The 63,859-nt window shown below is 40.1% G+C and overlaps 1 protein-coding gene and 1 pseudogene across 1 annotated transcript; both read right to left on the bottom strand.

Moving 5' to 3' along the window:
• Nucleotides 1-23,772: 23,772 nt before the first annotated feature.
• On the bottom strand, nucleotides 23,773-33,488 carry LOC121659476 (annotated as a pseudogene).
• Nucleotides 33,489-37,385: 3,897 nt separating this feature from the next.
• Nucleotides 37,386-57,881, bottom strand: LOC121659734 (hyaluronidase-1-like). The gene is made up of 4 exons (XM_042018178.1): nucleotides 57,498-57,881; nucleotides 47,368-48,321; nucleotides 41,373-41,462; nucleotides 37,386-40,208 (listed from the first exon to the last, which is right to left on the bottom strand). Exons 2-4 carry the CDS (start codon nucleotides 48,283-48,285, stop codon nucleotides 39,780-39,782), a joined length of 1,437 nt encoding a protein of 478 aa, XP_041874112.1. The 5' UTR covers nucleotides 48,286-48,321; nucleotides 57,498-57,881; the 3' UTR covers nucleotides 37,386-39,779.
• Nucleotides 57,882-63,859: the final 5,978 nt, after the last annotated feature.

Below are 63,859 nucleotides of genomic sequence, written 5' to 3'. Positions count from 1 at the left end.
TTGGAGTTAAATCTGTTCTTTCTCATGAGCATTCAAAACTTGTCTGGTAAGTCTGCTTTTTCCCCCCCACCCAGTTTGTAAAGCCATGGAGAGTTAAAATTCATTATGGCTTTGCTATAACTATTAGTACACTGGAAGGAAGTTTTGAGATGTAGATGCTAAAAGGTTATGACCAATATTTGCCCTGTATTGCAATCAATTCAAGGATTCCAGAAGCCTTTTTTGTTTATTTTCTTTTCCTCTTACTGGCTTACATATCACTTCTGAAGAAATCAGAAATAGATCAGTACCCATTTCTAATTAGTCTATCTAGAAATAGTTTGTCCATCATGCATAAACTACTAGAAGATGCTTCTTACTCGTTTCTACTGGAGTGAGACATCAGACCCACATTTGCTTTTGATTTCCATATTAAGAACAAGTCATTGTAAGTCCAGTCTGACAAAGCCTTTATGCACTTTATGCATTATTTAAATAAATAAAAATCTTAGTTTAAAGGAATGCTTGAAGCAACAGACCCTATTGTTTGTTACCTTTAAAAACTAAGACTCCAATTTACTAAGCCTGCTGAGAAAAGTGCCAATTAAAGTAGGCCATAAAAGTTCTGTGTAAAAATGACTACCTGAATTTGAATTAAAAATAAAAAAAATCAAGACTTTTCAGAGGGACTGGGGTAGGAGGTTGCTTACCTGCTAGCTCCCATACCAGTAAGCTTCCACATTTAACACAGCTGGAATGCAGCCTTAAAGAAAATCTGCATTATAAACTGCCTTAGAACTGCTTCACCTGCTTGGGGAACTAATTTAAATGACTTCTGAAAGCTACAGAAGTAGCAGTTCATTTGGATTGCAAAGCAGTGTAGAAAAGGTAAATGTTTTCCCAGGCTAGTAATCTACATGTTAAAGACATGAAAAGAACTACTTGGAGTCGGTCATAAAGGCTAGTGTCAAAATCCATTCAGGAAGACCCATGGTAAGTGAATTGGTGATTCTAGGCAGCAGTGACAGCATTCATGGGTTATTTATCTTGCATAGTCTTAAAATGCTGTCGTATGCTATAAAAATTGCACTACACTTCAAGACAGCAGTATCCAATATTTTTAGACCCTAAAGGAATAGCTTTAGGAAATGGCAATTTCCATGAGAATTTCATGTCTAGACTACATTTGATTTCCAATAGCTTAATTCTTTGCAATATAGAAACAGAGTTTCTGGTGGGTAGTTTTTATACTCCTCAACTAGTCATTTGAGAACCATTACAGTTTCTTCTAAGCTTGACTTTACTGGGAAACTGTCTGTATAAAGATGATATACCATTTTCTGGAATGCCTCTATAAAGCAGAGTGAATTACTTATTTCCTATTTCACTTTTCAAACCATACAGATATTTGAACTTGGTAACAATAACACCAGTAATCAGATCATTATGAAACAAACAGAACACGAGTGTGAGATAGAGAATAAAAAATTCAAAAGCTTTATGTAGGATTGTTTTAGGTGGTAGGTTTTTGCTATTTCTTGCTTCTGTGTTGAGCAAACATGGAGTAAATCATCTAAGACAGGTGTTTCTCTGAACATAAAGGAAATTATCACTTTACTGAGGAAAAGGTAAAGATCTTGCTACTGGTGAAATCATGCAAATGTAGGAATCCCCTTATGAATATTATCAACAAAGAAAAAATGCTAAGAAGCACCAGCAGTCTCTGCTGTTATATGACGTCTAAATCCACATGTTCCCAGATAAAAAAAGAATTTAATAATGGATTAGACAATAGTTAGAGTTTTCTATTCCATAAAGTGGGATTTTTGCATACTAATTTTTTAAGAAAAGCTTATGGAAGTAACTATTAATTTTCAAATAAGTAAATCACTTCCGATTACCACAGGATACACAACCATTTTGCAACCATATTTAATAGACCATCTTTTATGGCCTACAGATCTGCCAGAGCTCTGGCCTAGGATGCAAAAAAAATTAATTCTCACAGGTAAGGAATGACCAGAAAAAAGTTGAATTCGACTGAGTTGAGACATATGCAAAAATTTATACTGAGGTTGAAGTAACCAGCTAAGCAGCACAGCATGGAAATCAATAGAAGTCTAGGAGAAACAGCATGGTATGGAAGGGAGGAAGGAAGGACACCTCTTTAAAAGAGATTTTTAGGAAAATATGGTAAAAATTTTTATTGTTATGAAATGGAAAAAATATTAAAAGGGATGAAGAAACATTTACAGTCTCCATGTCCACTTAGACAAGGACTAAGAAAGGAAGGGATAATCAGACAATCTCCAGTCCCTTTCAGACGATCAGGATTTGAGGACATTAAAATCGTCCTTAACCTGTAGTCTTTATCCCATACTTAAACAATACTGGTCCTTTCCCCATCTCTTCTCTTAATGGATTCAAAGCATCTACAGTTAAATATATTTTTTTCCTTTATCATGGCATCACAATTAAGTTGAGATTTCAGTTGCATTCTATCCAGTCAGTATCTAATCTACCTGTTTCATCACATAAAATTTGTATAGTGAGTGTTCAGTGCTCTGGCATACAATCTGTGGTACAGCTGGAAGTAATTGAGTTAACGGCAATGAAGACTGAGCTATTTTCCCACTCTTCAGGCAAATTGGAGCCTAATAACTTCAAATGACACTCACATAACATTACTGTGAAGTTTTCATCCTGCTGCCCATTTTATCCTTCTGGGCAAGCTAAAAGATGATTATTAAGCTCCCAAATTGATACTTTCCTTTATCGTTTAGGATGGGACTTCTCTCATCCATCTAAAAGTTATGTCCCTGGTCTGAGGTAGTTATTCCAGACACTCTATCATTGACAGAAAAAGACAGAACCCCTAAAGCATGACCCATCCCATCTATGTAAAACATCTATCTAGTAGATTTAGCCTTGCCAGGAGATACCTTCTCCCTCTAATAATGACCAGCAAATCATGGACACATAACTGGGTCCACAGACATAAATGGTTGGAGTTGTATGAACTGGATGCCACAGAGCCCTTTCCAAGTAATTTCAGGCATTTAGCTGAGATGCTTGTTTTAGGAGTGCAGTTGTCATAGACTCTCTCTGCAGGAATCTCTCAAGTCCTTCTCAAATCCTCAACAGTGTGTGAGAGGGGAGAAATCACTCTGCAGAAGTGCCTGTCTCTCTAAGTTGCCTGCAGATGGTACCTAACGAGAGCACGCCTCTAATTAGCACAGGAAAGGTAAGGTATGTAGATGAATTCAAGACCTAAATAGTCAGTTATTCACACAGAAAATGAAAAGTAATTTCTCTCCCTAGGAGATGGAAGCGCTTTCTGCACTGTATTGCACTACTCAGGATGAGATAAAGGACAGTGTGAATATCATCACACAAAATTGCTCAATTTGAGAGTCAGTGCACAGTCTGAAGATGTGCTGGAGACCCACTGTGGCAGCAACTGTCTGATTTCATGGCTAATCTATTTTTTCTCCAAGATCCTGCATAACTGAATACTTGATGTTTAGCCTAATTTTCAATAAACTTAAATAAAGGTAAATTCCAATAATCACCCTCTTAAAAGGAAAAAAAAGGACAAAATGTAAAATGAAAATATGTATATTGATAACTCTTTCAAAGAGCATGCTGTGTTAGACAGTTAAGTCAAAGCATTGCCTGTACCAAGTTAGCTCCAAAAGATGCCCACTATAAAAGCAATTGTTATCATCCAAAATAATTCAGGCAATGATAATGTACATATTAATAATTTATTTTTTTAAATACAGGAACAAGGTGCCAGATTAACTTCTGTTGTTGAAAAGTATCAATGATCTTGAAGTTAATGACATTCCATTGCCTGGATCTATTTGTCAGAATCTTCCAAGTGAGATAAATTTTAATAGGTCACTTGGCCCCTTCTTTGAAAATATATGTATATCCCCAAACTCGTATATTCTTTTCAAATGCTTTCCACAGAATAAAATAATCTTACAAGTTTTATTTACTCTCATGTTCACCAGACCATTCATAACCTTTGACATCATACAAGATAGATCCTTCCTTTTCTGGTATCTACAGAAATTTTTATTATAGGCTATGATTTTGTCCTTTTACCAGGAATCATTGTGTAATAATTTTTTTTATATGTGTGCATATATATACATATATATGTATATATATATATGTATAAAATGTATATAGTGGTTTCTTTAATTCCTATTCATGTTCTTTTTCCCTAAATTGCTCATAATGTTTAACATATTTTTGAGGTAGGGTTCTATTCAGATCAGTGTGCAATATTGCAAGTGCAGGGATACTGCCTCATGATGTCCCACTGCTACACCAAAAATTGCTTTTCCTGTATACAAGTCTTTCACTGAACAAATGCTTTGTATTATTTTTCTCCAACTACCTCCCTTTTGTTGAGAGAGAAAAATCCTCCCTTCTCTGATTGTTACCACTGAGTTTACTCCATGCCCACTGGCATGTGAAACTTGAGCAATTTACTACAACTAATTCCCTGAGAACTGCCACTAACTCAGAAAATGTACTCTGCTTCCCAGTGAATACAATTTACTTTTTCGCTGGCTCTTCTTGTCTCTGAGGGAAAATCAAGCAGACAGAGATCTTTTCTTGCTTTTACTTGTGAATAACTCTGAATTTGTTCATGCAAGGTAAATCTAAAATACTGCAGAATGGAAAAACAGGTTGCAAGTAATCAGGACCCTCTTATAACACAATTTTTCTGATAACTGGGAGAAAGAAAGAGAACTTGGTCTTGCATAGGAGTGCTAAGGAGCAATTCAGAAATAGGACAGGAGGATAAAAAAGGTAAAATTCTAAAATACTGTATGTTGATAATACAAAAGAATAAAGAAAAAAGAATAAATATATGGGGGAGGGCAAGAGAATACATTTATTTATTGCATTCATTACCAGTTTTTAAAATTTCCTATAAAATGCCTTGCCTTAGGATCTGACCTGTGCTATCAAAATCAAAGCACTTTTGTTTTTGTTGATTGTGCTATGAGCACAATCTACCAGCCTCTAGAGTTATCTAAAGATTTAGAATGTGAAGAAATTAGTGGAATGTTTCCATGAGCTGAGGGAGAGGATTATTTTGTACATGGAACACAGGAACTACTGCTTTGCTGTAGCGGATTTTTATGTTGAGACTTGGACTGAAAATATTTCCAGAAGCCACAGGAAGGCAGCGTGTAACAACTTCATTGTAGTTTTGAAGGCTACATGTCCAATATCTGAGGAAAGGACATGTGAAAAATACCAATTTTTCTACCTGAACTCAGTTTATTTGAATATTTTTCAATGGCACATTAGTTTCAGGCAGAAAATGTTGGCTTTTGATCTTTTGCCTAATTCTGCCCTTATCATTAAGGGCATATCGTTATCGTATAATGTAAATGACTGATACCATGTAAATTTGCATGTAAATAATCACAAGGTTGTTTGGCATTTAAAACATTTCCATCTTCAAGGTGGAGTCAGCCTTCTGTGAATGACCTGAAGCAATTGCAAAAAAAGTGAATTTAGGTCAGTAAAAGATGAGATGTGGCAGGCAGCAAAATGTCTAAAGCCACAAACACTCTTTCACAGCCCGTGCTGGCCAGGTAGCCGTGGGTGGGCAGACAGGATGCTTTCTGAAGTTTCTTTACCACAATGAGTAGGCTAACCAGGACCCATAAACACCACTTTCAGAGACAACTAATGTAGGCAGAAGGCCAAGAGCCCCTCACTCTCTCTTTTGGGGGCCATGTTTTAAAGGCCCAGATGCTCAGGTCAGGTAGCCAGGGTATACAGTGTGACCCAGCCTGTATTTCACTCCTTCACATCCCTCCAGAGGAACTGGCAGGTGGAGGGTGTCAACCCACACCTCTTCTCATGTTCACATACAAACTGGCTGAAGACAAAAATCTCTGTTTTCCTGAGAGTAAGATGTTTTGAAGGGAGTCGCTCCAAACCTGCTTGAACTCCTCCTTTCTGGTTCTTGCGGACAGTTGCAAGAATAATAGCAGCTATTAATCCACTGGTATGGATTAATAATCCAGTGTGTGATTTACATTTATGGAGGGGAGTGAAGGGGCATTGGTGTATAAAATCCCCCAAATACCAGTACTGAGTGGCTGACATGTGTCCTGGTGCAAGGGATTAACCCCATTGTCTTGTCCCCAGTGCACACTCTCTGCTATCCCCATCTTTGGAAATCTGGCTGTACCAGCCTCTGAGCCTGGGTAAACTGAATTCCCTGCAGATGATAACGAAGTCTCTGATGTGTCTGTATGGAAAATAACAGTTTAAACATTTCTGGTCAAAGAATTCACAATCCTATTGGATCCCCTGTAAAATTTTCCAATTTGACCTACATTTTTCTTTTAGATCACCATATTTTCTAACACAGTAATTTTCCCCCCAACCTTAGCCTGATACTGAGTCTTTTTGGCAATAAAGTGATCATGTGAACTTTGCACATATTTTACTATTTTTCAAAGGGAAGAATATATTTTCTTTCAAAAGTCATTTTTCCAAGCTAATTAGTTAACATTAATACAGATTTTTCATTATGCAAATCATCTTACAAGCCCATTAGGTATTGTGGCTGTTGTTGGTATTCTTGACTAGGTTAATTCTGCAGGACAGAGTGCAGCAGCCTCACACAAAGGGTTCACTACAGGAATGAAAACCTTATTATCTCGCTCACCTCACAGGGATATATTTCAGCCAAGCACAATTGCAGAGCAGCTTTGTTTGCCGATGGGTGAATGTCTGTCACTGAACTTGGCTTTGAGAGGGGATATAGAGAATTTGTGCAGAAAGAAAGCAGAAAATTGAGAGGGAAGAATAGTTTTGCTAAAGCAATGAAAATGCAATAATATTGGGGGAAAGCAATGTACCGTTGCGTTTTGCAGTTTATATGGGGTAGAAAGGAACAGCTGGCTTGTGACCCTTAGAGAAGTTTTTTGAGGTATTTGCTCTTTGCAGTGTAGAAAACTGACAATATTCAAGCCCCAAAGGGAAGAACCTTTAATTCTGCCCAAAGCCAGTAAATTCAGTGTCTGGTTTTATGACCTTTTTACATGCTCAGCTTTCTGTTTTGCCTAAACTGCTGGTTAAAGTATAAAAATCTGATTTTATATGCAGAAGTATAAACATTAAAACCAAATTTTTCATCAATAAGAGGAAATTCAGAGACCTGAATATTCAGAAGCTTTGTTCAGCTTGCAAAAAGCTGTCCAGCTGTAACTGAAACTCGTCTATGTTTCCTGAACCAGGCAAATTTCCTAGGTGAGGTTTTCAAATGCAATTTCCAGTAATTTCTCTGTTCCTGATTTTTGTAAGACCATCAGAATATGATATATGTGGCATTTTTGTGCCATTTCTATTTCCAATTAAAAAAATTACTGTGAGAAGCATAAATTGTGACAGGCTTAAAGAAAGCCCTCCACTTTTTTCCCTAGGAGTTCAAACTTAGTTTCCTTTAGGCTTTGGGCAAAGATTGCTGAAAGGTGCAGGTGGCTGTTACTGAACCCTCTTCTCTAGCCTCTGTTTTTACTTGAATTTGAGTGGTATTTCTTGTTCCTATTTTAAGTGCTGTAATCCCTGAATTACCATTATCACTATACATTAGACCAGAGGGAGTGAGTTTTAGGCCCACAGAGCTGCTTAAGTATTTAAAGCTTTTCAAAGCCTGAATTCTATTTAAATCAGTTGGAACTGGTTGGTAAAATACATTCTTGAGCACAGAACATAGAGCCTGCAGTGTAATGTTAGAAAAAATATACCCCTATCACTTGTTTATTTACATTCTAAATATCTCAGGCTTTAAAATGTTAAAACGCCTTCTGCATGGGTGCAGAAGCAAAAGTTTTAAAGTGTATTTTGACTTTAGTATTTAAAGCACAGGAGGTAAAGCTGCTAGAAAAGCTGTTTTGCATTGAAAGAGGGCACTATTTTCAATTAAACATATTTCTGATATAAATGAAATTATTTCTTTTTTCTCTGACATAAAACCTCAGTGAAAATGGGAGAGAAAGTTGCAACAATATCAAAATGTTCTGGGAAGAAAAGTTTGTTTGTTTGTTGAAATTACTTTTCATTTTCATTTTGCATTTAGTTAGAAGTTAAAAAGCTGAAGGCAAAATCATTTGTTGAAATGAAACAACTATAAAAGGATTTTTTCATTTCCTGTCTGAAAAAAAAAGAAGTGATAGCCAGAAAAGCATCTGGATTGTATTATCTGTATGCCTTGGAAATAAGAGGACATAAGCTGGAAAATGCAGTTGAAAATAAAGATCTCTGAAAGTTGTTCCAATTTTTTTTCCCCCCCAAGCCTTGCCTTTTTCCTGCAGGTTTCTTTCAAAAGCCCTGGCGTTGCCCTGGCTCTGAAGGTCAAACCTGGCCCAGGGCACCAACACCTCCCCTTCAGGAGGAGCAGGATCATCTCCTCCTCTGGGTTGCTCCTGTGCAGCTGGTGGGTGCCCTGAGCTGGGGTCCCACCATGGCTGGAGCCCTTCCCTGCAGGACATTAATCCAGGGAAAAAGCAACAAAGTTGCTATGGCATTGTCTTAATTTCTGTCCTGCCTGTTGCACTTTTGGCTTTTTGCTGCTCTTTAGGAGATGGAAAAGGAAGAGGTATATTTTGACACATGAAACTTCAATAAAAAGAAACCCTTTGCATTCTCACTTCTAAAATCTCCTTTGTTGATTTGTCTTATGGGCTGTTTTATGCTGCTGAGCAGGTGAACTAATGGTAAAAACAAATTTATCATAATGTATGGCCCCTCAATGTGGAGATAAACAGGGATACAGCAGGCCCTGTCCAGGCTGTAAGGTGTTCTCTTACATAAAAAGTGGGTGGTGGAACAAAAGTCCAAAAATTATTCTATTTAGTATATTGCTCATCTGCCTGAAAGCTAATTATAGTACCTTTATAGAAATAATTCCAAGTGGCAGGTCTTCCTTTATTGCCATTACCATGAGCAAACACAATGAGCTGGCAAAGATTAACAAGCTCTACCATTTTGTACTGAAGGAGTTTGTCCACCTGCCAGCATCACTTTTCTTCACTAAGTGGGTCTCTCTGAAAGAAGAAGGTGATTTTGGAAATCTCACTACCGTCACTATTGTCATTAACCTAGTAGGAAGACATCTTGAGTGTGTGTCAATTCTCAGAGTTGTTTTTGATATTGTAGCCATGGTTTATGCCTCTTAAGAGATATTTTACTATTTACAGTGCCAGGCTGGTGGGAATTAATGTACACTCTGAAACTCAAACACACGGTCTTGTTGTCAACACTAACACTATTAAGAGCAGCAACCAATGCTGTGAAGTTTATAACAGCTCTGTCTGTGCACATGTAAATAAATTTGACAGATTGTGCAATATATTAATGAAATGATGCTCAGTATCCTTGAAGAACAGCTTTTAGTAGATACTACTCATAGAGTTCAGCTATTTATTTTTCCAAAGGAAGCAATGTGTATTTTAAGTTACTTGCTATTTCTATGTGTAAAGCTCTTGATTTTTTTTTTTTTCTGGCTCATTAGGATATTAGAAGCTTTGTGCTAAAAATGAGGGGACTGTGCACTTAAGATGTTAGGTAATTTGGAGAGGTTTTCAAAGAGAATCAAAGAATCAAAAAATTCAAAGAGAATCTGTGTGCTAGAGCTATTCTTTTTGTTACTCTTAGCTTGTTAGTAAAGGAGGTTCCCTCATGTCTGTCTTAAATTTCATTGTATTTCTAGTTCTCTGCATTACTGACCTGTCTCTATTCAATTCTAAGGTTAAATGAGACAGACAAGTCTTTAAAAAGTATGTAAATTCCAGTCAGGAAAAAAAATTATATTAGGAGTAATTAGTGCTGGTATTTCCACATCAGATCCCATGAAGATGATAAATTAAGAAACTTTTTGAAGGTGAAAAACAATCACAGATGAAATATGTTAAGGACAAAAGGCAGGGAAGTTCTGACAGGTCTTGATTCAGCACTTTGCCCACACCCTGCAGAGTTCTCACCTGACAGTGAGGGATCTTGTTTTAAATGTTTTACTTGTAGGCTTCAGAAAACTCTTTTGCCCTGCCTTTCTCAGAATAAACACCCAGAAAGGGTACCCTGCTGATGGTTTAGGGAACTTGAGCCTTCTTCCTGCTGCACCAAGGTGTTAGGAGAGGTACCTATCTCACAGCCTCCAAAGTTTCTCATGGATGTAGTTCCTCTCATGCCTGGAGGTAACAGCTTCAATGGTGACTGACAAAAGAGGATCAAACACTTTTCTGCTGTGGCCCTGAGGGCACTGATGGCTTTTCTGTCCTCACCCACCACCTATGTCCCAGGAGCCCCAGCTTGATTCACCCTGGGGCTCTTGGTCCCTGCCCCAGAGATGTTGCAAAGATGCCCATCTCCAGCCCTGTCTCTGTGTGGATGTCTCGGACCCATGCTGCCAGCTGAACAAATATACATGTCCCACATTGCTACTCTTATCCCCCCCAACAACCAAGCTTCAGGGGGTCAGGCTGCACACAGGAGAGCACATTCAGTAAAAATTCTACTATATTAACAGTCTGGCTGCCTCGGGGAAATCAAAGATATAGCAAAACTCAAGTCATTCCTACCTATTCAGCATATTATTCCAGTCAGGGTCCTGAATTCAGACCAAATGCCTTCCCAACTTTATTAGACCCTTTATGGGTTTCCAAACCTGAAACTACTGTACTAGGCTGTTGAATAAAATGAGATAAATTTGGGGTTTATCAACATTATCTGGCTCTCCCTGAGATACCAAGAAGATAAGTTCTAAGGACACTTAGCAAATCACTCTCTGCTGGTAACATAGTTGAGAATTCCAGCAAATGGCACCAAATCATAAATGTGAAGTAGGTCTCCAGGTAGCCAGATGGCAAGAGCGGTCAAGTGGTGATGAGACACTGCTAGGAAAACCTGCTGTGTTGAAGGAATGTAGCAGTCTAGAGTGCTAGGAAGTACCTGAGCAGAAGATTTTAGGGGTTTGGTAACATCTACAGGCTAGGCATAAGAATCTTGGTTCATCGTGGTTGCTACCATTCTGCATTTATTAGCAAGCACAGCAAAACAAACCATCTTTGAGTGTGTTCCCATATATTAGGACACAAACATTTCTTTTGTAAACACAAATTTATGCAGATTAAAACCACAAAACCCCGGTGCAAGCGGTTCTAAAAACACTTGGTGATGATTTACTTGTCTGTATACAGTATACTATGAGTACTGTGTTCTGTCCCAGGTATCTCCATAGGATTGGCAGGTATGACACAGGATGCATAGGAGTCCCATACCCATCTGGGACAGTAGCTGAAGGCCAGGTGAGATGTACCTGAATCCCACCCTTCACTTAGGAATGACCCAGCTCAAACAGTAGCAGGCTGAAACCAAAATAAGTAAATTAATACAGAGGTGTTTTACCTGGTTCTGATGAGATCTGCTGCTTACAAGGCTTTGCAGGAGAGAGCTACCAGAACTGTCTGTTCCCAGGCTACCTTACCTTTATACTGGCTGGCAGACATTCAGTTCTTCCAGTCCTTCCCTGAGTGGCACGGAGTGAAGTTTGTGGCACACCATTTATGCCCACGTTGACTTGTTACAGCATGTACTCTTTGGCACGGTAAACAAAGCAATCCCAACCTCCTCCCTGCATTTGAGATCAGGAGGGGTGAGGGCCCTTGGAATGAAGACGGAAGCATTTGGTGCTTTGTAAAAGCTGAAGTCCCTGATCATAGATATGAAGAGAATGAAAACCAGCCATTGGAAAATCCTCAAGCTCCCGAAACGGCACACGTCAGAAACATGATAGACAGGGGGAGGCTTGGAGCGAGTGTGTTTGTACTTTTGACTGACTCCCTTTGGCCTCGTGCACCAGGCCTCCTCAGTCAAGCTGGGCTAAACCCACTGACCAGCAATGCTGCACAACAGTGGCTGTGAGGGTACTCGGGCAGCCCCAGCTCGAGAGGTTTCACACTTATGAAACCTCTGCCCATAGGAAGTCTGAAGAGCAGAGCTGCCAGGGAACTGTACAAATCCCACTCCTCATGAGCAGGAGCAAAGCAAGGGGGTGCCCATTCTGCCAGGGTACACGGGCTGCATTTCTGATTCCCTCTCCCTGTGTGGCCTGGCTAATCACAGAGGAGTTTGGTTTGTTGACCCTGTTGCTGTGCTGCTTCACCAGCTATGTGGGCTCCTGTCCGGAACACCATGGCACAGACTGCTCAGAAAGCAAAGCCTTGGAAGCCAGTGTGGGACACAAGAGTTACCACGGCAAACTGAGTCACAAAACATCTCAGGTTTTTTCGAATCATGCTGGAAAAAGATTTGGACTGCACTCTGTAAAAATATATACTCAATAAAGAAGTTTAGAATAAGAAAAGGCAATGTCACTCTTGTATTTCAATCAGCAGATGAGTTCACCTTATTTTGGAAGCAGTCTATTCACAAGAAGTATGAGATAATATGGATAAGTCATATTTGTTCATTTCTACACCACCAAATCTTCCACAGAGCAATGAGAAGATTAGAAACGTGATCTTGTCATGTTTTTCAATGCAATGAGTTGATCAGTGCTACAAAGTCTATTTGAGAAACTAGGTAATCACATTCCTCTAGGCAGATTTCAGTAGATATGAGACTCTGTTCATAACACTTTTCTGTCTGTTTCCAATTAATATTTTAATGAGCAAGTCTTCTTCAGCAAGCCTCTTGAGGAAACAGCAAATTTTATTTGAAAGGAGAAAAAATTTCTAAAAAAATAAATTTTATACCTTTCTCTAGTAACGCTTGCCTTGAAGACTGAAAGAATTTGATTGATCTGGTCAGAGATATTAAGTCCCTCAGAAAACACGATAAAATTGTGGGTAAGTAAACTATCCCTAAAAATGACAGAACAACAAAAAAAAATATTAAAGATTTTAATATCAAATTAAGGTACTGCATTCTATTTGATAAATAAGCAAACCACGTAAATAAAGGTAGTCTGCTACAATGAAAGCAAATTGTTATTTCATTAGTTGGTGACAACAAGGAAATACTACTGTAGTTTCCATTATGTTGTTATGTATATGCAATGGTGTTTTAAACAAGTAGCCAAGACAGTTCTCATTGTGCTCATATGTCTATAGCTCAGGTAATAACGCTGTGCGCTAAACAGACACTGACCAGGCACCACACAGGAGGTTCATACTCTTCTCCCAGTGCTGTGCTCCCAAAGGTGTGTGCCCAGGGAGGCTTTATTCCCACCACTGCAGTGTGGGCAGCACGAGAGCAGTGCTGGTCCGGGAACAGCCTGTGACAGTGCCACAGGTCACCAGAGCTGATCACAGAAATCTTAGAGACACTTTTTGGTTGAGTTCTTCCCTCCTTGCTAGATCTTGAGCCTGAAGGCAATCTTTTGAGGATTGCATCAGCAGGCTCAGGAGTCAGTTATTCAGGACTTTTCTATTCAGCAGCTGGGACTGGGAGTAAGCTGGTGGGAGAACTGGGAATGGTGATGTAAACTAGCTAAACTAGGTGTGAGTTTGGAGTGGGACTGACTGTTTTAAAAACCTTGCATGGCATTTTTATTCAAAAGTAAAGGGCCTTTCCTCAAGTTGCTTTAAGTCATTGTAGGAGTATAGGGAGGCAGGATGAGTCAAATCTACTTTTAACAACTAGAAAGCATTCAAGAAAGGGTATTTTGTAGTTTAATAAACCAGTTAAAACAGATAAACTCCTTGTAGCCTCATCTGGCAAACTCTGAAAACCCCTGCTAGTTGCAATTCATGGTTCTAGTTCTTTTTATGCAAGTCTGTGATTTCTTTATTTTGAATGAATGAATGAAAGGGCACAGTAGAGATGGACCATACATCATTTCTGGTACCATTCCTCCCATTTAGCTGCTTTTGCTGATAACAGATAGCATCAGGAGTGCAACAGTGCCATAACTGCACTTACAAGAACTCTGCCAGTGCACAGGCACTGAAAGCATGAGAAAGACCCCAGGGGAAACATAGCAGATTTCTGAGGTGAAGAAAGGACCATTTGTCCTTTGGACCCTCCCAGTGCTCTTCTTGGGGGCATCTGCTTTTCAGGATGTATGGTTGCAACTGTTTGTGGTAAGGCAAGAGCTTTGGCTTTGGGGATAGCCTGTTCATCTGGGTCCAAGGGCTCTGACCTTGTTCATGGTTCAGCCATCAGCCATCTGCAAAACTATCTCTTGGGACTACAGTTTGACTATCTGTAAAATGGTTGTTTATGGCTTTGTAAAGCATGTCAAGATTCATGGGCTGGACATGCTATAAAAGAGCAGGTATATATTAGAAACATGTGAGTGACTTAAAAGCCACCAACTGTTAAAAGAAACAGACATCAAGCTCTTTTTGACATTTGGCTTTATGAGTTTACAGTCATTTCTTCACACCACACAGGTCAAACATAATATGCCTTGATCGGTGGTCCAGCACCTTTGGGAAGTGTTGGCATCTGGGGCAGAAGTTTTACAGCTGATCTGCAGAGACCATCTACTGTGTCTGAGATACATTGGATCTGCAGCATGCTCAAAATAGACATGCCAGTTTTTGAAAAGGTCAGATTCAATGCTCAAATGTCACTTATCTGATCTCATCTGTAGCCATGAACATGAAAAGAAATGCCAGACTAAATTTTCAGTCAGAAAAAAATGGGCATGCTTTAAGAAATCCATCTACAAGCTAATCCCAGCCAAATGTGTTCCTTCATAAATGAAAATTATTATTTCTTCTGTACTCTATATTTTTCCAAACAGCACTGGAGGAAATCCTCCAGGTATTGAAAAGCAGCAGTAAGTGTGTAGTAGTTAGCAAAGCTGGTTGCCAATACACCAGGAAAGGAGCAAGTAGGCCAGCAACCACTGATGGCAGCCAGCAAGTAGGCCAGCAACACACGTTGCAGTGATTCTTCAGAGCAGAGGGGTCACATCTCTCATCGGCCACACCTCACACTCATCCTCCCCATTCCTCAAAGCTTTGCACTGTTTGGACACCCCACCTGGACACGGTTCAGGTACATGGCATGGCCATGCCTTGCCCTGCCCAGGAGCTCCCCGGGCAGGGAGAGAGGCGGTGTGACAGGCCGGGGTGCAGACAGCACTGAGAGCACATCCTGCTTGCAGTGCTGCTCCCCAGGCCTGGCTCCGCAGCCAGGTTCCCACTGCCCTCGCTGCTCTGCCTTCGCTTCCCACCACAGAGCACAGTCCTGGCACTACACAGCTGCCAAGTGAAATTGTTCCTCTCCGACTATGTTTGCCAAGATTGCACAGGACCAGTCATGCTGATTGTTCATTATAAAGCCTTAATATATGTTTAATGACACCAATTTTTTTTGCAACACCAGTTGGTATTTTAATAGCCTTAATAATAGCACATATTAGTAGCATTATTACTTGTTTGTGTAACACTCCACCTTCACTGTGCTGTGCCAGCAGTAACTAATGAATGCATTCTAGGAAATTGATCCACCTGAAGCAGATTTCTCTGAGTAAAGCTTTAAACTTCAGGGAAATAGGATGTGAGCTTGGTGTGGGAGTGGATGTGAGAGAGATTTAAAGCTGGTTTTGGATTTATAGAACAGCTTCCAATTCCTGCTGATGCAGAAATCAGTTTAAAAATAGATAATTCCACCTGGGCCATTTGTGTGCCTGCTGCTCCAGACTCAGCCAAGAATGGCAGACCTGCTGCACAAGCCAAGCTGACAAGAGGTAGGAATCCAAGATGGTGGCATGCCAGTGTGACATCTTTCAAACAGTCTTTTCCATCCATCCTCCATATGACCAAGAAAAATAATAGTAAGAAGAGATGAAATAAGCCATATTACTGGGTTACAAAATCAGGGTGTCTGATGAAAGCAGCTCAATCAGCAGCCTCAGATATGCAGACATTGGGAAAAAGAAAACCAGGCCTAAGACTATTTCAGGTCTTCTGTTTGACCTTGAAGTTCTGCTTTACTTAAAATGCCTTGCAGCCCTAGACTAATGTATGAAGCTGGCAAGATAAAATGTTAGGAATATAGACAGCAGAAGCAAAACAGAATCTAAATTTTACTGCTTGCTTCTGAGATCAGCCCCAGCCCCTGGGGCAGTGCTATAGCTGTAAATGATGGCAATAGCTATAAATGTTGTGAAGCTGTTACCCAAAAGATGGGAGTCAGTGCCTCTGGTGGGAGTCCGCACTTGGGGGATTCTGGGAGCCCTCACTGGGAGCAGATGTTGGCCAGACTTGTGCTGAGCACTTGTCAGGTATTTGACTTTTGCTTTCTTGTATACTTGGTCCACACACTGAGCATCAACACCTTGACATCCTACATGGATCATCTTTTATTGGCACTGCCCTTCTCCCTGTGCCTGTTTAGGAATCTGGTTAGCATCAGAGAGCTCATGCTAATTTTAGGCACACGGTTATGCTAAGTGGGTCCTCTTTGACTCACAGCAGCTCCCAGGATGATTTGTGTGGGATATCATTTTGACGGTCACCCAGGCTCTTCCTTTGGATCCACGTTGATAGTCAATCCTTTGCCTTTTCCTACCCATCTGACAAGAGAAATTATCCCAGCACACAAGTCCCATATGGCTGTATTCTCCTTTCTCCCCTTTCATGTATTTGCTGGCTCCTTCCTCTACTGCCCCAAAACCACAAGAGGCCATTGCAGCTACTTTGAGCAGAACCTGTAATTGCTGCCTGGGCAGCCACTAAAAAATTGAGACAATTTTCTTCGCAAAAATTCCACCAGAAAAGCCAAGGACTGAACTGGCAGCTCAATGCTATTTTTCACATACCAACTGAAAGGTTTTCTAATTGATTAGCAATTAGCCAGTTCTGAAAGACTTGGGGTTAAATTCACAGCTGGTGTAAATCAGAGAAATCCCACTGGAAATCTCTGATTCATTTTCCAAATGGTAAAAAATTCAGCAGGAGCTTTAAACTGCCAATGTTATCCATCAAACAGCTGGCTAAAATTCAGAAAGAGAGCACATTTTCAGTAATGCCCTTTGACATTAAGAATTCTTCATGGACCAGATATTATTAATACAAGTGCTAAAGTGAAAATTCTGGGGTTTTAAAAAAAAACGAGACCCAAAAAACCATGGATCTGATAAACATAATTTTTTGGAACAAAAGTCAAAATGTGGAAGCAAATTTTACATCTTTACAGACGTGTGTTCATTATCATAATGAATCAAAACTGTTTTAAGAGTTGTTCTGTCTCTTGGATAGAAGTTTGACACTCCTGTCAAAGTGACTGGAAGCTCTTGGTGGGAGTGGACTGCATCCCTTGTGAAGCCCAATTCCCCAGCAGGTGTGGATATTGCCTGTGTGCATAGCACAGTTGTTGCATTTTGTTTCCTTTCTCTTTTCAGTTCTGCTTCTCAAGACATTCAACTCATTGCTGCTCCAGACAAATGTTCTAATGAAACTAAAGGCCCAGGAGCTGAACAGCCTTGGGAGGATTAGAGTGGCAAAGGGAGATGGGGAAAGCTCCAGAATCTGCCTTTTCTCCAGTAATAAAGACTTCGTCTTAGGAGATAAACAAACATTGATGAACTTGGTTCATATCTTCTGGGAAGTTTAAAAGCAGGTCTGTCTGCAATGTCCATACAAATTAGGAAACCTTTGTAAACCGGGTAATTCTGACTGCAATTCTTCCTCTGTTTCCTTCAGCTGCCTGACAAAACAGAACTGGTTTGGGGCTGCTGCTCTTCAGTGTTTGCAGCTTATTTCTGGACATAAGTTAGGCCATACTGCTTTCTCTGTCTGCTTCACATTGTTGGGCAAGCACATCATTGCTACTGAAGTCCATATTATATCAAGGTAAGACAATGATATATGTGATATTGAGTCGTGATATTTCAGTTTACAGGCCAGAAACTCTAATACTCATTTAGACAAAGGCAAGACCAGACTGTAAATTACATATTTTCTTTAATCCTCTATTTATTTAAAATATAACCAAAACCATTTCTGACTTTAATAGAATCAGATACTTTTTTTGTATTTAGTATACAATAAATCACAATGCAGAATATAAAGAAATATAAGAAAATGTGTATTATTAAAGTAAAAGCACTACACTCAGGAAGTGGAGAAAAGGATTTTACCACCTACAGGAACACCCACTTCTTCCCTCTTAGGAGTTAGTTGTAAACGGTTTGCGCTTATGTTGCCTTAAGTGAATGATATTAAAGTGTGTGCTGTGTTCTAATAAAGAGTGATTTTCTCGGTAGCAGAGGCATGTATTAGTCTTTATTTCAGAAATACAGTCTTTTAAACTAAGGACTTTGTCTCTAAATGCTCAGCTGCCATCCTTCTTCCTACTCTCTGGGAGAACCTCTCCATTGTCCTGTGTTTAACATAGATGGCTCTGACAGATACAACAAAAAGCTAGGAAAGACTTTGCCTTCAGTAGTGAGGCCATTTCAATGACCTGTGCCTGAAGATTTGGAAAAAGGCTGGCTTTACTTCACAAATTCCATGTACAGCAGGAAACTGCAGAGCTGCTCCAGCTCTAAACAAATCTTCAGGGAATGGATGCTCCAGACTTCACCAACCACATCCAGTGAGAGCTAAAGAAAGAGCCACATTTTTCACACTTCCAAATACTGAGAAGGTCACTTTTAGTTAAGACTTAATTTTTCTGTAGGGAGTTTGTAGTTCTCTAGGGAGACTGTGAAAACTGATCTGAGTAAGCAGCCTCATTGGCTAAATTAGAAAATCCTGCATTAAATTTGGAGCCTAGTAGAAAATTCAGGTACTAATTCAGTAGGTTAGGGTTCAAGATATATTAAGATTTGGATGTAATTCTGTAATTTTCAGAAAGTGGCATTCCTCAGTCTTCCACCAGTGGAGGACAAGGTGGAAGTATGTGTAAAAAGATACAAGAGATCCATAATTTGTTCCACTATTCTCAATACAATGACACTGTTGATTAAATTATTCAATATAAGCATAAAATAATCTATCATAGTTTAGGGTATGAGGACTCAGATAGGCAGTTACTTTTTAATCCCCTCTACATAAAAATGGGAATAATAGAAACAAACTCCTAACTATTAATCTGACTCATTAAGTGAATTTAAGAGTCCTATTCCCATCAATTTCAGTGTAGAACACAATTAAAAATGAATATGAGATGCAATCTGTACAGTGTTTAAACTGCTGTGTTTAATAGTGTTATTGCTGAGTTTAAGCACCATTTCTGAGAGTTAAGCACCTGAATTATGCCAAGGCAAATCTACTTTCCACTTGACTGTCAAACTGATTTGCAGCAAAGCCCCAGCCTGGGATTAAGATCAACATCCAGACATCTGGAACTGGTTGAGTGATAAAGAAAAATCCTGACTGTAATATCAAGCAGCAGAAATGGGCAAGAAGATACAGCATTACCCTTCAGCTGCCTCGAGGCTAATGGGAGAAAAATAATTTAATACTGAATCAGGCAGGATGACTGGGACAAGGGCTGCCTACACTGGATCAGAATTGCTGATTTAATTTGAAACACTAACTGAACCTTGCTGTCACATGATTCTGTACCTCCTAACTGGCTGAACATACGGATGGGGTTTGCCTGATTGGATCTAGATGAAGAAATAAAGCCATGAATTTTACAGCCGCTTCGCAGTATAACAGCAACCAGGTGTCAGCTTCAAACATCTGTCCTGTTCTGGGATGAGAGGAAACAGAAGAGAAACAAGAAAATATCTTTGTCAACAAAAGCCGGTGGGAAACGTGGCACACAATGCCAATGAATTACTAAAAGTGAATGTTCCAAATAACCTGAAGTTCAGAATTAGTATCAGATTTCCCATTTCAAAGTGACTCACAGAAAAGCCTGGGAGTGTGATCAGCAGGTAGTTATGTCAGAGCAGTTTTCCTTTTGTCCTGTTCTCATTCCCAGCTACAAAACCATTTCAGCAAATCTAGTCTTTTAGCAGAGGCTCTTCTGAAAGACTAGATGTGCTGAAAACTGTACATGGTTTCAGTTATTAGTGAGATACTAGCAGATTTGTATTTGTTTGTTAAGTTTTTGGTTAGGCAAAAGAACATTTAAGGTTATTCTCATACCTTATACCAAAAAGTACTGTTAAAATCCAAATCACATAGGATATTTATTTGTTATCTAAATGCTTAGTAGCTTATCAAAATCTTTACCAACATGGATAACAAGCACTTTTAGATATTTCTGTGTTTGGGTGTCTATACATAGTTCTTTAAAACATGTTTTTGCTTGTAATGCATTTATTTCTCCTGATTTATTTTAGGAATATTCTAGCATGCAAGAGACACATATCAAGGTCTCAAGACCCTTGTGATGTAACTCCCTGGAAGGCACCCCACCGTGATGTTGGGCCTACTGAAAGCAAGGGAGCTTACCATTGACTTCATATGGCTTTGGGTCAGACCATCAAAAGCACTAAGAGAGTCCTGTGCTTATCATTTGCCCCTTGATTTTTAGTTTCATGTATTATTTCCACTTGATATTGCTAAGAAATGTTTAGTCTCATAAAACATGAAAGGAAGAATCACAGTTTGTACTATAATAGGAGAAAGTATGTTTATTATATTTAAAAACACCCATTCTCGTGGATATGCAGAGATTACTTAATTTTATCACTACCACTCAGTAGGTATAACAACACAAATTGAACTTTAATCCACTGCAGGAAAAAAGTGTACAGCTAGAATAATTTTTATCCACTGTCAATTTCATTATGACACTTTGCATTATGTCCCACATTGCAACAGTTTTAACCACGCAGCTGCTGAGAGCCCAGGTGCAGATTTTCAGGTGTCTGTTTAGGTGTCTAACTTGTATTGTAAAATAATTTAGTCACTGTAATGGTAATGTTTGTTATGTCTAAATCTTAAGGATATAGACACTGAGAGGAACCCATGATTTGAAGTTTAAGGCTTCTGATTCTTCACAGGATGCTAGATGGTTGGATGCCAGGAAAGAAATGTGCAAATGCCAGCACATCGGTTGAAGACAGCAAATGTAGCCAACAGGAAACACAGAGAGAGGAAAACAGAAAAAAGTTATAAAATTAGAAATCAGAAACATTCCTCACAGGAGAACAGAAGAGAGAGGATTTGATCTTAGAAGTGCAGCTGATACAAACGCATGCTACATCTCACATAGTCTGTGTCCAGCCTCAAAAGGAGAGGGATGCTAGCAGAGGAGTCAGAAGGAGCACCTGGGTCAGCTTTCCCAATGAGAACAGACCCTGTCTGTGGGGTTTGGGAAGCATCTCTTCACTGTGCCATCCTGCACATCCTCTCACACTGCAGGTCCCAGCTACCTGACCCTCACAAAATCATCTGGCTTGCCAAGATTGTTGAGATAGAAACTGGCTAAAGCCCACTGCACCTGAAGTGGCCTTCAGGAGGTGCCCTCACGTAAAAGGTGTGCTTCTAGTTTAGTTGACTCACTTCAGTGGATATATTTGGTGGGGGAAATCTGGGCCTGCATACCTGGATACCTGGATAGACATTTATATAGGATGCACTAATGTATTACAGACAGTTGCAAATTTAACACAGAGGAGTTTGAATTTTGATTTTACAAAATACTGTTTCACTACCCTACTATTCAGTTACTATGTGTGACTATCTTCCTGTACGATGTGACCTTACTGAAGACAGCAAGAAGAGTCAAAACTAACATCTAAGTCAATGCTGCTCAGAAAACCTTGAGACATTTTGTTTCCTACTAACATGTACTTCAGACCTACAGAACAAGTAAGATGTCAATCATTTTCACACCCTTCCCTTGAAAAATCCACCACAATCAGCACTCTGATCTTTCAAAAATACCTCTAGTTTTCTTCACTATAAAAACATACTTAAGAAAAATTTTGGTAGATTTCCTTAATTTACTTTTGAAAATAAATCGCCTGAATGTAGTTTATATTTTTTTTATTTTAAAGAAGGATCATTGTAAAGTTGATTATTTCTTATTGATTGGCTGTGGCTTACAGTCTCTCCTAATTTAAATGGAATCTAAAATATTTCTTTCTACACTGGAATTCTGTTAAAAAAAGTGAAAGTTCTTCTCATTTGCCTTAAACAGCTCTATTAACATAATGTTTCTTCAATGCACAATTGCTTTTCTAACATAGTTATTACAGCAATAACTCAATGAGGATATATGAGGATAATAACATATGTTTAAAGAAGGAAAAGCTGCTAAGAGGTGCAAATTCACAAAGGTCTATGCCTGATGGGATCTTTAAGGTTCTGAGACAAAAAGGAATAATAGGAGCAGGTGGGAGTTGGATGTTATGTTGCAAATGTTTGCCTGGATCAAACGTAAAAAAAAGCAGGGAACTCAGCATAGGTCTCACTGATCCCTGTTTTTCCTATAGCTATTTGTCTATTTTTCATCCCGCTACACATACTCTAATACAAAGACATCTATATATAATACTCCTGCTCCTAGCACTACTTATTAATTTTATTTTAAATAGTCATGGCTCTAAAAAAAACACAGAGAGACACTTTGTTTTGGACTAGAATATACACATCTTTCAATAAATATACTAATGTACTAATACTTTTTCTTCCTCAGGTCCTGACTGTTTCATTCCTCTGTTTCTTATGGAGGGCTCAAGGCATGAACACCTTTATCACACAGATTGTGAAAGAGGAAAACGCGAACTTTAATTCACTCAAATGGAAAACAAACCAGGAATATCCCTTCATCTTTCATTTTCTGGGAGGATGGCCTATCCAGTATGACATTAATTAATCCATTCAGGATAAATTAAATTTGACTAATTTAAAGGATTAATAAGAATTTTTATACAGAAAATATAATCCTACTGAGGTGCAAATGATTTCAGCAACTTGCACTCCCCAGGAAACACCAGTGTGTAGATCTTTCAAGAAGCCATGATATATGCTAGAAAAGCACGTGATGTCAGCGTGGCTGTGTGGCAAGACTTTAGGTGTCTGGAGCTGATGGAAATGCTCCAGAAGGTTGCCTTTGTCACTTGACTGGGGTTGAAGGAAGTTCACCCTTCTATTCATATTGATTCTGACAGAAACCACATCCAAATGTTTAAAAAAATGGCTGAAGTAATTGAATTTGCTGAGGACAACTGAACACTTATTTTCAGCCATTTGTTCTCAGGCTGGCTGGGTTTTCTGTACTATCTGCCAGGAGAAAAACAGCCCAGAACACCCATTTCACACAGCCCTAAGTAAAAAGTCTTTTCTTATGACAAAGTTTGATATGTGGCTTTCTGAAAACTCCAGGACATGGCAGAGCCTCAAAAATCAATCTTTGATTTTAACATGGCTAGGTCTGAGATATAATACAAAACCTCTCCATCTGATCTTAACAGCCTGCTTTATTTTTCTTGCCCACACACAAGGACAGTTCTCATAACCTGTGACAAATTGCTGAGCACGACCAGTAGACCTTGTCTGGTGTGCTAATCAGACTCTAGATAATTTCCTAGTGTTTTATCCAGCTGGAAGGGAATTTGACCTGGATGATAACTACTGAGGAACTGTCTTCCAAAATGCCTACTATTAGCCATTGGCTTCCTACTACTGGTTGCCTATGAGCCTCACAAGAGGCTTGTTAGGCCAGGAAGGACTGACCACGTTCCATGTTGTCCTGACTAGAGGACAGCAAATGCTGGATAAGCAGTCAGCTCCGATGGTACCAAGTACTCAGGACTGGTGCAGTCAGATACAGATAATATCTATTAACAGGATAAAATAAGGATCTTTCACACTGCATTTAAGTCAGGCTCAGGTTTGCCTCTAAAGAAGTTAAATTCATATCTCACCAAATAGCAATATCTGTAGCTCCCAGGGCACTCTTTCCAATAGCGTTAAAGAGATCTTTCTACAGTGAAAAGAGTAAAGACATCACTGTCAGGTTAATTCAGCATTTCACAGCCTTTCTAAGGTAATCCAGTGGTATGTTATGTGGTTGTCCCTCAGACTAGGGTTCCGTTCTGGTCTCTATGAACCATATCTTATTCTGGCTAAAGGTTTGCTGACTAGACTACAACGAGTATTAAACAGAAGTTGCAAACATAGGTACTGCCTGAGATGCTGGTAATAAGGAAGTGAATAAACCGGGGGGAAAAAAGCATTTCAATCCACTTTGATGCAAAAATTTAATCATATTTGATAACTCATCAATTACTAGAAGCAACTTAAATCCTTTCATTAAAGTGGGATTTTTTACACGAGAATTCCCAAAAACATTGCCTCAGCTCACTTTTTTGTTGAGAAGGGAAAGGAGAGAGCCATTTTGCTGTTAATCAGCTGTTTTCCAGTCCCTCTCCAATTTGAAAGCTGTGATTCCAAAGGCATGCATTGTTCTTGCTGCTTTCCCTAGGAGCTCATTCAGATTCTTATAAAAACCTAGAAAAACCAGCCATAAATAGGCCCACACTTTAGGAGGGAAATACCAGCATTGCACAATCTTAAATGAAAGAGAAAAAGCAACACTTGGCAAAAATCTTAAGGATTTCAGTTCCAATATTATTTCAAGTTTATATTATTCCTAGTTTTGTTCCAGAGAGATGTCTTTCACTGTCCTGCTCATATAGCAGGCTGTAAGGAGGAGGTATTTGGTGCTTGGATATTTATCCTTGATTTGAACCATGACTAAGGATCAGCAACAAGTGAATTACTGTACCACAAGCTCAGAAGTTGAAAGGCTATTGACATGCAACTGACTTCCTAGACACCATCACTGATTTAGGGGAGTTTGAAGGCCACATCACATCAAGAAATGACTTGATGTGAAATAAACTTCACAGGGATATGTTTCCTGAAGGGGAAAAGAGGCAGGAACCGTACATAAAATGGCAAGGAGGATGCAGCCCTTATTGATGCCTGTATATCCTCTCCTTGCAAAGCTAAGGAAGAGCAAGCTGGGTAAAACCACCAAAGCAGGTGTCTCCATCTCCTTTAATGTCTTCAAGACCAAGAGAAGTGAAGCCCCTTGCTGGGAAGTATAGTGGGCGAGTAATGACAGTGATAAGGGAGTAATGAGATCTAATAGAAGAGGGAGCTAATCCCCTTCTCAGACAGGATGCCAACTTCAGATTCAGTTCCTGGGCTGAAATTTCGAACATAGCCTCAAAAAGAAAATACAGATCACTTGCTAAACTCCAAAACAGAGAAAGTGGTGCCTGCTGGTAGTGCAGTCACTGTCTACAGGTGAGAACAGAACCAGGGCAGTGACAGACAAGTTATGCTGCTTTTTCACAGGAAGTCTACTGCCCTCATCCAGGTTCTGGGAGGATGTCCAGAATCACATAAAGAAAAGCCTAGAGTAATGGACTTATCTCAAAAACACTTTTATGTTGTGTTTGTATGTGTTCAGCTGATGTGAGCAGGACTCCTCTGTTCTGGGGCACCATTGGCCTGGCTCAATGTAGGTATTATGGGACTAAATTAAATGGTTTTGAAGTGGAGGCATGCAGAAAGACTGCTGTTTCCAATTTCCCATTCTTATGTACACAGAACAAGCTGCTAACATCTCTGTCTCAGTTTTCCTTCTAAAAGAAGGGCAAGGTATTTGGGGATTAGTGATTGCATACCTGAGCAGAAAAAAGTACATCAGGGAGGATTTATGTGTTAACAGCCTCCTATGTACTACATCAAATTTCTGAAATCCTTTTAATCCATTCAAATGCATGTTTGAGTACAGCCTAGTTAGGAATTAAAGAAAAAAAGGAAAAAAATGTATTCAAGGCTGTATTTTTTCTTCAGAACATTGTGCTCTTTAAAGAATGTGGATAATTAGCATGAACCAGCAGAGCTGGCCCAAGTAGGTTTTCCATCCTGATGCACCATCTGCAAGAATGGTTAAAGGATAAATGCAGCCTGTATTATTCCAGCAAAAACTTCCAATAGAGAGAACTAAAAAAAGGCTGCTCTCTATAGCCTAGTCAGGTATATATAAATACAGGCAAAGCATAATTTTGTGATGTCGTGGAAGAAATCCCTATGGATTCATTCAACCTAATCTGAGAAAAGTACAGAATGTTTTTGACTGTTTCCAAGGGGGTTCTAAATATCAATGGAAAGATATAAGGCTGCAAAGCTATTCCAGAGCCAGGAAAATTCATTGTCCCTCAAAACTCCACTCTTTGGGCAGGAACCAGTGTAGTTCTAATCACAGAAACTGCAATTATGACAGTCAGGGAATAAGTAGCATTCCCACAGGCCCTTTGGTTTGCTTTTCATTCCTAATGCAACTGTTTCCTTCATAAAAGTTCTTGTACTTTCTTCAAACGAAGCTGGTAACATTCAACATCATTTGCTGAAATATTCCCTTCCATTTCAGTTATGAGTTTCCTGGACTTTCTCCTGTAGACATCTTTTGCACCACAGTTGCAGGCCCACTGAGGCCTCCAGTGTGCCCAGTCTGTGACAGAAACCACAGTGAAGACCTCAGCTGGGATGTAATAGTTCATGCCTTTTTTTTCTGGATCAGTTTGAAAACTGAAGTGTTAGGGTATGCCACCATTGACACGGCTTTCCTGTGATGTGCCTGCCCTCTTGCTTTGGCTAGGGGCTTCAAATCTTATAGAACATTTTCAGGTTCAGTACATCATACCTCAGGAAGCACAGTTCTGTCAGGCATTCCAAGAGTCTGGGAAGGTTTACTCTCCCAAACTGGGGGTTGGGCTGATTTCAAAGCAAGAGAAGTCCAGGTGAGTGCTATGTGCAGCCATGCCAAGGGCTGAAAGGTGAGCAATGCATAACTGTGTTCCATTTCCAGGAAGTACTTTCATGACTTAAGAGACGACATTAGGCAGATCTCCCAGCATGTCTGTAGAACATAACAGAAGAGGTATTAGTATTTACTCCACATATAAATATATGAACTGGCATCAGTCAGTTCTGAGGCATCTACCATGCTAACACTGAAGAAACAAGGTGAGCACAATCTAAATGACACAAAGGGGGGAAATTCCCGGCCAAAGTAAATTGGTGTAAGTCTGAAAGTCGGCATAACACAGTTACTTTTCTCATCAATTCACCAAGGGTGTTGCCATCACTTCAGTGGGCCCCAGGATATTTTAGTGACTGTGGCTGTTGCAGTGGAAAGCCTGATGGAGACACGGTTTCCTTATTATTCAAGCTTTCTCAGTAACAACAAAAGTAACTCTAAAATCAAACCTTGCTTTTATCACCATCTTCACTGTCTCATGAGCATCCCTGACCTGTCTAGTGCAATGCCAGACAGAGATATTCCAAATAGCTCTAAACAAGCACACGTATTTCATTGTCATTGTGCAGTACAGTAAAGGGATCCAAGTTCAAACCCTTGATAGCAATAAAGCAGATAGATGAACACTTGTTCTGAGCTGTTTATTACCCTAGCTACACTATCACATGCAGCTAGTGCCTTCCAGACCATGTCTGATATCTCTGCACAGCACTGCAGTGTGCAATGTGGACTTTGAAGCTAAGGCCTGTGCCACTGCTACAAGCAGCATCATTAGTCACAAGGTCCCTACAGCAAAACCTACATATTTATATGTAAGAGAGAGAGAGTTGTATCATTTTCCAACTCCAAGATCTTCCCTGCTTTCAAAACCCTGGGAAAATCCCACACACCTATGCAATCAACCATCATGGATTTGTATTTGAGTTGTGTTGTTCTGTTCTTTCTCAATTCTTGCCTGCCTATCTATCTCCCCTGGGCTTGTGACCTGCTGGAGGTGAGGATCATGGGTGTGATATGGACAGCCAGGCTGTTACATATATACTGCTGGGAATAGTGTAGCCATGCTATCCTTTCTTTCTCTCAAAACACAAAAACAGTGAGGAACAACAAGCTCATGAGGTACTTTAATGGGCCTCCCCAATCCCCCATTTTTCTGTTATTTTAGGGTAGACCTAGCATAACCTAATTTCATCAAAACCATCAACATCCAAGGTAACCAACCTAGGTATTTTTAATAAGCTTTTGATACTTTTAGGATAGAGTCTTCTGACAGTCTGTGGCACCAGATTGCTTTAAAGCATGCAAGGTGTGCCTGTTCCTCCTTCTGACCAGGCAGGCCATACACAGAACCAGTGCAGTACGGGGCAGACACTGCAGAACTCCATGTTTGTCAGAGAATCTCACCCCATGAGACTCAAAATACAGAGCAAGCCCAGGTTTTCAAACTCAGTACCTACACATCCACAAGTGCCATGCCAGCATTAAAGAGCCTTTTAGAAAGTGGTGTTAAAGAAAGTCATCCTGGTTTGCTGAGTATCTCTCAGAAAGCATTTCCTAGAAATCAAACTCGGCAAAGCCACTCAGAGCTTGTCAGCATTAGAGGCAGGCCAAACTGAATTTTCTCATGAAAAGGCTGTGCAGCCAAAGCTGGAAGATGGTTAGCTCGCTCTTTTGAGGAGACAATCAAAAAAGGACCACCTTTAGAGAGTCAGGCTGCCCCATAGCCCCAGAGAGATGCAGAAAAGCACCTGCCAGCCCAGCAGCCCTGCTCCTTACGCAAGCCCATGCTTGGGATCAACATGCACTTCTGGCTTTCCAGGTTCCAGGGAGGCTGCAGCACTGCTGACCAGCAGCTTTGGCAAAAAACAGATGGAAAATGCAGACCTTGCTGTGCTGGAGTACTGTTGCTGAGCTCTGCTCTTGCAGTTCACAGAAAATCAGAGCTGTATCAAAATCCTGCCAGAGGGCAGCAAATCCCTACAAATGTTTGTTTTTCATATTGTGGTTCTGAACTGCAGCAAGTTGAGTTTCCCCCGTGAGAGCTGTATTACCATGCTGCCTCTCTGCTTCCACGCCTGTACAGGCTGGTCCAGGGAGGTGTCACTGCTGGGCACATCCTCAAGTGATTTACATCCGATTTCAGGGAGCACTTCCCATGCAGGACCTCTGTCACTTGGCACAAGCACACCAGTGGTGTGCACCAGCAGGCACCCATGCCCTAGGCCACCTCGTGGCATCACAGCAAAACCCATGGGGCTCACGAGAGGCTGCTCGTCCTGGGATCTGCCTACCGGTGGGAAGTGGGGAGGCTCAGCTCTCCCACACTGTGGGTTCACACATCTCCCCTCAGGCAGGACTGGGGTGTAATTAGCCCAAGCTTTGCTTCATGCTGAATATACTGATTTTCTGCCCCAAAGTCCTCTGAGCTGGCACATGGAAAAGTATCAGCAAACTGAAGAAAATAACAATGATAAAAATCAGTAGCAGCAGTAGCAACAACCCAACAACCACAACAATATCATTATAGGTTATTGAAGGCTTCAAGGCAGTGGCAGACCACCCTTCCCCCTGAGACAAACCTTTGCTGGGGAACTTAGCACAGAAATGTATTTGTAGATGCTCTATTGTTAAGGAGGAAACAGTTGTTCTTTTTTATTCAGTGTGATGGCAAATCACTGACTTCTGACTTCTAATTTTATTCCATTTGATGCATTTAGCCACCACACAAACACATACATGCTCCATCTGAGAGCAGTCTCTTAAGTCAGTTGTTTGCAGCATGCAGAAAGGATGTGCCCAAGCTCTGCTCAATACTTTTCCCTTTCCCCAGACTTTTCAAATTTTCTTCCAGTTGTGCAGGATTGCTAAAAAATTATCCTCCTCTTTTTGCTAGGTATTTCTTTCACTTCTGTCTGTCATAGTTGACAAAACCCAGAATATCGTTTCTGCTAACTAGATTTTCCTTTGGCAAGGGCAACACAGAGGCAGCCCATCTTGGTTTCTCTGACAGTGAAAATGCAGAGTGGACAGCAATCTCCAATAGAGAGAAAGTAGAAACTGTATGTCTTTACTAGGCAGCAAACAGATCTAGCTAAGACTAATCAAAATCAGCTTTAAAAAGGCAGTTCTGATATGAAGAGACATAGAGAGAAGTACTTGAACCATAACAAAAGATACTGCTGAAAAAAATAGCTGGCTAAATGATAAGAAAATTACTAAGCATTCATGAGTAGATATAAACCCTGTATCTCTCTCCCCCAATTAATCTAGAACATGGGAATGCATTTTCAAGCTTTGTCATCGATCTCGTGAAAGAAAACCTACTGCAGTGATGTTACAGTATTCATATCAAGGGATTAGAAAAATTACAAATTATGGAGAAAGACAATGATATTTTCTTCTTTCTACAACAATATGGCATTGACAGAGCACAACCTTGATGAGCTTAAACCAGGCTGTCTCAACAGGCAAGCCAGTTGCAAAACACTCTTATCAAAGACATGCATGTTTTTTGAAAGAAGAATTTTCACACCCAGAAAGATCCAGTGAAATCCCTGGACTTTTACAAAATAATCCTTTTGTTGACTTTTTATCAGCAAAGCTAAAACTGATGCACTCAGAAGACAGATGATGGAAAGAGGTTTTTTTTCCAGTTGAAGTCACGCCGTCAGCAGTGAATCTTGCTTTCTGTGCTGGACTTGGATTTGGTGGCAATATACTTGGGGGCTGGTGACAAAGGAGATGACCTTGAGAGCCACAGAGCTTGCAGCAGCCTCAGGGAGGGAGAGTATGGCAGGATGCTTCTGCTGTCGCTTCCTTTCCTCATATGGATGGAGGCATTTTAGTTGAAGGCAACCTTTAGTGATTTGCCTCACTGAGATTCTGCAGAGTACATCTGTTATGTTAATAAATGCAGGAGACTGAAAATACAGTATTACAGATAATAAAAATGGACAAAAAATAATAATGATAAAAATGGATAATGGATAATAAAAATGGACCTCATCTCACAATTATCTACCTGACCCAGTAACACTGATGGCTGATTATAGCCAAGATTCAACCTCTTTCAGTACAGTCCTTCACTGATCCTGATGAAGGTGCTAGAAAACCTGAGCAGCATTAACTGCTGAGGGACATTTCAAAATTAGGGCAGGTCCTCCTCAAAATGCTACAAATTAAAGTATGAATCTGATGCAATAGAGCTATTTCCCTAGTACTATAAGGAATGAGTTTAATAATGAATCAAAATTTAAAATGCTGAATTACTGGAAGTCAATTTTGTAGTAAAATTTAACTAATTATGACTTCTGTGGGACTTTGGGACACAGGAGATCACATTCTAGCAGACAAGTTGAAGCTGTGTGTTGGGCTCATCAGGACAATCATCTGGCCTCTATCATCTCAGCTCCTTTTGCCACCTAAGTGAACTTTTCTTATAATTTACATGAGAATACATGCATTCTGGTGGCCTACTAGGTAGCTGGACTTCTGAATCTAAAAATGTCCCCCACTTCATGCTGCATAAATGTCTCTCATCTGTAGACAATTACACCTGACAGTGGTCCAGCCTGGGAGATTAGACTCATGCTTAGTCCTAGCAAAACACAGATGGTTTGATGGATTGATTTAATGGCCCACTGAAACATCCATAAAAGCGGTCCTTATGCTTAGCTTGTACTTTCCTCATGTTATGGATGCCAGTGACTAGGTCATTTTTTGGCATACACTGAAATTATCACAAAGCCTCTTTGGCCCATGTCCAGCCATACAAGGTTCTCAGTGGTCACTACCACAGTTTTCCACCTGTTTTAAGCCCAAAGGTTTCCTAGAACCTGCCTTTTCCAAAGATAGTAGCCTTTACACTAGGAACTATATTTTGCATGCTTACACTGTAGAATCAGCACAGTGGCATAGAGGACCACAGTCCAGCATAGCCAGCCACCTGACTTCAGGCTGCATTAGAAAAAATGTAGGAGCCTGTTTGAAAGCATCAGAAATGCCTGCGTTCTCCCTCTGCCTCTCTCACTCCTCATAGCATTTTAAAATGTGCTGAATTGGTTCTTTTGAGGAGCAGCTTTCCTCTCTGCCCACTTTCCTGATGCAATTATATGGCAAACCCTAACTGAAAACTAAACCAGTGCTCCTTAATGTTCTGAGCATGTTCTTCTCAAAGAAATTAAACAGGAGGTTAGCCCTGTGGAGCAGAAAGGAGCTGACTGTCCTCCCACCACCCTTCCTGGGGCTCCAGCAGAGTTGCTGTGTATTTGAAGTAGGGTAAGATCGGCCCCCAAACTGAGCAGAACAAGCACCCACACGCGCAGTGGAGTGATCACAGCTTGCACCCAGCGCCAGCAGATACGGGTGACATTCCTCTCTTCCTACTCCTACAGGATAACTGTAACACTAAAACAGCAACAAAAAATGTTGATTTTTTCATTCCCACCAGCTGAGCATTGAGTAGAGCTAAATGTTAATGTCGCAGAAAAGACAACAATTCAGTGTTGTCAGTCTAAGGGATTATTGCAATTATTTTAAGCCAGGGGTCATGTAAACCTCAGTAAGCCTCATGTATAGATGGAGACTTTGAACAAACCTAATGAGCCTCTCTCAGTGGCTGTGCCCCTGTAGTGCCTTTCTATCTAGCTCTCATCAGCTGTCACAGGACCTGCTGCCTCACTGCAAGGAGCACACACGGGATATTTTGAGGAACTGCTACTGACAGTCCTTACAGCAGCTGGTGGCTGCTGGGAACTAATGGACTAACGCTGGTCTAAAAGGAAAATTCCAAGGGTGAACAAAGCAAACATGAATATTTCATGCCTGCTTTTCAGCTACTCCAAGTCAATGATGATAAACCATCTTACAGCAGATGAGGTTGTGCCCCTTTAAGAGTGGAGAAATCAAAACAAAATTAAAATAGGAGATTGAATTCTGGTGAGGTTAATGTGAAAAGTTATCTTTACTTTATCACTCAAGTCATCATCTTCAGTGAAATCGGGTTGGTTTATTATAGGTTTTTAATCCAAGTGTGCTCAGGCCTGAGAATTGCTGCTGAGATGTGAATACAACAGTGGTGCTCACACATCATTACTCCTTCTAAATCAAGGTGTATCAGTACCTGAATTCCTGTGGAAGCCCAGGGAGAGCTTGTCTCATTCCTCCGTACTTCCAGGTTTAGAAAAAATGTCCGAATTCCACACTGTAAAGCTTGATGCTGACATTTAAGAAAAAAATACTTGTCCAAGGAACAATACAAGGCTTCCAAAGGACTTCAGTGCATTCTTGTATTAATTAATCCCAAGCAAAGAGCATCACTGTCCGTTTAGGTACTCAAGGTCTCTGGGATCTTTGAGCCTGACTCAGTTTTACAAAGCTTGAGGAAGCACCTTTGATAGAGCAGTGAGTGGCATGCACTGGCCCTGCCTCTGTCCTGTCCCTACCAAGGCCAGCTTGCATCTTGCCTGGGGGCAGTGTTTCCCCATCCCTGTGTCCCACTGGAAGAAGATCAGCATTGTCACCAGGGCCTGTGGTCTCCCATGTAGGGAAATCCTGTATCAAACTGCCCTGCCAGTAGTTTGGGTATTCCTTTTACCCACAGAGCCAAGACAGCCCAGCACAGGGGAGGCAATACCTGGCATGAGCTTTTTTTAACATTCCCGTTGGGAGCCATGTGCAGAAATGGAGAGGCAGATTCCCTGGGCATGAAAATGCTCACTTCCCCTCACGATGGGGACAGGCAACTGCAGCCACATGTCGAGGGCAAGGTTAACAACACAAGGTGAATGCAAGTGTCAGCTAAAAACACCCAACTGTCCTCTGTGTACATGGGCCACTGGCCATATTGCTGTCCAGAAGGGAGAAAAAAAAACAGCCCTGCAGGGCTTCCTGAGCACACAGGGCAAGTGGACACAAAGCCAAAGTAAGGAGCACCTTCAGCAGAGGGAAAAACTAAATGCTTTTACTTCTACCATGCAAACTCAGCATTGGAAAGAGTAATACAAGAAATGCTCTTAATAATCTGCTGTCTAATTGACTGAGAAGGTTATTATCACCCTGGAAACAAACATCATTTTTACAAAAATTGCCCACAAATATCAGACTTCTTGACTGTCTGAAGAGAAAAAGCAAAACTGATGCTCTGGGCTGCTCTCATATTGGAGAGCAGCTTAAATAAAATCTAGGAAAGTTCTTGCTGTAATGGAAAAATGACAAAGGAGCTCTGACTTTCTCTGAGAAAACAGGCTGCCAGCGTGTTAAAATATCACCCTAGTCAAAAAATAAATAAAATTTTTGAAGAGGCCAATTTTAATGTTGAAATAGAAGCAGCCACATCAGTGAAGTTTAAAATACTGTTGTTTGAAATTACAGAAGTCTGCTTATTTTTAGCTTGTTAGATGCTGTTAGCTCCTGTATAAAAGGGGTTACATAATAGACATAATCTGTGTAGAGCACAGGCCATACATGCCAGGCTGTAAGGTTATGCAACTGCTCCCAGCTTTGCTCCTGCCAGGCAGAAAAGAAAGCCTCACACCCCTCAGAACTGTTCTGCTGCATTACAGTATGAACATGCATACTCTCATTTGCACCTAGATATCTCTGGATATCTACACACATACACATATCCCCTTCTTCTCTTATTACAGCTTAAACAAAGCATTCCTTGAATCAGAAAAATGCTACCGTAGAATTACTCTGTTGACATTCAACAAGGGATAACCTGGTATGTTGTAACTGTTAAAAGCAGCAAAGTTAACTCCCAAAGTTAAATCAAACTTAGTTTGGGAAGCCACCAGAGGAGTTCTCCCCTCTTTCCTTATGGGACCTCTAGCTGCTCCTTACTGCCTCTTGCTGTGGTATGTGGAGGGCACACGGCTGAGTAAGAACAACTCAGGGGCTTTAAACTCATTAAGCAATATGCAACAGCATTGTTTTTCCTTAGGGTTTTAGAAGGGTAGAACTTTTGTATCTGAGAAGCTGCACTGTTCCCAGTCAGTATGGTTCTTTGAAGTGTCCAGAATTATCATTTCCATCTTGTTTTTAGAGTAACCTGTGTTTTCAAACACTCCCACACTCTGAGTCTGGCACAGATTGACAGGATTTTCCTGAAAGGTGAAAAAACAGAGAAGTTGTGGCTGCCACAGCGTCTTAAGCATATCAAAGTTTCTTTGGCAAAAAACTTTCATATGTATCCTTATCATGCATGGCGTGCGAATTTAATTCATTATCTACAACAAATGGTTTCAGTGCAAAACTGATACAATTTTTAATTTAGGAGGAGTTTTAAAAGAAGATTTGTACACAAAAAGGTTTTTATGTGCAGCATTACGAATCCAAACTGCTCTTCTGAGCAGAATGAGATTCCATTCTGTTGGTTTCGTTGGTGAGAGCTGATAGCTCCTTTTTAAACAATCCTATCACTCCCATTTGTACAAAGCCACTGACCCTAGCCTAGAACACCGCGTTTGGAAAAAGCTGATGAAACACAAAAATGCCATAGGACAACATTCAGCCAGGAAGCCTTTCTCATCCTTTTTCAACCTTAAGACTCAGTGGCAAAAGGGTGCTTCAGAAAACACGTTAAATATCCATGTTCCTGATTTGGGCCATGCCAGGAGAGTTTTACTTATCCTGACTTTGGCATCTGGTGAGGCACCAAGATGGCACTGGCATGATAACTGCAAGGAGCCCTGAGTTTTGGGGGAGTCCAGCAGGTGCCCTGACATGGCAGTATCCCCATCCTTGGACGGATGCGCTGTCGCCCATGGAGGCAGGCAGAAGGGCAGAGGCTGCCAGGCACTGCCCCTCCCCTGCCACACAGACGCCAGGGGACAGGCTGGGTGAGACATGACTGATGCTGCCAACTGCGTACCAAGACTGCTCACTCACAATATATTGTCTTGAGTGACAATTCTCAGCTTATGGCTTTGCTACCACTTCCTTGTGGTTTTTGTCCACTTCCTTAGCCCTGGCTCAATATTATGGGCAGAACAATGTGAGTCAGATAGACTAATTAATCTGAGTTTCGGGAAAAAAAGCATTGTGGAAAAGCACCTTTATTTTAACAAGGGAACTCTTGACCTGCATGGTTTCCCAATCCAGATCAGGTCAAGGGCCTCTGAGCAGCTGTGCCAGCACAAGCAGGGAACAGCACGCCATGATGGAGGGATGGGAGTGAAAGGAAAGGTTGGGAGTGGAAAGAAGATGCCAGCGGCACCTAAAGCTGGTCAAGTCGGAACCACAACCCCACACATTTACCAGTCAGATGGAAGTGGAACAAAATGAGTCCCAGCTTTTCTATATATTTATGAGTTGTGTGGAGCATACATTTTATTAGGTGCAACACCCAGCTGTGCTGAGAGAGAAATAGGAAGTGAGCATAATATTTCCCCAAATTTCAAAGGTTTTGAGTGCAAAACCAGAAAACTTGATAAAAGCTGAAAGCCTGTCAGTCTGTTGGTATTGTTTATCCTCAGCTAATTAGAGGACCCTACATCTCATCATTTAGGAAGAACTAGGGTCTAGGTCCATGATCATCTTGAAGCAGAAGTGGTTCAGATAAAATTAAACTCTTATTTCTGTTGTCTCTGGAAATCAATATCTATTTCCCAGGATCAACTATGGTTTAAGAACTGGTGCTAGCTAAGGACATCATTGTAAATGTTCTCTGCTGCTTCAAACTCTTCCTTCTCCAGGTAGCTGTACTACATATACAAGCTGGGTCCTAAGACTGGACCATAAAACCTGTATTAAGTGAACCAATTAGTTCATAGTTTAACTTTAAGAGTAGTATTAATTTAAGTGTAACTGAAGGTAAAAAACTGCTTGTTACCAAGGCTTTGACTGTATTTCATGTTTCTCCATGTGGTGCATGCTCTGTGGTCCTGTCCAACGTCGGTTTCCAGCCAACCTGGCATGATCCCACCCTGTATTCTGCCTGGTAAAGGGCACTAATGCAGCACCACGTAGAGAACTCCTCCTGGTAGGTGACCCATCTATGGAGCTAAGGAATCAAATACATCCTGACTTTGGTAGTGGCTGGTGTAGCTGGTGGTCCCACATGGGAACACTCATGACATAAGAGACCTTGCATTCATCAGTGCAACTTCTGCCTGTCCTCAGTCAGCAGAAGAGCTACATCCAACTCTACCTCTTCCAGGGATATTGTCTTATGGTAATTATTGTTTTCTTCACAAAAGAAAGGGCTCTAACTTGGTGAAATAGAAAAGAAATTGTAAAATTACATTCATTTAGATGCTTGATTCATTCAGTAATTATTAAGAACCCCAGACCAAATACTGATTTTGCTCTTTTACCTAAGACAACATAGTGATGCAGATGCAGAACTGGACTAGCAGTTCTTCACAGAAATATATGATTCAAATTCAAAAACCTTCGTATCCAGATGGATGTACTACCACAGATACTCATACACTCTTCTGTGTGAAATTGTACCCTAGGCTAAAGAAGAACCACTGGATGAATTCAGACCTGACATAAACTGACAGAGCCTTATGCACTTGTACAGGTCTCTACCAGTGTTTCCTGATACAGAATATACACCACAGACTGAGTCAGGAACACAGACACTTTATCCACAGCATTTGTTTAGTTTGCATAAATTTCCCACAAATTACCAGAACTTTAGCTGATGAAGACCTTATGTCAGTTTAATTGAATTATGCTACCCAAATAAATTGTCTTTTTAAGTCTCAACATCATTTATTCTTACAAGCATACAGAAATAATGAAAACACATTATGAAGTGACACAGAACATTTTATAAACATATTTCACTGACACAGTGCATAAGCATTAAAACATTTTCACTTCAGCTCTACAGGACAGCATTGCACAAACCAGGAGCATCCAGTTCAAATACAGACCAGCATTGGTGACAGGTATTTAGCAAAACTGGGCTAATAGTTTCTGTGCTCTCAAGATACTAAAGTATATGTAGATTCCCTTGGAGTTTAACAAACTCTGAACTGAGTAAAGAGGCTGAAGCAGAATTTTTTTTTTTAATATTTTATAAGGTAAACACAATAACTTCAATTTAAAAGCTTAGCTCTTAATAGCTGTAAATTTTTCTAAACTTTAATTTTAATCCTTTCTCTCCCCCACCAAAATGAGGAAGTTTTTTACCTTTATTTTTGCTGTCATCCATTGCTGTTACACAGTACAAAGCAAAAGGTCAGTGGCAAAGCTCTCCTGGGGCTTCTCAGCACATGACATTACCATGACCCACTATAGTGCCTAAGTCACTCAGTCTCTGCTTAACTCAAGTCTGTTCAATTTCAGTGCCTAGATTTAAAGGCAGCCTTAACATCCACTGCACATCTGTTAGGAGCTGGATCTTTGTCTCAAGTGAATCTGAGTATCACCTTTCACACCAGCTGTGAATCTGGTCTGGGCAAACCAAAGATAGTTTTTGTTATGTGTGGTTACCATGAAGAAATGTTCAGAGATAAGAAGATTACATAGAATACAGCAGATTATAATTCATGGAGATATGTTAATGTTTACAGTAATTTAGGACAGTCTTAAGAAGGGGCCTGGGTAAGAGCCAGATTCAGACCTCCTTGCACAGCTGAGTATCTTCTCCGAATAGCCTTGCTGATTTTAATCAAACTGCTGCAGGAATAAGGTACTGTGTAATATGAGCAATGTAGTCAGGCCACAGATGATCAATACAGACACTAGTAAGGGCAAAAAAGAAGTCTTAGACCCACATGTGGGTTTCTTATCAATGCCTGTGTCCATGATCTGGAACAATACTCAGTTCAATGCATCATACAAAAACCTCAAATGAAATTATTTTAGTAAGTCAGAGTGGTGTAGGGAATTTCTTGGGCTTGTCTTCAGTTCAGTGAAGGCATCCATTGTTTGTTACATTGAAAAGCTATGTGGAAGACAGATAGGTCTTTGATGAAATAAATTTGGTTCACACATGAACGTGAACCAATGAATAACTGCAAATGGACATGGCACAGCCTGACAGGACAGCGTGTTATGGACACTAAATTAACCAGTAATCAGTAGATCATTAAGCTATACCACCTTCAGAGAGGTCCCCATCTGAAGCCAAATATTTTGGCTGCAAGCCAAAAATATTTCAGTAAATAGAGTTCTTCATTTTCTCCTGACCTGCTGAGGGAAACACACACTGACAAGTAGGATCTGTCAGCCTGTTCTCATTTCCCACTCACTGACCAGCCAGCAGAAAGCAAAGACCTGCAGCAGCTCCAAAGGCAGCAGGGTTGCCTCCTTCCCAAGGGTTAGGGTGAGCAAAGAAGCGCTTCCCTATTTCCTGCTCAGGCAGGAGTGCTGCTGGGTGCCAGCTGCCAGTGCTGCTCTCAGAGCTCAGAATCCCCTCCCCTAAAAGTAATTGCAGAGATGTTCAGTCAAACACTATCTTGGCAAAGATGGCACAACACTAGTTCTGGAAATACCGATATCTCTAGAAGTAACATGAATCAAATTAGGCCTTGGAATACTGAAATGTATATTTTTAAAAGTGTTTGCTGGTGTATAACTCTGTACTCTTCACATTGCTTATGCAGAAGCAGTAGGATCAGTGGTTGTGGCTCTGGGCACAGTGCAGCTTCTCATACAATGTACCACTTGATTTCAGCAAGAGCTGCAGAGAACAGTTCCCAATCCCTGGTCCACAAGACTCTCCTCATCACCATGTTAAATCACCCAGCCCTGAAACAAAGAGGTTCTGTGTTCTTTTTTTTAAACTTCTACATGGTTGACTCTTTGTACAAGTTCATTCAACTTTTTTATTCAGGTAAAACTTCCACTGCAACAACAGAATCTTTATCTGTTGAACACATGAGTGAAGCACAAGGTAGGAGTAAAGGAGCTGGTAAGAAAATGTTTTCAAAATTTAAGTGTCTAAAAAAGTTCCAGGATGGGGAAATTATTAAACAGAATAAAATTATTTCATCAACAATGCCTTTTCCCTTTGCAATAAAAATTTGCTAAGGAGCAGAACTCTTAGAGGTACCGTTTTTTATTCCCTTGCACTGCCTTAGAAGACCTTAGTGTGCAGAACAAAGCAGAAGAAGCTGTATGACTCCTAAGAAGAAGACAAAAAGGTTTTCTTTTCTTGATCTACTAAACACTACATGAACCCAGTGCTCCAATAGCCTTTGGTCAGGCAATTCACAAAATATTCCTGTCCAGCCCTGGTAACACTGACAAATGAATCTCTGCTTCATGGCTTCAATACTCTCCAGGCTGGGTTCACCAGTCACCTGGAACCTGGGGCCACTCTCTGAGTGATGGTCATGGATCTTAAAATCAGTGGGTGACAAATGGAGGTAAGCAGAGGAATCGCTGTTTTTGCGGATACATCTTCCATTCTTCTTGCACAGGACTTTGCTACAGAGTTTGGCTGCTGAGGTCACATTAATGACATAGTGTCCTAAAGGTCCGTCAATGTACCGCTTCACGGTTAGGCAGCTCTCCTGTGAATAATAGAAGACCATGACACATTTCTCAGTATCTAGCACCATGTCCAAGTTTATTATATGTAAAAAGATGCCAGTACTAAACTGTTCTTGCCTAAAGTAATACATTGAGATAAATCTTGTTGGATGTACATACTGGAGTGATCTATTAGGTTTCAATGAACTTATTTCCATGGGTAAGATTAGAAAAGTATTGACCTCTACTATAGTTTCTATTTGAGTTCCTGCTAGGGCCCTACAGTATGAGACAAGGGAGGAGTCCCAGGAAGCAGGAAGAGAGCTGATACGGTAATCTGAGACTAACTGGTTCCTTAAGTAGAGATTTCTGGTGACTGCTGACTAAGAGAAGTTCATAGGACTAACAGGTTTTAAAGCACAAATTAAGTCACCACTTTGGCCCTGATCACTCCAATACCTTCAGTTTACCAGGGGCCACATAATTTTCATAAACCAGCACAGAAGTTGCTGCAATTGCAGCTAGAAAGTTCCAGTTCAGATTTCCTGTACCAAGGAAAGTACCAAGGAAAGTACCAAGGAAAGTACCAAGCCAGTGGTACTTTGCCAGGGATTTCAGGAGTACGAGAGCAGACTGCATGAAACGCAGAGTGGGCACCAAAGGCCAGCCCAGGTTTAGGAATGGGGGCTAGCCTGCCATGCCTCCTGGGAAACTCCAGTGCTGCCTCCCATCTCCTCAAGAAGGTTTATTTGTGAAAGTCTGAGGAACCTGGGAGAAGTAACTAGGGCTTTTCTTGTGACATTATTTTCCATGTGACATTTCAACATTAGCAACCAGAGAAAACACCTCATGTCCGGACTCCATCCCTTCCCAGTGGATCTGGACAACTGCCATAGTTACGAAGAAGAACACAGTAAAACAAGCTGTGCTTATATTTGTATGGCATCTTTTGGAAACCTGTCTTTCTCCTCACCTGGACTCATTATTCCACCAAGCTACAAATGACGTGCCCAAAACAATGTGCTCTGAAGCAATGGGACTTCTCAGCCTAACAAAACTAATGAGACCTGAAAGTAGTACTGAGCCATCATCCTCAGTTGTTGGCTGATGACATTGACAAAGGTAGATAGGTGCTATGGAGGGTGTGGTGTCAGAGAAGAGGTATTGAGGTGATTCCTAAGAACCGATAAATTGGCACAACATACCTCTGAGCTGGCGTATTGCATACTGCCCCAGAGAACAACTCCAGCTGCTCCCAAAGCCGCGCTTTCCCCAATGGTATTGACCAGATCCCTCTGAAAAAGAAGGCCAAATCCACACATGAGAAAAACAAAGATACAAAAGCAAAAGCAAAAAAGCACTGGGATATGGGAATCACTTCTTTTTTTTCCCAGAAGCAACATTGGTCCTGTGGTATATTCTTCACAACAAAATCACTGTTTAGTTTAGAAAGCTCTGCTGTGTCTCTCCAAAAGTTTACATAGGTGGCATTCATCAGTGTGCCTACCAAATAATAAAATCCTTATAGTTTATGCACAAGGGTTCCTCCAACCAAGCTGGTGGAGTAAGAATTGAGTGATCTATTTTATCTACCAGTCTTTGAATGATTACGAAACCTACAGAGGCAACATTTTTGGCAAGTGATGGTAAGTATCATCACACATCACAGGATCACCCTTGCAGCATCTAATTGCAGTTGATAGGCTTTAGGCAGGGGTCTAACTCATGCTGCTTTAGCCGTGCCAACTGAGTTACAGGGCTGCTGTTTCTACCAGCATGAAAGCGAGTCGTCCAGGAAACACATCTTTGAAAAATTAACCTCTCTCCTTTCTACAAGTACCAAGTGGGGGGAAAAACCCAAAAGCACACACGTTTGCATACTGATTTAACCATGTCCACTTTTAGAATTGAATCAGTAAGGAGCTGAGTTGTAGCAATAGCAACAATACAACTCTACCAGAGCAGCCTGAGTGTAGAACAGGGGTCACCAGTGCCTTGCCAACAGCATGGCAATGTATCTTGCAAGTGTCTTAAAGCCATTCTCTGAGATTATGAATTTTGTGTCTAAAAGAATGCAATTAAATCTTCAAAAATACATGGGAAGGAACTTCTTCCTCCAGATTTCAAGGCATAATCAATTACATCTAAAACCATTTCTGTCTACAATAATTGATTAAAAAGTAATTACTGATCAGTATTTGTAGTGACAGACATTAAAATATTTCTCAATTTGACAAAGAGAAAATTCCTTTAAAAAGATAGTGATGGTCTTTTATATAGTCTTCGCAAATCTTTAATGAGAGAACAATCCAAAATACCAAGCAAATTATCTCAGTATGGTGGTGGAACCTTAGAAAAGCAAAATTATAGAATGGAAGAACCATGTTATTATTGTTAATTACTACTAAATAATATATTTCTCTGTCTAAGTGGGCCTGTTGATTTATCAATGCATAGTTATGGAGTTCCCATTCCCAAAACATTTGCGGCCTGAGAGATATTAAAAAAAAGCACAAATAAATGTCGTGGGAAAGGGAGAATCCATTGAAGAGTTGAAGACAATTACAGAGAATTCAGAGCAAGCAGGGGCTTTGACCCTTAACTAAAGGTTGGACAAAACAGTGCAGGAGAACCTGGAAAAATCGGGAAGAGCAGAGCTTGCCTACTGGCTCTTAGTGCAGAGTTCAGAGTGATATAAAGTATAGCTGGTCTTGCCTGAAGCTCCTGTTGCTGCTGATCACCCAGTCTTCTAGAGACTGTCATTACTCTTGAAAGTATATAGGCCAGTAGTACTTTTTAAAGGATAGTGGTGTGGGCTGCAGGTATTCTTTTCAAGGGGGAAATAAGGAGGAGGGGTATTTCTTATGGGAATTAATTAATTAATCAGTTTAAAAAAAAAGGTATGTTAATTAAAGATCAAAATATCAAATGTTAAACGAATGTGAAATACAGTCTGATGTGTTGGTAATGAGGGTTCCCAGGCCTTCATCATCTGCAACGCATTTTATGATGTTTACCCAGATACAAAGGCCAGACTGTGGTTCTACATTACTCACATGACAGTTGAGTGATTTCACACTAACACATATCAGATTTCATTAACAAATTAATTAAAACTTATCAGACATCCAGAACAAATATTCAATAAATATTTAGCATTGCTCGATGAACTAAGACCTGAGCAAACCCTTACTTTTTGCAAGTAATATGCTCTGGGAATTAGACTGCTTGACCAGAAGTCAGTAAATCTAGTTTTTATAACCCCATATTCCACATCTTTCTTTTGTTATTTTTATCAGATCCACAAAAAGATTACAGTACTTCATGTCTAATTCATATGCATGTAAAACTGACAAAACTAACCCTTAAAGCCATCAACACAGAAGGGCTCTTCCCTAAATGACCTATGGACAGGAGGTTGCACCTTTGCTTTTACTTTTGCTCTCTGATCACTTGTTCTTTTTGGTCTGATGATTCCTTAACTCTTTTCTGATGCCTGACACAGGGTGCTGGATTCATCCTGAGCAGGTTGGGAAGAGAACAGAGCCAAGAGCTTCTGCACCAGAGGTAGGTGCTCTGACCAGTTGATGGTCATACAAAGAGGGAGGCACCACCACCTTCTTCCTCCTCCTGTGCTACAGACAGGGGTAGAAAATAAAGGTTTTGTTCCTCGTTTGGGTATTTTGAGAAAAGGAAAGATATGTCCCTCTCCTAATAGGTGAGAGTGGCAAATTGAGGCCAGAGATAAGGAGGTGCCTCCATGAAGAACTGAGTGAGGCACATGAGCTCCAGCAGCAGCCTCAGATACAGCAGTCCTGGTGTTGGGATGGAACCAAGTGCCTCTCCTCACACAGGACAGCTTGGCATTGGTGGGGGCTCACTGGCATGGCTCTTCTGTGAGAGTGTAAAAAATGCCTCATATGGAAGAGAACATGCAATTTAAAAAAAATTAGATATTTTAAATATTAATATCTTGGCATCTGTCTAGGTGGAGAATCCTAATTTTTTCCTTGTATCAGACATGGGTGACTGGTATTTCTCCAAATGATTAACAAGTCGACAAAGCCTCTTCCCTTTTGATGCTCATTCTTGTTCAAGCTTTTGGGGGCAGTGTGCAACTGCCTAAGGTCCTCAAGACTAGGCTGGACTATCTCCAAAGACAGCTGATTTGGCAGGCTATAATGTCTGTCAGTGTTTGTATTTAGATCACCCAAGTCACTGCACTGGACATTAAAAAAATAGGAGGTGAACTAAACCATTTCAGTTTTGGAGCTCAAGACAAACCAAGACAGTCAGTTCTAGTCACATGTTGAGGAAAGAAAAATAAGTATGTCTGTAATCTTGAAGAGCCTTTGTTGCAGACAAGAGTTTTCTGTATTCAGCAATGGTAGTGCAAGCCTGGCATGTTTGCAGGGAGTGGTCTCTATACACATGCGCACCTGGTCATCAGAGAAGACTATCTGTAGGGGAAGAACAGGATTGTTATCCATTATTAATCATTTGTCAGTTGTCATCCTGCTTTATTAATGACTTCAGCCATCTAGTCAGGGAGCACAGATTCTACTGTGTGACTTCCCTCTCCCACACACTTAGTAGTGAATTGTCTAGGCAGAAAGTTCCTAAATACCCCACAGATGGCAAATTGCTTATACACATACGTAGCAAATACAGAAACCTTTCATAATGACTTGGATCTCAATTCAGAATTTATAAATTGTTTCCATGACAAAAAGCAGGATTCATTTCTCAGACACCTTATGCACAACTCACCTGATTTCTAGATGCAGTCAGGGTGAAAGGTACAGCACACACAGCTACAGCATCTGTCTGGGACCTGGGCCTTTCATCTTTCTGAAGGTTTGATAGACCTGTGTCTCTCCCTCAGTGACTCTGACTCACAAGCATTTTTTCTGACTCCACTGTGCGATTTTACACAAGCCCTGTGTACAGAAGGGCTTGCACACAAGCCCTTGAATGAGTCAGTCTTGTTTCTGTTGGAACATAAATTACAGCTCTCGCACAGCTCAATGGAGCAAGGCTGTGGTTCTCCTGGCCCAGCCCCTGACAGAGGTCAGGTAACTATCCCAACTGCCTACTGTTCCAGTTTTTCTATGGCCATTTAGCCTGCATGTCATTGTCCTACACTGGTACCTTTCCTTGTCACCTTGATGCACATAGTTTCTGGAGCTCAGAGGTTTCATGCCTTGTTTGTAACTTTGTGAGTGTCGCTTAGGGGCATGGCATGGGTCAAATGAGAAGCACCAATCTAATCTAAAACCTGAGCATACAAAACCACATTTAAATTATCCTGGTGGCTCCAGGTCTATGAAAGAACACAAGAACACTATTTGCTGGATCATTCCTATATAGAAGGTTTTTAAATGCAACCCTGCAAGTTCCTGTCAGACCCCAAGCTGTTCCCACAGATGATGTGTGTAGCCTGGACACATGTTAAACCCTGTCCCATGCTGAGTATCCTGCCCATGCTGTCCTTATGAGAAAATACGAGGTGGAGCATAATCCAAATATGTTTCTCTGGCTATGCAAAGATCTTTCCTGGCTGCAGAGTTATAAAGTGATCTTTAAAGCATCCAAAAGTAAATGGCTGCATGCAAGTGGAAAACAGGCTGGTGAGTTAAAGAATGTAACCTGAGAGGAGCATCACTCTAAATTACCAGTGTACTGTTGGGAAAACAGCTTAAGGTAAAACAGTAACTATGTACCACCACAGATCTTGAACTCACACATAACTGGTAACAGCATGCTAGTTTTCATAACTTTCAGTAACATTCATGGTATTTTTATACTGCTCAAGGGACTAATTAATTTTATAAAAATGTATTATCGCAGACTGCATTTGAAGAATTCTTATGTATTTCCTAGCCTGAGCTCTTCAGTGAAGGTGTTCCGGGTGACATCCTGCCTGTACTGACCCCAGTGACTCCTTCAGGACCGGACTGGCCTATCTGCCCACAATTTCTGAGTCAGCTAGCACCTGTGATTTCCACAGACAAAATGGCTCCAGAGAGTTCCTGGTTGCTGAAAATGAACCAGACCAAATTCCTAATTACTTCTATGTAAAATATGCTTCCTGAAACATTTCTCAGGTTCTCAGGGGTCTGCTGCACCTCCTCAGCTCCAGCTCCAGGCTGAAGCCCCCCACAGCCTGTGGTTTACTGGACTGAATTTGCCTTTTACCTTGACACTTCTCTCCCTTTTTTTTGTTCTGGTTTGAGTCAAGAACTTGTCTCTGGCAGAAGTAGAAGGAATCTCCCATGCAGCTCTCCAGAAAATAAAGGGATGGAGCACCCCCAGATGCCCTTTGTCATCAAGGGGTTATTTCCATGACTTCCCTGCCCCGGATTTTCTCCTTTCTCGTGGAATTGATAGAAACTGAAGAAAAACTTTTGGCACTTGAGACAACTACCAGAGAAATGAGTAAGTGTCTGTGTGTCTCTATCATGTGCATAAAGAAAGTCAGAGCAACAATCATCATTACAAATCCAGAAAGTCTGAGATTTACATGTATATAATTTACCACCAGTGTTGTGGCCACTACATATTTATTGCACTTGATCACTGATTGATGGAACATTGCAGAACTCAAAAACTGTGTTTCTTTGATAAAATGACTCCACAGTTTAGCACTAAATGTTGGACATGAAGATGTTGTACTTCTGAAAAGTGAGATAGGTGGCCAATACTCATCATGGAGTTAGGAACTCCAGGACAGATTACTTTGCTTGACTAGTTTATTTCTATACTGAATGAATTTACATTTGCATAAAGAAACAAAAAAGCCCTGAGGCTCCTTTCTCATGAAAGTTTATCTTTCCATTGCACTAATTAGTTTTAAACATCACAAAATTTGTCAAGTTCATTTCACAAGCTGCCCATAAGAATTAAAATATCAGAATGAATTATTTCCTTAAGGAAATTATTTCTTTGTACTTTCTTTCTAAATTACCCTCATTAAAAATATACAATGTTATCTCACAGAGGTAGACCAAACCACTGCAATATTAACCCCTGAAAGGCACAGAGTTTTGTACTGTGACTACAGTACTTCCTCTCAGGGGGCTGCCTTAAATTTGAAAAACAAAAGCGTACGTGCTTTTATACAGAAAAAGCTTTTAGAACATACTTTTTCTAAGAGGCTATTTCTAACTTCTAAATTTTGAAAGAAGTCTGTCTGCTTACCTCTGTTAACACATGAAAAGTATAGGCATAAAATGGTCTGGAGTAAACAAACACAGGCAAAATATAGTCTTTTCTAGCAATTGAGGCAACACGTATTGCCTCTTTAACCCGATAGTGAACAAATTTTAGTGCATTTGGACTTGACTTCAGCATATAATCCAGGTATATAGAAGGGTAGAGAGCAGTGCTTTCCTTCCACAGCCAAAGCAGGAGGTCATTGCGGAAAGACTCAATGGGCGGGCATTTCCCTGTGTATGTTTGGGGGTGTTCTTTGTAATCGTAATTGTAGCAATCTGGGTAAAGATAGTAACCCCACAAACCATTTGGTCTCATATGCTCAGCCAGAAGGATGGTGTTATTCATAAAACTCCTGCCAGCATTTTCAAATTCCTCTTTAGCCACTTTCCTAATTTTGTCCTCTGACCACCGAGGATGCCGTCTCCTAACAATCTCGAGAGATTTGTTTCTATAAATGCTTTTATTGCCCCAGTTCCTATCCCACTGGGGCCTCCAGTTTTCCCAGTCAATGACTGCAAGTCCCTGAAATTTCTTCATGGGTATGCAATAGTCAATGTCAGACTTTGCTTTGCTAAGGTGTTTGATAAGACTTTCGTTCTGGGGCACCCCTCCATTAACGGGATCTCCGTTATCTGAGTAGTAGGGATAGTATCCCAAATGAGTGTGATAGAAGATTGTCACATTGGATCCACTCAGAGTCTCATTGATGTTGGATGCAATGTCAAAAACAGCAAGATCCAGGTCCACCTTGTACCGCAGCCTGCACTGCTCGGTTGGTGCATTCCAGACAACCATGAAAGGCTTGTGCAGAACCAGAGGGGCCCGTGCTGGCTTCGGCAGATGAGCATCAGCCAGAGTAAGCAGTGCCACCACTGCCAACTGTTTGACCCAAACATCCATGGTATGTTTTTTTTCTGGGAAATTGCTATGATGTGCCTTTGAAAACAAAACCAAGATAAGATGTTAGCAGGGCAGCATGGAAGCAGGTTTTATGATAAGGGAATGTCTTTTGGTTTTATTTGCTTTTGATAACATTAAACTCAGTGCAAAGAGTCCAAAACTGATCTTGTAAAAGTTAAAATGAATTTCAAATGCTTTGAAAAACTTTATTATATTCCACGCTGTCTGGAAACTTCACTTCCTTTTCACCCCAACTCCTCACACAGTTGATTCAGACCTTTCCTTAACATTTATTAGCTCCCCCATGTCTACTAAACTAGATAATAAAGTAATAACCTAAAATGATAGTATAAAAAAAGAATGTGCGCTCATTTGAAATTTCAGCTTCCAAACAAGCTCTGCTGTAGTCAGTCTGACTTGCCTAGAAGATCATCACAGTGGGGTTGCAGCCTTTGCTATCTGTATATTCTAATGGTCGCAACAGGAAAGGTAGTTTAAAAAAAAAGACACTTCTACCTCACACAGATTAATGGAGACAACTCAGAAACTCTGCAATTTTCAGGATATGAAAAAATTATATTGTTATCTACCCCTGAATTTCATTTTCATTTTCTAAATGAATAGATGCAAGAGTGATAATCAATCTTCAGGTTAGAAGAGGGGTACTATTAATGACTTACTGGTCTAAGCTACTTATTCTGAAGACAAATTAAATATTCATATGTTAAAGAAAATAAATTACATTAAGCAGATCTGACCTAGCTGGAAAAACCTGCTGTATCTTTGAAAAAAGGGCTAGTTTGTAGAAATGAGGGGTATTCATGTCAATTTTTCCTTTCAGAGTCTGATGTTTTCCCTGGTAGTCACACTGGCTTGGGACTGCAGTAGTTTGGGAACTGCCAGTGCTGCAAGGCTGCTGGTACCCTGGACACACCCCCACTTTGCACCCCATGGGGCAGCTGTTCGCCCACTGTCCACAGGTCGCTGCTCCAGAATCTGCCTCTGCTCCAAAATCTGTCTCTGCTCCAAAATCTGTCTCTGTTCCAGTCTCTTCACCAAGAAGCACAACTCAGCTCTGTCCTGGGTTTGTTATTCGGGTCTCTTTGCTGACCTTTTTATGATGCAGAGGTCATTAAAATGGTTTCTCTATGAATATATATAGTATGACATAGTTCATCAACTCAGCTGTTATTTTTTATCATTCACTGTTTTAGGCACATGTTAAATCACTGCAATCACTGTGTGCACTGCAGGTTCAATTCATGCACCAGACATGTGAATTTTAAATGTCTTGAAACTGGATGTTTCCCTATTTTTACATCCATTTTAGTGATTTCTTTCCTTGCCTGTGAAGTCTAGTTTTACTTGTCCCTTGTATTTTCTCAGTTAACATCAGTTAATCACTGAATTCCTCTTCTAGACTAGGAGAGCTCTTCACACCTACTCATGCATTAGCTCATAGCCAGGATTTTTACATTTCTTGCTTTCCAAACCAGTATGGCCAACACACCACCCTAAATACTAGATCTTGTAGTACTCCTCTCATATTTCCTTTTAATCTGTAATGGGATGCCAAATCTACAGGAAGGCTGCAGGCACCACTATCCAAATTTGTTGGCAGACTTGTTCAAGGGAAAAAACTTTCCCCTGTTTAAAAATATGTTGGCTCTAATAAATTACATAATCCAGGATTTCTTCCTCTGTCATTTGTTCTTCCATGCCATTCTTCCATGCTCTGGGTTTGATGGCTCTTCTCCTGTCTGCAACTGCTGTCCTAATTTTCTCCCTTTCCCTTAAACTCTACTTTGTCCTTATGTCTCCTACAGAACAGCCCTTCTCTCCTCTATCCTCAGTTTTGTGTTTTTTCATCCTCAGTCCCAGAAAAGCATTGAGTCCCCCCACATGTGGTCTGATATGAGAGCACCTTCCCAAGATCAGAAGGAGGCAATTTGCATGAAACAGTGGCTGGGGCAGGGAGTTAAGGGCAGGACTGCAAGAAGCCACAATGCAGGATTCCCCAGGAGCAAGCCCTCATTACCAAGCTAGAGTTATACTCCATTGTTTCCTCACTCACTCCCTGAATGCTTGTTTTGTAAACCTAAATATAGATTTAGCACCCAAGTTTTAAAATTTTGTTCACAATCCTTTAGACCCTATTAAAGATAACATCCTTGAGTGAAATGGGCCATTGCCACCAAGCTGATATTACTTAAACCCCTGCCTGCTGAAAAAGGATGCCAGGTTACTGTCACTCCACTGATCTGTTGAAGGGAGGTCTTATGCTTGCAACCGGTATATTTTTCTCCATTTTCATGCAATCTTGCATAATCATGTAAGTAATGGCATGGGCTGAGAAAAACAAACAAACAAGCCAGAAAAATTGCCTTTCCCTTCCTGTTTTATACAAACTGAGGAATGCACCACAGTGCTCTGCATTTTTTCTTTGATGTAGCAAATGATCTCACTACATTGCTAAGTGATTTTTCATGATTTGGACTGGATGGCTTTGCAGTACATGTGAACAAATCCATAAGATAAACAGAAATTTTCTCAAAAAGTGGTAGCTCAGATGAAATGGGAAGAGCACCAGGAAAAAAGAAAAGACCTTTAGTGAATTTCTGTGTAAGAAAAGATCTGGGAAAAGATCCCAGCTGCCTATTCCCACAATCCAAATGCTAGATTGTTCAGCCTTGTGTTATTATGTACATATAATTAGACATTAATGACTAATACAGTACAGTTCTTTCTAGATCTGAGAGCCCTAGACATTAGAACATTGCAGATAATAAATCATAACAGAGTTAGGTCAGGAGATAATATTGCAGGGTAATTTTTAGTTGTGTACTTTTAGTTCTTGGGCAATTCTTGTTACTCTTCCTGACAAGACTTTAAATAACAGAGTAGTTGGGGTTGGAAGGGACCTCTGGAGGTCACCTGGCTCACCCCCAGATCTGGTCACTCAGGACAAAACACCACAAGTGACAAAATGAAAATGTTTATCTCAGGAAATATCAAATAATTCTCAAGGGTCTTTTGGCTGAATTTACCAAATCTTTGAAATTATGAAGAATGTTGGACATGTTGCTTAATTCTAGACATGCAGATTTCTGTACCTGCAAGATGAATCCCACAAAAAAAGGCAGAAATCAGTCTAATCCTGCTCAAGCTGTTTAGAAGTTAGGGTCTGGTCAAGGACAGTCATTCAGGATCCTCTAGTGAATACTTGATACCTCCGAAAGTTGCTGTAAATTCCTTATTTAAAGCCCTGTGGAATTAGTCACCCAGATATCTCTATCAATCTAAGTAAGCTGGTAAGTGCATAGACAACATGCCTACCTTCTAGAAGGCTAAAGCACCTCATTGCAATTAAAGCACTGTATTTCATTGCAAAGCATTTCACTTTTCACATAGGAGACATTATCATACACAATTAATTCTGATGTTATTTGCAGATGGGAATTTAATTACAGATATTTTTTCTTTAAAAATTCTTCTGAAGGCAAGTGAAACGAGTTTTCAAAGCAGACAAGCCTATAGGTCTGAATGATGAGAAAATAAATTATCTGTTGTTTCACAAATGCATGAAAGAACCTCTAAACATGAACAAAACATCTTTTATTACAATTTCCATTGCTCTATCTTTGGACTTCATCCTTTTTATTCTCATGCATGGGCACTAATTGGACCGCTTTAATCCCTGTTTTTTAATGAGCACAGACACTAACAATTCCTCCTTGAAGCTCATTATCAACTTTGATTCGAATTCTCCTTTTTTTTTCTTTTTTTTTTTATTCAATGACACATTATCACGGTCAGTTTAACTTCTCAAAGATGCAGAGAGCTTTATGTGGCACTACAGTGTTTTCAGAGCAGAATATGCTCTCAGAGTTTCTGCTCTATATTCTAAAAACAAAAATGAATTCTTCATAAATGAAGAAAATGGGGTCTGATCACAAATCTCTTGGGGTTGATGAAAATTTTTTTTATTGTATTCAGGAAATTCTGGATCACATTTTCACTGCAAGAAATAACATGTAGTTTTTTATTTGCCTCAGTTTCTGGTATGCAGTTTATGATGAAACAGGCTATGGCTGGATTTCAATATATCCTTTAGTAAGTGTGAATTTTGCCATTTCTTGAATAGGAAAAATCAGTTAATTTCTGCATATTCCTTTCATAATCTTTGTAAAAATTAAAAACATTTACTTTTCCCAAGCAACTGCTGTTAACTTAGTCCAGCCTGTATTCAACTGTGTTTATTATTCCACTCTATTTTGATTTCCAAATAGTTGAAAACAACTGAACTAGCCATCTTAATTTCACACTTTGGTTACAAAATACACCACTTAAAATTCATAAAAATATAGACTCTCATGCTAAATAAACCTGTTGGCACACCATGTGTTCCAATGCAGACTGATGGTGTTCTCTAGATGGACAGTTCTTCTTCTCTAATGGTTTTTATTGATTATTCCAGCATTTTTTGCACTGCAGCACATGACATTACACCTGCTGCTTATTATGATATTTATATTGGTCATAGAACCAGACAACACAATTTCATAACAGCCAGCAAATTCATCCTCTCATTTTATGCTCATTGATGTGCTGACTTGAAGTATTGTCCATACAATTAGCTACAACACAACTGGTTTAATCTGTGAAGTATGGGTTATACTGCACATCTGTCATTGAACTCAATAATTACTTCAGAATTCTGAAACAAACTTAAAAAAAAAAGGCTAGTTGCTATGGTAACAGCCACTTATGATTCCCTCATTAAGCAGTATCTGACTAACATAATTTAAAATCCAGAACAGGAAAGAGTACAGTTGACTTACAGACGAAAGGTGATTTTTCCAACAAAAAAGAGTCATGTTTTGTGATCTAAACCAGATTTACAATATTTTTCCAAGTTTGTTTTCAGCCTCTCAAATGTGCTATTGACTCCTGTCTTGCAACTGCTGAGTATACTTTGCACTTTGTTCCATGGCAAATATATTCTTTTTAACTAGTGTTTCTCATATCTGTAGGAAATAATTTTGCTTGGAAAAGAAATAAAATTGATGACACCTAAAAAGGGAAATAATGAAACTGAATTGTTTGAATTCCACTGAGGAACGTATAAAATTGGCAGCTAGAAGAACTGTTCTTTTTTGAATGTAGGTTGACCACATTTGATGTAGAAGTTATTATTATGGCTAAGAAATACAGACATCTCAACTGTATTTAAGCTTTTTTTTTTTTTTTTTTTGGCCACACAATCACATTTCGAAGTTGCTTGCAAATAATTTGAAAATCTTGTGCATGGATACATTATTCTCTCAATTTGAAAATCTTGTGCATGGATACATTATTCTCTATGAGGTATGATTTATATGCATATAATATGTATTTACAGTGTGTTTATCTACACATATATGTATATTTCTCTGTGTTCTTAGGAAATAAAGGAATGACCAAATCTGTCCAGCCTGCCTCTGTCTTGGTCCCACTCTGCTGTTGCTTTTCTGTTTCAAAATGATGCAAAAAGTCTTGCTTTTCCTGTTTATGTTTAATAATGGCTTGCATTAGTAAGCTGGTAAAATGGACAGAGAATACCTGGGTCCATCTCAGCAGAAGTATTCTATACTGAAACCTTCTGTGGGCCAAAAATGTAAAACTGCATTAGAGAGAGATTAAGCATCCACTGTATCCTCACAACTACCAGTTTTCAGTCTCTTGACTCACATATCTTTGTAATTCTCCAGTTATATTTCTCAGATTAGATCCCAAGTTAACAAAAAAAGTGAACAGAAGAACCATAATATCCTGAGGAGAAGGACTTGGGGGTGTTGGTTGATGAGAAGCTCAACATGACCCAGCATCCTGAGTTTGCAGCCCAGAAAGGCAGCCATACCCTGGGCTGCACGAAAAGAATAATGACCAGCAGTCCAGGGGAGCTGATTCTGCCTCTCTGCTCTGCCCTCCTGAGACCCACCTGGAGTGCTGCACCCAGCTCCAGGACCCTCGATATAAGAAGGACATGGACTTGTTGCAGTGTGTCCAGAAAAAGGTTATGAAGATGCTTGGATGCTCAGAGCACCTCTCCTATAAAGACAAGCTTAGAGAGTTGGGATTGTTCAGCCTGGAGAACAGAAGGCTCTGGGGAGACCTGAGAGCAGCCTTCTGGGACCTAATGGGGGCCTACAAGAGAGATGGAGAAGGACTGTTTACAAGGCCATGTAGTGACAGGGTGAGGGGGAATGGCTTCAAACTGAAAGAAGGTAAGTTTAGATTAGATGCAGGAAACAAATTCTTCACTATGAGAGTGGTGAGGCTCTGGCACAGATTGCCCTAAGAAGTTGCGGATGCCCAGTCCCTGGAAGTGTTCAGGGCCACGTTGGATGTGGCTTTGAGAAACCTGATCTAGTGGGTGGCATCCCTGCCCATGACAGGGGGGCTGGAACTGGATGATATTTAAGGTCTTTTCCAACCCAAACCATTCTATAATTCTGTGATTCTATGGTTCTATGTTTATAATCTCCCTTAAAGATCAAAGTTCAGAAATGAACATATGATTGACATATTACAGTTCACTTCCAGTAGGTGAGCATAAATACCAGGTTGCAAAGCATGGAGAAGCATCCCTTTATTTTCATGTAAATATATGAAAAGAAATTCAAAGACCAAGGAGATGGGGATCCAGGCATATGCTGTCGTTGCTGATGTTTTTGTGAACTGTGGATTATTCATGTAAAAGCAAATGCAAAATGCCAGAGGATATTCTTTGGTGCATGTCACAGACTTACATTAAGTCACTTTTGGGGCAGCGATCTGCTTAGGCATTTCCTGTTTGGCTTTATTGTTTCTGCTATGTACAGCTTGTGTCATGCCTTAAACTGAGAGAAAAGACTGCAAGGAAGCATGGGAATGAAAGGGGAAAGAATTGGTATCGACAAGATATTTTTCCCATGAAGCCTGCAATTCTCCTATTAAAGATAACCATTTTCATACTTCGTATGTCCTGGTCTATCCTCATCTACCTGTAATGCCTCTGTCTCTAATTATTAGAGGCCAGACTCTGACATGTTCACACACTGTTTCTTATGCCAAGTCACTGCATTAGTACCAGCAAGACTGAGGGCTACTCAACACAATGACAGAGGGAAAATAAAGATACAGGTCCCCAGTATTATTCCAGTTAAAAGATTGTGCTGCCATTTTAAATCTCTGCAGATTATTGATGACACTTTGAACACCAGGGGAAGATAAGGTAATATGGTCTAAATCTGTCTGGGCAGTAGAGGGAGATTAAATATATATGTGCCACAAGCAATTTTTCAATTGCTGAAGGATTGAGTAAAAAAAAGTATTTTGTGAGTGGAAGAAACCATGTAACATCAGCAGTATTATACCATTTTATATATCAAATACATTAATTTAGCTTGCATCTAATACATGAAGAACCGATCTAATTTTTTTATGTAAAAGCCTGATGCATTGTTATTTTCAATTCCAGTCCATTTGCTTCTGTTGCATTATAAACTGAAGACAAAGGTATTCTAAGAAAAATATATTCCAATATTTGAAGTTGCAAAATCTATGTCGAAAGTATGAACTTTTATATGCAATTTAATATTTATTTCTTCTCCACATGCAAAGAATAAAGGGGAAAAATAAATTGGTGGCTTATACATTTTAGAGGAGCCTTATTGATTTTCAGAACTGCTAAAGCCTTAATTCCCTGAATAATTAAGACTAACATCCTCAACATTGTTCAGTACACTCTTCTGGCTCTGACCTTCAATGGGTGAAAATTAAAGTGCCAACCACGAGCACTCTGTAAAGAAGTTCTCAGTTTTTTATAGATTTTCCTTCTAATTTTATTACTAAATATTCTTAGCTGAAGACCATGAACATTAATTGGCACTAATAGAACACATCCTACCTTCTGGTGTGGAATTTTAATAGCTTATAAGAATGTATGAATGGGAAATACTGTTCAATAAATAATACATGAGTTTACATTGTTGCAAAGCATTTAAAATAGTTTAGCTTCTTTCACACCATCTGCTAAATTCACACATTCATTTTCTGAAAGGTTTATTGTTATTAGAGGCACTTATAAGAGAGAAAATTAAATCAAATTGATAACAGAGAGAATGCCTACAATCAGGCCTTGGCTTATTCCTGAGAAAATGCTCTAAGCTAAATTAACTTTAGCTGACACAATGATAAATTATGCTTTCAGATAGTGTAATTCAAGAAAATTCAATTGAAATTAATTGAGGGATATAAATCTGGAAATATTCCAGTTGAATTCATGGAGTTATTAAGCATTTATAATCTTGTGAGAGAAAAATGTGTCCTTTAGTCAGCTAAAAAACCCTAATATTTTGGCAAACTCTTAAAACATTTGTATATTTCCACCATGAATCTCTACTTGCAGTAAATAATTCCTTTTCTTTGGATAGTACAAAAGGGAATATCACACTTTGGCTGCAGAAACTCAAGACAATTTGGAAAATATGCATAAAGCATTTGAGGTGAAATTAACTTTGCACTTTATTTGCATGCCAATACACAGCTTAGTCTGTTGTCTACATTGTTTCAAATAAAGAATTTAAAGTACTCTAGCTCTACAAAAACCCAGCTCAATACATTGACACAAAATATTAACGAATAGAACTTATTTTCAAACAACTAACTGCATCTTCCTTTGGGCTCCTCTTGAGATTATTTTAAAATGCACTGTTTGTAGGTGTGACTGCCATTTTGAAACAATTCTCCTGAATGTTTTGCTTCTAATGAAAGAAGTATTTTTTTATTATTCATATGGGATTAAATATGTGAACAGCATATGATTAGCTGCCCCCTGGGTGAGCAGTGTGGCATGCACAGCCCAGTGCATTTAAGTACTAAATTGATAAATCAAATTCCGAAATATCCCAAAAGTCAAAACATTACTTTTTTTTTTTTTAATGTGAATTTTATTTACAAACACCATTTCAATATCACTTTTCTAGCCTAAAATTGCTGATGCACATTGGAGTGTTAAGCACCAAATAGCTATTTGACAGATAAAACTACAAACCGAGAAATAAAATATAGTCCAGAATTGACATGATACAGAAAACAACACAGAAATCCTTCCTAACTGGTAGACTACAAGCAGAAGTGAAAACTTTGTCTTTACTGATTGTTAATTGAGTAAATAACATGGCACTTACCTCTATAAAATCAAGGAATAGCAGCAAACTTTGCTGAAACAATTTACAACAGCTGATGTGTTTGTCCCAGGAATGTGCTCCTCCTAATGAGTGGGCTTTTAACTAATGAGAAACTGACGGCATTCAAAGATGAGGGCAGAATTTTACCTAAACACACACTCATCATCTAATTGTAAAATAAGTAGATAAGTTAATTTAAAAGGTAGATGTATTACTTGTAAGCATCTGGGCTTGTTCTGTAATAATTTTGTATTGCCTCCTTTTATGACTGATAAGGGATCAACTGGACTGGTATTCGAGAGGAATTAAGTTGTGTTTTGAGAGTTACACACTCTGGACTCAGCAGCACCAGGCATTTGCAGAAGGGACATCTAGGTCACTGCAGCACGGGGAGAAGCAGGGATGCTGGCAAAACCAAGCAAACAAAATAGTTCAGGAAGAGTTATTTTAAAAACTGTCTGGATGGCTGAGTCCAAAGATTGGTGGTGAATAGACTCAAGTCCAGTTGGCAGCTAGTCATCAGTGGTGTTCCCCAGGGCCCAGCATTGGGGACAGTCCTGTTTAATGTCTTTGTCAGTAACATGAACAGGGTGATCAAGGGCACCCTCAGTTTGCACACAACACCAAGCTGAGCAGGAGTGTTAATATCCTGGAGGGTAGAAAGGCTCTGTAGAGGGATATGGACAGGCTTGACTGATGGCCAAGGCCAAGTATATGAGGTTCAACAAGGTGAAGCGCAATTGGGTCGCAGCAACCCTATGCAGCGCTAGAGTCTGGGGGCAGAGTGGCTGGAAAGTGGCCCTGTGGAAAAGGACCTGGGGGTGCTGGTCAACAACAGCTGAACATGAGCCAGCGTGTGCTCAGAGAGCCAATGGCATCCTGGCTTGGATCAGAAATTGTTATCCTTGGCCAACAGGACAAGGGCAGTGATAATCCCCCAGTACTTGGCACTGGTGAAGCTGCACTTCAAATCTTGTGTTCAGTTTTGGTCCCCTCACTGCAAGAAACACAATGAAGTGCTGGAGGATGTCCAGAGAAGGACAGCTAAACTGATGAAGGATCTGGAGAACAAGTCTGATTAGGAGTGGATGAGGGAACTGAGATTGCTGAGCCTGGAGAAAAGGAAAATGAGCAGGGACTTTATTGCTCTCTACAGTTACCTCAAAAATTTCTTCATGGAAAGGGTTGTCAAGAACTAGAATAGGCTGCCTGAGGAAGTGGTTGAGTCACCATCCCTGGAGATATTTATAAGATATCTTATAAATGTGGCACTTAGGGATGTGGTTTAATGCTGGACTTCGGTCAGTGCTGAGTTAACAGTGGAACTCAATAACCGCCAATGGTCTTTTCCAAACGGATTCCATGATTCTATCATTTGTTCATAATCTTCCCTAAAACTACATATGGAGTGCTCTAGTCTTTGCTATTCCTTGAATGTGACACCTGCAAGCAGACCCCAGGGACCACCGTTTCCTGATCCCAGTGTCTGCATGCCATGGGATGGTGTGAGTGACCGAAGAAGGGCAGAAGGGACCAGCCATATCACAGCTCCATAAAGAGCCTTTTAAAGTGGTTCAGCATGAAAAGAGCTTCAACAGCTACATGCCACCTCCATGACCAGTCAAACCCCCATCAGATGTATAGGAACGGACAGAAGGAGTCCCTGTGTACAGAGCTATGATGGTCAAGGGCATTTGTGTATCCTAACAATGCAGACCAAGAGGTCAAAAACGTCCATATCTCCATGTGGGAATTGTGAAGTGTAAAAGAAGGAAACCCTGGATTTCCTCATCTTGTCAAGTATGACTGTTGTCATTTAAGTATTAAATTTGAAACAAATACAGGAAACAAGTACAAAGAATTATTGGAACAACTACAGACATTTTTGTTATTTTTGTTGCCACATTTGTCTCCAAATCTGCAGAGCTATTTGAATTAAATAGGAAAGAAGTAGCTCCCTGAGTCTTGGAAATAATAACAGCAAGTTTCCTATGGGCCTGCGTCTCATCCTTGACTGAGGTCCAAACTAAGATTTCCCAAGGCTAAGGCATGTACAGAAGACCTCTCCTGCACTGGTGCTCCAGCTTGCAGCATGACTCCCGTTTTTCTTGCCTTTTACTCAGCAGGTTGTTTCCATCAATCAGTAGACCTGAGACGGCTTCTGAAACCTGAGCCACTCTCAAGCGTCTGGCTGATATTTGCTGTCAGGGAAGGACAGGCAATCGTACAGACAAACAGACAGGGTTTTGCTCATATCTGTATGGTCAGCAAGGGCTTGAATGTCACTCCTACAATGGGAAATACTGAAAAATCTGTTTACTGACTGTAACCCACCATCATCAGTAGTTCTGCTAGAGGGTGCATTTAGCAGCTGTCCCAGCCGTGCCACAGTGCAGCCCTGCAGCCCTGTTGGGGTAGGTGCCCCCCAGCACCTGACTGCAGCCTGGCAGCGCTGTGCCGCAGCCCTGCTCTCAGGGTCCCCTCGCAGAGCACAGCCAGCAGCATCACCCAGCAAGCACTGCTCTTCCTGACCACCTGCCAGATCTCAGCAACACCACATGCAAAACAAAAGGTGATTTATCTGCCTAAAATAGATTATAGGACAAAGGGTAAAACTAAACAGATAGCTTTTCATATTTGGCCTTACATCCATCTCTTTTCTTAAGCCAAATATTATCTCAGCCTGCAGGCTCGGGAGTGGAGGCCAATCTGACACGTGTTTGAAATGCCTCTTTGTCCACGTGTTTCTAGACGGATTTTTCCTTTGGGAAGTGGCTGCTAATGCAGGTACTGCCCACCTCCTCCTTAATACATACTTACCCTTTTTGCAAAGGTTAGCATCCCCTTGGACCCTCAGCTCTGTGCAGCTCAGCCTTGCCAGATCTGCAGTGAACCCTCTCCCTTACTTTCATTGTTTTTCTGGGTCTTATTTCACTTCACTTAAACATTTCCCTTTTTTCTTATCTGCACTCAGAATATGAAGCAAACTAAGGCATAATTTGTGAGGAATTTTTTCCCACTAATCTCTTTGTTCTATCCATTCAAAAATACCATAACTTCTCAATTAAATGTTAATAAAAATATCAGTATGTAAGAGTAAAATATGCATATGCTGTCCACATGTATTTAGGTTATATACGTATGTAGGTAAAATCTTTGCTATAGTAAAAAAATAGAGCTGAACACATTTAAAATAGAGTGGAAGGGTGGAAGAAACAACTGACTAAAGTGGTAAAGAACAACAAATTTGAAATATTGTTTGTTTTACTTGATATTGCAGTTTCACTTGATAGTTGGGAAATGGAGATCACAGGAGAGGTGCAACAATTGCCATGAGTCAGCAGCTGTTGATTCCCAGCATCTGACAAAGGATGCCTGTGTGTCTATATATATAATTCTGACGGAGAGGAGAATGACACCAGGATTTGCAGTCTAGCTCCTGCCAACCTTCTTCTGTGCCATACTAAACTTCTGCTAAAAATAAAAGCCCAGAGCAGCCTTGCTCTGTTGCCCTGAGCTCAGGGGGTGAGCATCTACATCAGGAGCCTTCCCAGGTCCTGCTCCTTCTTGGCAGCCAAGCCTCATCCCCAGCCACGCAGAAAATGTTCTGGGGGACAGAAGGAATGATGGGCTGCATCAGAAGAGGGGAAATTATAAGGAGACACATTTGGGTAAATAATTCAGAGAGATGCTTGTGCTTTGGTTTTATTTGAATTAAAAAGGAAACCAAGTCCTTTGTAGGAATTTGAGGGAGAGTGCTGTATTTTATGTAAAGCAGCATTTGCTTAGAGGTGGAGAGAAAGCTCAGCTGTCCCCAGCTTCTTATTACGTATCTAATAATAATAGTTTTATTTCAAATTTTATTCCTGATAAATATAATTCAGTTTCCAATGCATCAAGAAAGAAATGTCTCAGGAAATCCCAACAGGTATGTGGGTTGAAACTTGAATAAAATGTAGTACGTTGTCAGATACAGAACTGATCTGATTTGGGATTTATTTTCAAACTATTGACAAAATAATTTGAATGCATATTTCCTAATTAATTACCAAGTAGTTATTAACATCAGTGTTTAAAGACTTTAAGAAAAAGAAGAAGTCCTAATATATATTAAAACCCAGGTTTTATGCCATGTCACAAATGCATTTGAAACAATAAATATCTAAAAAACTCACGTTATTTAACAACTTGGGTAGCATAACAATTCTATCCAGAATATGCATTTATTAACAAAATTACTTTTAAGAGTTTTAGAAAAAAAAAATTCAACACTGCCTACAGAATAACTTCTTTTGCTTCACAGCTAGGAAAAAAAGGGTGAGAAGGAGTATGGGAATAATTTAGTATTACTCTGACTTTTAATAACCATTTTTAAAATAAATGTTGTCAGGTTAATTAGACGTGTGGACTGTGGGTTTCATTTCAAGGTCATACATGTATCTAGAACTGAATTTTGCTCCTGAGTCCAATTTATTTAAAGTTCATGTGAAGTAAGAGGGTTTATCAGAGTTCCAAGTCGCATCATTGCCTAAAAATGCAAACAGGCACTTAACTGTTAAAAGCAGTTGAACTGATTTGGCCTCGTAGGACTAAGGGTTCATATCTGTAAAATTATGCAAATATTTAATTCTAATTTATTGGTTATTTCAGTGCAATGAGGCATCTAGATATCATTGGGCATAAGACTGACGGCACTGAACCAGGTCTACTACTTTTGAAAGTATTAGGTAGTTCATTAAGCCCTTATGAACTTTCATAGAGCTGTCCCTTCAAGGGTTAAAGGATTAGGTCCCTCTCTTGCCTTTCTGAACACGATTAATCATAAATACTACATGTTTGATTTTATGGCTAGATAAACTACAAGTAAAACATACCTTGAACATATCTAGTTAACCATGAGACAGAATAAGCTGCCTCTCCCAGTTTTCTGTTTGGACAGGGACAAGTTGGGGGTGCTGGTACTGATTGTTAGATGCCTTTTTGTCAACGCTTATTACCAACACCTTTTTGGGGAACAGCACCCTGTTGTGGCAGGCTTTTGGTGAAGTCTGGCTGAAGCTAAGGATGCTCAGGTCCCCTCTGCCAGAAAAGTATTTGGTCCCTGTTGCCAGCACTCAGCCTCCAATCCAGAGTCATATCCACCTCCCTCAACCTGCCGGACCAAATCCAACATAACCCATGTATTTTGTTCAGAGACAACTGCAAACACAACCCCCAAATGCCAAAGAACACACACACAGAACACACACACACACAAATATATATATATATATATATATATACAAACTCTTTCAAGTAGGAGTGTCTCTGAAAAACATATGCACAACCTACGTGTGAGTGGCACTTCTGCTATGCAGGAAAGGACAGTGGGTGTGCACAGCTTTAGTGTGAAAAAAAGGTCATACCTGTGTATACCAGGGCAGTTACAAATCAGTCAACACCAATGTGAAGTTTGGGCGAGCAATCTGACCTCATCAGGAGAAAGATCAGGGGTTTAACAGTGTTACAAGGAAATTTTGCAATATGGTTAGAGGTTCTGTCCAAGGAACAGCTGATGCTTACTCTTAGTCTAACACAAATCATGAGAAATTCAAGACAACCCCCCTTCACTTTCCTTATGTTTTCTAAAGAACCCAAAAATCCACTAAAGACTGAACCTCCTACATCAATGCCTCTGCATTTCCACAAACGTCTAATTCCATAGGTAAATGTAAGGAGCCTGCCCCTCAGTAACATTCTCTGGATCTATCCAGTGGTTTGGCCAATCTTAGTTTCTAGGTATTCTTGCAAGGAGCTCCTGAGAACACATTTGGCATGCTGGGCCTTTGCACTCTGGGACCTTACTCTGGCGATGGTCATTTACAATAAAAAGATAGAAGATGTGTTTAAACCTCGAAGCCTGAAAACATTTATAAGCTTATGACACTCAGAACATAGTTTTGCAGAAATAAATGCTTTATTAACAACTCTCACAAAATCAGCTGTGGTGTCTCAGCTCTTTGGACATCTATCAAACAGAGAAAAGTCGGGTCTGAGGATACAAGTTACCAGGTCTGAGATACTGATGTCTGAAGAGACACTTTACTCAAAGTTTTCCTCCTTTTTTTCTGTGATATTGCCATTATTTTGGCACTAGTTTAGAAAAAAATGTGTGGATTCACTTTTTTTATGAACACAGATTAATTTTCCTTGTCACACTAAAGAGAGTTGGTAACCCAATCACACAGGAAGAGAATAAGGAACAGACCTTGCCCCAGTGAAACAGAGGAATGAAGCTATATTTAAAGTGCAAGGAAGAAGAAATGGAATTTATTGTTCAGCTTCATGCAGAGAGGTGGCTGACTCATAGGCCTGTGCGACTG

The sequence above is a fragment of the Corvus kubaryi genome, unplaced genomic scaffold (assembly GCF_017639235.1).
Source record: "Corvus kubaryi isolate FWS band 111438036 unplaced genomic scaffold, C.kubaryi_AGA036_p1.0 137, whole genome shotgun sequence".
In the NCBI taxonomy this organism is placed as follows: domain Eukaryota; kingdom Metazoa; phylum Chordata; class Aves; order Passeriformes; family Corvidae; genus Corvus; species Corvus kubaryi.
Note: the sequence above shows the minus strand (reverse complement) of the source record. Positions and strands in the feature narration are given on the sequence as shown.

What these genes read in the sequence shown, in the direction of transcription:
- LOC121659734 (XM_042018178.1), bottom strand. Translation starts at nt 48,285, where the DNA reads ATGGATGTTTGGGTCAAACAGTTGGCAGTGGTGGCACTGCTTACTCTG. An exon ending in CTTTTCATGTGTTAACAGAG is followed by an intron (nt 41,463 to 47,367) that starts GTAAGCAGACAG and finishes CTTCTTTTTCAG; the next exon opens with AGGGATCTGGTCAATACCAT. An exon ending in TGCAATACGCCAGCTCAGAG is followed by an intron (nt 40,209 to 41,372) that starts GTATGTTGTGCC and finishes TATTATTCACAG; the next exon opens with GAGAGCTGCCTAACCGTGAA.